At 40.9% G+C, this 72,089-nt stretch overlaps 1 protein-coding gene across 1 annotated transcript; it reads left to right on the top strand.

Moving 5' to 3' along the window:
- Positions 1 to 7,285: 7,285 nt before the first annotated feature.
- INKA2 (inka box actin regulator 2) lies at positions 7,286 to 49,703 on the top strand. The gene is made up of 2 exons (XM_073667192.1): positions 7,286 to 7,689; positions 43,611 to 49,703. The coding sequence occupies exons 1-2, from the start codon at positions 7,645 to 7,647 to the stop codon at positions 44,604 to 44,606; spliced, it is 1,041 nt and encodes a 346-aa protein (XP_073523293.1). The 5' UTR covers positions 7,286 to 7,644; the 3' UTR covers positions 44,607 to 49,703.
- Positions 49,704 to 72,089: the final 22,386 nt, after the last annotated feature.

Below are 72,089 nucleotides of genomic sequence, written 5' to 3' on the forward strand. Positions count from 1 at the left end.
GGAGATATTGCACAATAGAATTTGTTGTGAAATTTCTCCTGAATATGCAGATGCCCAATATGTGGAGGAAAACTACTGTTTGGGCACACAACAAGGCTCGGAAGGGAAGGAGCGCCATTTGACTTTTTGAATGGAAACTTTGCTGAAATCATTAGTGGATGCCATGTCGCGTTTGGAGAGCCTCTGATGTGCCTAAACAGTGGAAACCCTCAAAAATTACCTTAGTTTGGAAACTAGACCCCTCAAGGAACTTATCTAGGTGTGTGGTGAGCACCTTGAACCCCCAAAAAGTTTATAATTTTGAGCCGTGAAAATAATAAAAAAAAAACACATTTGTTTCACAAAAATGTTCTTTTAGCCCCAATTTTTTATTTTCACAAGGGTATCAGGAGAAAATGCACCATACAATTTGTTGTACAATTTCTCCTGAGTATGCCGATACCCAATATGTGGAAGAGAACTACTGTTTGGGTGCACGGTAGGGCTCTTAAGCAAAGGGGCGCAATTTGACTTTTTGAATGCAAAATTTGGAATCATTGGAATGGAATCATTAGCGGATGCCAACAAACTCCAACAAATAACCTCATTTTGGAAACTAGAACCCTGAAGAAACTTATCTAGATGTGTGGTGAGCACCTTGAACCCCCAGGTGCTTCGCAGAAGTTTATAACATTGAGCCACATAAAACAACTACCGGTGTTGATGTATTGCATAAAGTGTCTATGCTCACAAACGTATAATTCGTGATAAAGAAAATATATATTTTATGCAGTACATCAACAACGGTTGTTGCTTCATGTGGGCTGGAGCACTGTCAGCTGCACATAATATTTGTGAACTATATCATTGTCAGGTTCGCTATTTTACAAACTGAACTGTTGTCAGTTTTCCATTTGGTTGCTTGACCTCAAATGAGGATGATTGTGTGTATTATTGGCTTTTAGGTGAAAAAAAAATGTGACTGCAATCGCGTTGTGCAGATGGAGCAGAGAGAGAGATTCCCCTCTGCGATGCCCATCGATGTCGCTGTCACTATTGACAGCAGCATCAGAGGGGTTAAACATCCACGATCAGTGCTAGCACCGATCGTGGGCGTTACTCATATAGAGCTGACTCCCGCATTTGATTGCATCGCCGCTCAGCGTGAGCCCGTGAGATCATCGCACATCATGGATATGGGGAGGCTATAAAGCTCTCATGCTAGACATGGAAAGGCTATGGGGCTCTCATGTTGGACATGGGGAGGCTGTGGGGCTCACATTCTGGACATGGGGAGACTATGGGGCTCTCATGTTGGACATGGGGAAGCTATGGGGGTCTCATGCTGGACATGGGGAAGCTGTGGGGCTCACATGCTGGACATAGGGAGGCTATGGGGCTCTCATGTTGGACATGGGGAAGCTATGGGGGTCTCATGCTGGAAATGGGGAGGCTATGTGGGGCTCTCATACAGGACATGGGGAGGCTATGTGGGGCTCATGCTGGACATGGGGAGGCTATGTAGGGCTCATGCTGAACATAGGGAGGCTATGTGGGGCTCATGCTGGACATGGGGAAGCTATGGGAGGTTCATGCTGTATATGGTGAGGAAATATGGCGCTCTCATGCTGTATATGGTGAGGATATGGGGGAGAAAGGAGCAGAGCACCAGGGGAACAGAGGCGAGGTGAGTATATTTGGCTGGATATTTGAGTGGAATATTTGGCTGGACATGGGGAGGCTATGGGGCTCTCGTGCTGGACAAGAAGTGTTTCAATTAAAAAGTAATTGGAAGTGTTGGTTTCACAGCAGTTTTACTTATTGCATAAAGACACGCAAAGTCCATTTATTGCTAACTATTTTTTTTCTAAAGAAAGAGTGGTTAGTGTAAATTTGCCTTGAGGCAAACAATTCTCAGTGAACTTCATGTTATAGAGACATGGTTAGACAAGCCATCTACATATTGTGCAAATTCTGGCCTGTTCCTACTCAAGTTGACTTACGAGTGAGTGTCCTTTTAGGATCAGTCCATGAGTGAGCAAGGACCCAAAGTTAACTGTTAACCTGTCTCAAGTGGCCGGACTCTACTCCCTTCCCCTATGACCACCGCCCTTTGATGTGCTTCATATCAGGTTTAACAAATTGCCATTAGCATCACTCCATAAGTCTTTTAAGGCCCCTGTGTCAGAGTGTTCAGATAGCACTGTGTTCAGCTGCCATGATTTGGACTCTTATGCATTGTGTTATGGACTAGATAAATCAAAATTTGATATCACTGGACACCTGGCAGCATCTCTTCTGTGGGTAGATAGTTAAATTAACTAGGAGTCAGCCAATCTACAGAGAGGCCAAATGCTAATATATGTTGGGGTAGATAATTGCCCCAAGGTAGACTGGACATCTCCAGTCCATACCAGGGACATCACATGGAACAATAGATATGCAATATTTCCATGGTATAACAATCTGATGTCAACATAATTCACACATATATGGTATCTGTGATCAGGGGACATAATCACTTCTGTGGTTCTAAGTGCCAGGATTTTTGGCTTTAAGAAACCATAGATATTTATATCAACCCAAATTATGGATGTATAGTCATGTTTGGTGTATCTAGGATGATGATAGTTTACTTGGAAATATGCCAGTCATATTATTTCACTAGGAGGTTCCTGTGGAAAATATGACGTAAATGAGAATTACGTCCTGCACCCATTTTTCTTTACATACAATTAACCATCCTCCGCTCACCTGACCAGGAAAAGAAATGAGGAGTGGGGATGGGACCCACTAAAATCGCTCATCTGTCCAAAATTTTGCTGTCTCCTCTGCCAAAAAAATCTCACAAATCCAATCCATCAAACGTTTCTGAGTTTTACACTGTGTATTCGAGAGTGCAAGCAGTGTACCAGTTTGGTGTTTGGCAAAGCTGGGTGTGCATCTGTACCAGTTTGTTACCAAGGGCAGGGCTGGCCTAAAAAAAATGGCGAGTGGGAGTGGTGGCATCAAGAAGTGTGGAGCAGATGTGTAAACTGTCATTGGGCTGAGTCAATGTAAAATTATTACCATTTTTTCCACTAAAATGTTGCTTTGGCCCCAAGTTTTCAATTTTCAAAAGGGATAATAGGATAAAATGAACAGTACAATTTGTTACACAATTTCTACTGAGTGCATCATTACCCAAATGTAGTTGAAAACTACTTTTGAGGCAAAGTGCAAAGCTTTGAAAGGAAGGAGCACTATATTGTAGTGCAGTTTTTGCTGAAATGCTTTGAGGGTGCCATGTCACATTGGCAGACCCCCTGAGGTGCCAGAACAGCGTAACTCCCCATAAGTGACCCCATTTTACAAACTGCACCTCTCAATGAATTCATCTAAGGGTGCAGTGATCATATTGACACCACATGTGGGTCACAAAATTTGATACCATTGGATGGTAAAGAAAAATTTATTACATTTTTGCTTCAAAAATTGTGTTTTAGCCCCAGATTTTACATTTTCACAAGGGGAAATTGGTAAGAATGGCACTAAAATCTACCCCATATATGGCTGTATAGTACTGCTTAGCCACACGGCGAGACTTGGGAGGGAAGGAGCGCTATTTGGCTCTTTGACAACAAATTATTGTAAAATAGTTTGCGGACTCGATATACAGAGCCCTAAGTGCCAGAAGAGCAGAATCTCCCCTCAAGTGACCCCATTTTGGAAATTACACCCCTCTGGGAATTTATGTACACGTGAAGTGACAATTTTTACTCCATGGGTGTTTTCCAGAAACAAGCAGCAGTGGATGTTGCTGAGTGAAAATTGCAAATCTGCTACTGTAGTGCCCATACATTGTAGTGCCCGTACATTGAAGTGCCTGTACATTGTGCCCAGCTTGTGCTTCTAGAGACATGTACTCCATAAATAAAGCAGGCTTCTATCACTACAGAGATGCCAAATATGTGGATGGTAAATGTGGTTTAGGCACATTGCGGGGCTCAGAGGGGAGGGGGGCATTTGGATTTGGGAACGCGGAATACACTGCTTTTCTTTTGGGGGCAAAAAGCCATAGCGCTTTTCCAGAGATTTTGTGCTACCAGTAACATGGAAGCCCCCTTTATTTCCATTGACAGATGGGAAAAAGTGAGGATGTGCTTTTTTGTGGATTGAGTTTAAGCTTTTATTGGGAACATTTTACATAACATTTTGGATCACATTTATCCTGTGCTCTACGCTAAGCACTAACATTGTGGTTTCCATCTAAATCTCCGAATGAAGTAATTCAGATGAAACTTCCAAAGGATCCATTCACTGTAATGAGGCAGCAGCGTTCCTCTGGACTCGGCCTGGCCTCTGTTCAGCGGTGTCTGTCTTTTCAGATGTACACAGAACTGTGGCCGTTGGCACTTTTATGCTCGCCTACAAATATTGACACCGTCGGATCATAGACCAGACGACATGTACAGTGTCCCAAACTGCCTCATTAAAGGGAATCTTCCATTCGTAGTTCCATCTGAATCACGTATTTCAGAGAATTACACGGAAAACTCGGTGTAAGTACTCAGCGCAGAGAGCAGGATAAATGTGAGCCTAGTTGTGTTGAGCGAGTATGTTCTGTCCGAGTACACTCGGGCTGAGCTCCGAGTATTTATAGCTGCTCGGTGATATGCTTGAATCCCTCCCGTGTGCATGATTTGCAACTGTTTGGCAGCTTTATTACATGTGAGGAATGTGTAAGAAATAGACATTCCTCCCATGTAATAAAACTGTCAAACAGTTGCAAATCATGCACACTGGAGCGATTCAACCATATCACCGAGCAGCTGTAAATACTCGGAGCTTGGCCCGAGCATACTTGGCGAAAGGGTTAACAGACCATACTCGCTCAACACTAGAGCCGAGCCTTACATCGATCTTTGGAAGGCAGAATGAACAAATCAACAGCATGTGAAGAATTGGTTTTTACTTCCGTTTCTCATGCGATATAAGTGATTAGACAACTTTATTCTTTGGGCCGATGTGATTACAGTGATACCAGATTTATATTGGGTTTTTATTTTTTGCAGCTGTAATACACTAAAAGACTCTTTTCATTGCCAATTTGCCAAATTCTGACAGCTATAATTTTTCTATATTTCTGCCGACAGATGTTGTTATTGGTACCATTTTCAGGCACATAACATTTTTTGATTGCTTTCTTTTCCAATTTTTTGGGAGGCAGAATGAACAAAAACCAACAATTCAGGAATTGTTATTTGGGTTTTTTATGCTGTTCACCGTGTGGTAAAAGTGATAAGACAACTTTATTCTTCGGGTTAGTACGATTATAGCGATGCCACATTTATATAACTTTTCATGTTTTGCCGCTTTTTCACATTAAAACAATTTCAGAAAAAAAAAAAAAACGTTTTTGCATTGCTTTATTCTGAGAGCTATAGCTTTTTTATTTTTCCACTGATGGAGCTGCATGGCAGCTTGTTTTTTTATGGGACAAGATGAACTTTTCAGCTATATCATTTTTATTTACATTTGACTTTTTAATCAGTTTTATTCCACTTTTTGTTCTGCATTATGATAAAAATAGGATAGTTTTTTGCCACCTTTTTTTATTATTTTTTTTACGGTGTCCACTGAAGGGGTTAACTAGTGTGACAGTTTTATAAGTTGGGTCCTTCAGGACGCAACAATACCAAGCATGTGTACTTTTTTTGTTTATTTTTGTTTTTACATAAATATACGTATTTTTGGAGTAATACTTTTATTTGTTTGATCTTTATTTTGTGAAATTTTAAAAAAATAATTTTACAATTTTTTTAAAACTTTTTCTCAAACTTTTTAACTTGCACGAGCAAGGGCATCAACTTTTCCTGCCCTGATCGCTGATATAATACTCTGCAATGCTTTGGTATTGCAGGGCATTAGGTTAGGCAATCGCACACAGGAAGGAGGCGTGTCAGCTCCTGCTCTCCCCAGGAGCTTACAGGCCATCATTCCTGGGTGACCCCGAGGCCATCTTTTGGCCCAGGGTCACCATGGAGATCTCCGGCACAACACGATCGCCATCGCGTTGTGTCGATCGGAGCAGTGAGGGAGCTCCCTCCCTCAAAATCTGATTGATGTTGCTGTTGCCCACTTTTGATCGTGCCTGCGCTCGGAGTGAGCCCACGCAATCGTCACACCATACATTTACGGCAGTTTGCAGGAATGCAACTCCCGCAGCACGTACATGTATGGCGAATGTCGTGAAGGGGTTAATGGACAAATGAGGCAACACCAAAGAGTTTGGGGATGCTTTGTTGCCTAAGGGCCTAGACATCTTGCAACATCTTCACAAGAGATTATACGGGCAGCCGTCCATAATGTCAAGCTGAAGAGACATTGTGGGTTATAAATCATCTACTGATGGATAATATATAACTGGTCAAGGAAAGTTGAACTTGATGGACTTAAGTGTTTTTTTTCAACTTATGCGACTATACATCTATCAGATATTTACATATCCTGTGCCATAATATTACCTAGTGGCATCAGACAGGAATTGAAAAGACCACGGTCTTGCTAAAGTCAACATTGGAAGTAGAAGGGATAGCTGTGGCCTGATCTCCTCGCACGAAACACACTGGACAATGCCACTGAGAAGGGAAAATGTCACTTATCAGACAGAAAAATATTACAATTGAGAGTCTTCAGTGGTTGATACCTTTTAATGGCTAACTGAAAAGGTGGCAACAAATAGCAAGCTTTCGAGGCTACTCGGGCCTCTTCATCAGACATAGATCAGACAAGTAGTCACACAGGAGTCTCAGTCGTGTATTGATCCTACTGAGATTTCTTTTTGGTTAGACTCAAAGAATAAAACCTTCATATGGAATCAGAGGAAACCCAGAGATACAGTAAGGTCTTGTATACTTTTATGGGTTGTGTTTTGTGTCTGTAAATTTAGGAGGTTCTACAGAGGTTTGATACTTAGGATTTCGTTTTATACTGTATCTGTGCATCATTTTAGATCCTCAGTTGGCTTTGGCTGAGAATCCAACCCAAAGAAGTATTTCGTAGAAAAACCATGAAAACTGGTATGCAAACACCGTAAGTTGGAATTGCTGAAGATTTCAAACATACTTGTGTTGAAAATCTGTCACCTCACTACTGTCCATCCAAGTTACATCAGCTGTAATCTATGGAGCCTGTACTCTATATCCAATGTTTGCTAGTTCAAGAGGAAAGCAAATATAGGATGTGTAGTGCTGTGTTCACACAGAAGGGTGAAGTGTGCTTCAGCAACCCCCTCTTGTGGGCTTCATGTTACTCATCAGCAGGGCTTGTCTATTCATTAGGAAGGATGAGCTGCCATTGGCTGTAGAAAGAAGCTGCTATCCCTGCACATTGCTCTCAGCTCTGGGAAAGAAATCTGACTGTCAAGCACTCTACTCTGAGCTACCACATTCTCACAGGAGGAACTAAGTGCAGTAAAAGCAGCAGAGAAGCTCCAAAGTGATGGTCCTGTCCTGGGGGAGTCAATGGACATTGATTTAATAGAACATCATTATCAGTATCCTATGAAGACTGAGAGCTGAGCTGGAAGCAGCCTGCATGTGACAATGTGCTACCAGGGCTGGAGCACTGATTGCTGACATTCCTTAAAGACAAGCACATGGACTTCCTCAACTGATCACATCTATGAAGAACATGGACCAGTACCTTAGAAGGTTGAAGCAGGAGCTGGTAAGAAATCTGTTCACACAAGAGAATAGATAGCTTATGCCTTTGTCACACAATGAATGGACAATGCAGGAAAGTCTAAAGAGGGAGCATTATAAGAATATAATAAATATTTGAACTTTGCAAGTTAAAATACTCTGTATACATATGTTATGTTATTTGTTTTAATTGTTACACTATTATCTAACATTGCAATTATTTGCTTCACTAAAATTAAAACATAAAATATAATGTTGCAATAATTTGCTGTATTAAAAAAATATAGATAAAACAGACTGAATATTTTAAATAATATATACAAAGTATTGCAATAATTTGCTTTATGGAAGCAGCACTCCTGAGGTTTATAGCTCATCTATACATCCTGTATGCATTAGAGTAAAGAATGTATACACAAAGAGTGCAGATGTCCTGGCAAGGCTGGAAGCTTTTCTCAAATCTTTCTCTTAGCTGGAGGGGGGTAGTAATTTCAGTGTCTGGACCCTGAAGGCTACAGAGTGTTAGGAACAGAACCTTTTTCCTATAAATGCTGATTATGTACAGATGAATAATAATGTTTGAAGGAATGAATCTTAATATGACACAGAAGAACCAAACATATACAACGTGAACAACATTGTGTAGCAATGGTTTATGTAACTGTGTAGGGCTAAATCTAGGACAGTTGGAGTGGCATGAAAACTAGAACACTGGCGTAATACTCCTATAATACTTTATAAAGAATAGTACTTAACTGTACCCAATAATAAAACCAAACAGTGAACAAAATACTACCATAGTAATAATAAATTATCACCATCTATTAGCCAAATAGGATTAATTTATAATAGTACCACCACCAAATACAATGCCTAACAAATACAGTAGCTGGTGCCCAGGATGGGGTTGGTTACATGGCAATTTTCTTTTTTTTACCAGGTAAATTCTCCTCGATAATCTAATATACTTCTTTTTTTCAACACGTCTGACAGATCTTTTAGGATATGACAGTCATTGAGCTTGAGAATAACTTCAGCATCTTTATAGGCATCAGGTTCTTGCTTTCAAGACAATGGACTTACATCGTGGTGCTTCCGTAGCACCATAAAACTCAAGCTAAAACGGTGTCATTTAGAGTGAGAAGTTATTTTGGTTGTTAATGTGCCTTTTTAAGTTCTCAAATTATGAAAATGGTCTCAGGCAGTAGATATGGGAATGAATACTGTATTCCTAAATCATCTGGCTGCCCATTTTTAAAGGTTTCCCTTGACTGTGTGCTTCGCAAACATGCTCCAAATTTGTAGAGTGGTATCACATTTTCAGAAGTTTTTGCTAAAGGGCAACACTTGGCCCAAATTCACATTTGGACTTATGATAATTTTGTATAGTTGGAGCAAACTTCTTTTTCAATGAAGAGCTATAGTAAGAATTGTATAAATGTGTGCCATTGACTATAAATACAGTATATGGAAAAACCGCCGTAAAAATACATTCTAGAAGAGCACAATGAGGAGATGTGGTCTCAGTTACCTATTAAATCAGACAATAAAGTTAAGTGTGTGGGAAAGAGAGTTTGAGGTATCTAAGTTTGGAAGTTTTCTTTCTAGCATGCACCTGTCCTGTTCGGAGGTGAATGACACCACTCTGTCCTAATGACAAAGCTGAGCACACATTGACAGAACATTGCATGGCTTTTGTGATAGAACACAACAGCTGCCCCGCGGAGAGTTCTCACACTACTCTTACTGTGACATGGCTAGAATAGGTTGGGTACTGAAACGCTGTATGTTTTATGGTTCCTTTTATGTGAATATTTTAAAGGTATGCACTTTAAGAGTCTAATTTGAAGGGACAGTTAATTTTTTTTTTTAGTAAAACTACTTCCCTGGGGTTGTAACCATTGACCTAAATGAAATGGGTATTGATACTTTCTGTGGTGCCAGGACTCCCTGTAAGATTTGTGTACAAAGTAAAAACCTGTTGCTTTGCTTGCCATAAGAACCTCAAGATCTACCTTTCATGACCCTCAGGAGGATGCATTTATAAAATGTGTTATGTGTTGATAAGAGAGCAGTTTCTTTTTTCTCTCTATACACTAGCAAGGAGATACAGAATCTTTTTGGTGCTTTGTGTTCTTGTGTGTTGAGCTCCTCCTAGTTTTTTCCACCCTCTTCTGAATGACAGTCAATGATGTATTCAGTCACATACACCACAGACAAAACCCAGGAAAAAAACAAAACGAGCATATACCCTATAGTAAGTAAATAGTAACAGTACATGTAAATAACATGGGTACTTCGTTAACAATATTTTGATCAAAAAAAGCGTAAAAGCCATCCCATCACAACAAGGTGTACCCAATCGGCATGGTGCTATCCTGTCTCTGGTATTAAAACCTTATCTTGTGTCAGCCAACCTCAATGTGAATAAGGGCAGAGCAGGACAAAGGCCCGACTGTGCAGACCCCTGTCCATGGGAAGCTATATAGTTGAAATGCCTAGCTCAGAAAGGGGGGGTACGTCCATGTTTGTACAAAGTACAAGAAACTACAGCAAAACCTAAGAAATGAGCCAGAGCATATGTTGGTATGAGTGCAATGTGTAGGTGCACATTCACACTGTGGCCATTTCACAGACAAAACCCAATAAAAAAAAATGAGCATATACCCTATAGTGAGTAAATAGTAATAGTACATGTAAATAACATAGGGTACTTAGTTAATACTGTTTTGATCAAAAAAGCATAAAAGTCATCCCACCACGACAAGGTGTACCCATTCGGGACGATCCTATCATATCTCCAGTATTAAAACATACACCACAGAGTTGTAACTGGGTTTTGTTTTTGATTCTAGATTGCTGCCCTAACCTTGTGTCTGATTAACCTGTGCAAAACAATGGCAAACAGCTGCCGCAGTCCATAGATGCTGCACAGTGCCAGTTATACTGCGCCCAACCAAACTGTATGCCTTCCGCTATGTGTAAAATAATTTCTGTTCTGCCAACTCAAACTCAATCGAATGCTTACATGATACATGCCACCAGCCTTAGATTTATAGGAAGTCAGATTCCATTTACTATGATTTGAACATATGTCATCCTCTCTCATGTTACTGCTCTATATCTCCCCAGCTATTGACAGCACGTATTAGGTGGATGACTGTATAAGCCTTGTGCTGTATCAGACTGAGCTTAAAGACGACTTTTCTCTGGAATTTTTTTATTTAAACTGAGAATCTCCTCTAATCAATGCTGTTCCATTGATTTAGAAACAGTTTTTCTTTTTCTTCTGTGTCCCTCCATTCCAAAGTTATGCCCCTAAGTAATAATTATGCAGATTTTTCCTTGAACCTACTGGGTGTGTATCACACAACTTCTCTGTGCCCGTATTCTTTTTCTCCTCCTATGCTGGCCAATCAAAACAGGGCCATGCCCACACAGAGGTTCTATGGTATAGGCTGATGGGAAAATTTCCATCTTATTACTAAAGGGCAGAACTTTGGAAAGGAGGGGCACAGAAAAAAAAGAAAAACTGCTCCAGAATCAGTGACGCTGCACAAACTTGACGGGATACTCAATTTAACTTGATAAATAAGGAAAGAATCTCTTTAAGTGATTTAATTTTATTCACTTTCGTTTGGAAAGGAAAGGTAGCTGTCATGGTTCATGTTTAAAGAGAAAAATAATATTGGTATTGGGCTTTCTGGCTGGATCTACACAGAAAGGTGCATAAAAGTTCTTGTCACAATGCAAGTTCTTTTATTTTCTGTATGGAGAAAGGTCACATGAAACCACATCAGAATATCAGTCATAGTAAGGGTTGATTGTACACAATGTGTGGCCCTGGACAAAGTTAAAAATGAGGCATCAAATGCTGAAATACTGTACTAACAAAGAGTGACACATTATGTACTGTGGTCACAGTCACTATACGAAGACCAGTATTGTAAATAATACCACTGTACAAAGCACAAATACTACCACCAAAATGTAAGCATTACCTTGCGACAGAGACTCAGTAATATTAGCATGCTGTTTACTGAATAAAAAACTCATGTTGTTCACTCTTCTTTTTCTTCTCCACCTGGCCCAGACCACCATGGAGAGTTTGCTGCTCAGACATCTTTGGCTTCTCAATTTTCCAGTACACTTACCTAATTCCCAACTGCTGCTATTCACAATTCTGAGTATGTTGCTGTCCCATTTGCCCCTATTACTGAACCTGATGTGACACATAATGCCATAGTTCCTCCAGCTTTTGCCCTATATTGTGTGCAAGGTTTTAGTTTTGCCCCAGACAATAGTTAGCCCCTTTTTTCCCCACAAACTAATGTTGCCCCTCTGAACCTCTCAAAGGTGACAAACAATAGTAGTGCCCCTTATATGCCTCACAGAGTAATAGTACTCATACTAGTACCACTACACTGTAATAATGCCTCCGTTCTCCTTGTACAAAGTAATATTACCCCCTTGGTATTCCTTGATAGTAATAATGCAGCTTAGATAATAATAATACCATCTTTCTGCACCAAAACAGCAATAATGTCCCTTTTTTTGGCAAGAACACAGTATTAATGCTTTATTGAAAATAATAGTGGTGGGCATTTTCATTATATGGGGACAGAAGAAGGGTTGTTATTACTTTTTTGTGGGCACTATTATTAAAACACCCTTAGTGCCTAGAAACAGTAATCACAGCCCATATAATGCCTCATAGTGTCCTCTTTTTCCCCAGTAAGTAGTATAACTTTAATTTTCTTTACCCCGGATGTAGCACAGATGTAGCAGCTGAGCCCAGTTCTGGTCTGTGGGGTCAGCGGCCTGTCACTGGCACCACAACTCAGAGTCATCATTGGGTAGCTTATGTTGGCACATTGATGTATTGTGTGTGAGTCTTCTGGCTCATAGGCTGAAGGCCTGCAGCAGGTAATGGCCTAAATAATGGCGGGATAGAGAGCTTATACCCCTGGTCTGATCAGTGTTCCCATGATTTCAGATGCCATATGGGATGAAAGTGGCTATAGCGGATTTTGAAAGAGAGAATGGTACGCAACAAACATAGTAGTGATTGGTGTTCCGGCTTTTTTTGGTAATCTGGATCATTTGGCTCCATTCACCAAAAAGGGCCAGGTCTTTTGGATCCCTATTATGTATGTGTTCACCATAAGTGAACACATATTTAAGATGAAATTAATGTAGCTGAAATGCTGCCCACTTGGGCGGGGTTTTGGCTGCCAAACACTGCATTTTATACCCAGTGAGAGCCATTCAGAGCATTTAGTGGTTCTTACGTTGGTACCGGCTCCCATCATTCCCACCAGGGAACCTGCTCTTTGTTTCGGATCGGTCAAGAACAACTCATCACTAAAACATAGTAGCAATGCCTATTAGAGAGTATTGTGAATATGCTTCTAAGGCCACGGCCCCACTATCAGTGTTTGGTCTGTATTCATTCAGTATTTTTTCTCAGCAGTGGCAGCCAAAACCAGGAGAGGGTGATAAATGCAGAATTGGTGACTTGTTTCTTCTCTACCTTTTCTCTGATTGTTCCTCACCTACTTTAATAATGTGAGTGAGCCAAAGATTCTTTCATGTACAATATATAGTATATAAAATTGGTGTATTTATTCATTTATGCAGAATTTAATAGTAGTAATTTATGTGAGAACAGGATAAAGCTGAGGATAAGCAGCATAGCTAGCTAGATACCAGGGTAAAACCCTCCGGAATACATACAACTTCTACATCCTCTATCGTAGCACAGGTCGAGGATGATGAACACGTTCTGACATGCCCTGCAGAGTCTCGGCAGGAAAGCTGTGTACTGGATTTGCATGAAGGCTGAAGGGCTTAATTAACCACCTCTGACTCTGACAATTTGCATAAATATATTTTTGAATGGGGAGGGGGGGGGTCACATGTAGCTTCAGCACTAGCGCCAAAAAACAGTAATTACATCTTTTTCGATCCCTCTTTGAAGATGGATTAAATGCAACCAAAAGAATACAATGCCATCGTCAGCTTTGTGTAGAATTGCCTTCAAGTTTTAGTTACAAAATCTAAACTTTTTCATTGAAACACTGTATTATTTATTCATCACTGAGTATGTTTTGTATGCTGGTTAACTGGTATTATATGCCATTGCATACCATTGAACGGATCCAAAAAGTTTAGGTGAAGCAAGAACTGTATGGAAATATTATTATACTTTACATTTTAAAGTAATATTTTCCATTACTTGGACTTGAAATTGTAATTCCTGAAGAGACCATGTTACAGTGTACCTGTCAGTTTCGGTTGACTTTTCAGAAAAAGCTTGTAGATAGAACAATATATGGCACTCCCAATGGACTGGTGGAGGAGAAGGGTTCCACTCTGTTTTTGACACAATATAAAGGCATTCCAAGTAATTATGATAGCATAGATTCTTTTATTAAAAAGCAACCTCAGTTAAAGGGATTATCCAGGAATTTGCTCTGTTAGGCAACGAGGAGCTGGCTGTCAATCAACATGACATCGGCAGTGGACTGTCGACATGACCTCAATGAAAGCAGAAGAATCGCAGCCCGGAGTGGTCCATTAGTTCTCCAATGCCGGCAGATACCGGGATCTTGCAGAACCATTAGCAACTACCTGCCTGTAAGTTCTTAGCCTCATAAAGAAAAATAAGCAAAACCCCAGATAACCCCTTTAAAAACACAGTGACCATTTGGTCTGTAATCACAAATTTCCTTCAGACAATCAATTTGCAAACTGTACATATGTGTAAAACAAGCCGAACTAGCGCTGCAGAATTGTGGCATCAGTCGCTGGTGAGAAACATGGATTAAGCGTTGCAGTGCGTTTGTCCACAGAAGGCCTGTGATAACAGACTGAAATGTCCCTGTCGGTTTAACTAGGATTGCTTTCTATAATAAAAGAATCTACATCATTATTGCTACTTGGATTGCTGATTATCTATAAAAGGGACCTGTCAGTAACTTTAACCCCTCCAAGCCGTGTAGCCCTTTAAAAGGAACCTGCCACCTCCTCCCAAATCATTAATATGATTGTGTAGCCCTTTACATGATAAATCAGTTGATCCCTTTACCACCCAAAGCACTATGTAGCGCCCCCAGGGTTCGGCCGCTACAGGGGTATTGCACCTCTGCCAGAGGTGTGGTATTCCACTCCCAGGTAAGGATGGAGTATGGACCAGGGCTCAGTTAGCTGCATACAGCACTCTCACCCCATTTCCGAGGGACAGTTCAACGGTGCTCCCATTAGACAGAAATGCAGGCACGACAGACCATGTCCCTGGCTGGAGTGGGGAGGGGGGAGGAATACCCAGTGATGTAGGAGCAGATAGGGGTTGGTTCCTGAACGTAGGAAGGAGCCCATTGGTTGCTGGTCACCTGGGCTCATGGCTAGAGGGAGGTATAAAAGGTGGGCACCATCTTGGGTCAGCAGTTGAGTTCAGTCCAGTCTGTCTGTTCAGTGAGAGGAGAAGACGGAGTAGAGGCTCTGTAGGAGCTCTGCTCAGGAGTGGGCCTAGTGAGAAGCCGAGGAGGAGAGTGGAGTGGAGAGAGAGGAGAGGTGAAGGGGAGCTGTGGTTCCTTCTCAGCCCAGCTCCACGAGAAAGGCGAAGAAGAAGGAACAGAAAAGGAGAAGAAGAGACAGAGGAACAGAGGGGCTCAGGAACAAGAAGGTGGAAGGGACCCTAAGAACCCACGAGAATACCGGGTGAAGGGTCAGGCAGATTAAGGGTACCGGATCCCAAGTTGGTGGAGGAGAAACAACCCTCAGCCAAAGACCGGAGGTCGCGATCATTTATTGGTGCGACACCTCATCAAACCTGCTAGGAAGGCACCACATAGAACAGCGGGGAACGGGATCCACGTTTACCCGCACAAGTTCGCGGCAGCTGGACAAAAGTGGGTCACTGGTGAGGCAGGCCAGAGAAAGGATAAAAGGGGGTCCTGGGCCATGCTCCTGAACTGCCTGGGGGTTGACCGAGCCCCTCACCTGGTGGACACCGCACGGCTTGGGTGGTCACTACCTGTACAGAAGTGACCCTGAGAATCTGAACTGTGAGTAAAAGGCATTGGACTGTAGTACGTTGTCTGTGTACTCTTTCGCTCCTCCAGCACTAACGGTACTGGGACTCCTCGCACCATCACCCCCACCATCCACTGCACTGCCCTGGGGTTACACTCTTCCCGTGGGGAGTTATACAATCTCAGCTGCGTATACCATCAACCTCAGGGGACTGCCTTGCAGCTGCGGTTCCTAGTAACCTCAATCCACGGGTGGCGTAGTCGGACAATATCAACAGCACATAGCAGACTACGATTGGTCTGACCACCCTGAGCCACGGAACCGGGTCGCCACCACTACCCCCATCGTTTCCCTATTGTCCGGATCCGAGTGCCCCACGGGGGCGAGTCAACTACTACCTCAGCAAGAAATTGTCTTTTGAAGATGTGTTTGGAAGGAGATTGGGGTGTGATGATGGACCTCTTGCTTCTCAACCTCATACTGTATTTCCTACCTAGCAGCACCCTCCCCTGGCTGTTTGCTCTGGTACCTGGCCCCTCATCCTTTCCTTCCTATAAGAAACTAACTGTTAGGCATTGTATAGTTCGTGCCTAGTCTAGAGTCTGTCTCATATATTCTGCATATTTTGCAGGAGTTTTCCTTTTCTACGACAAAAGTGACTAGTCTAGCTGCTGTTGTGTTCTGAAGAAACCCTGAACTGGTTTCAAGGGACACCAGTGTTTCACGGAGCCCAGATTGAGAAACTCTGCCCTAACCACTGGTAGGAAGACTATGGAACCATTATCACATGTTGGCCAGAAACCTCGGATACCAGTAATCAAAAAAAAGAACAGTGCATATTTGTGGCCAAATCTAATGTTTAGTCCAAGCTGTTGCGCGTTCTAGATACTTGAGCAAAGTACATGAGTTGGTGTCCCTAGGCCATGTTCTATAACAGTACCTACACCCGGGAATGGAGAAGGACATTTGCGTCATTGTTGTAATTCCTATGTGTGCAGACAAATCATTTAATTTTAGGTGACCTGTCAGCTCACGTCTGTGTTACTATTTGTGTTACCCATGATACAACAACTCTGGCACATCTTTAAATCTATGCAATGTGCCGTTCCTCTATTCTGTCTCCTAGAAAATGTATGGACAAAAAATGACAACTGGGTGTTACCATTTCCCATGTCAAAGGGGTGTATGCCTTCTTCCTATGACTGTCAGATCTGATTGGACAGTTTGAGAGTGTGTAGGGATACCCCTAAATGGTAACATCCAGTTGTCAGTTTACTCAGGCACAGGAATAACAGGAACATCACAACAGAAAATTTTAAGAAATGGTGATCTAGAGTTGTTATCTCAACGTGAATGCAATTATTTACAAAAACAGGCATGTCATGAATATACAAGGTCCTCTTGAAATCTCATATCTAGGTGTAATAATACTGAAGAGTCCCTCTAATCCAACATAGTGCTGTATTGGAAGGCTGTTGCCTAAATTGTTTGAGCTTCATCCTAATCAAAAAACAAATATTGCAGAGACACATGGTGAGTCAATATTAGCTTTTCTACTAAATCTAGCTATGGGTAGGGAGCCAGGGGAAATGAATCTTGTGCCAGAATGATGTGCAGGATGTTACGTTTTTTATTCTCTGCTTATGTTGCGATTGACCTACTTTAACTTATGGCTATTACATATCAGTCTACATGGTAGGAAATGCTTCTGACTCGGGAATCCTGGGTTGTGTCCTGTTCAGTGCAACAAAATATCAATACAACAGAAGGGCAAATATTGAAAGTGATACTTGGTGACAGACGATAGGGATCAGTTTCTCAAACATAGCCATTAGGCATTTACCCTCCCATAGAATACTGTTATTATGTTACTTTTTCTTATAAAGTTTTTCCATAAACTGCTTAAAGATGTGTATAGTAGTAACCTTGATTGCATTGTAGTCTTCAATAGTGTATTCACTAAAGTCAACCAACCTGTCTTTTACTCTCTAACCTAGTACAGTATAGAGTACCTCCCTATTTCTTGAAGTTGAACAGGTCTGCCTTCATGTTCCCATGTTACAGTATATATTCACACATATACAGTACAGACCAAAAGTTTGGACACACCTTCTCATTTAAAGGTTTTTCTGTATTTTCATGACTATGAACATTGTACATTCACACTGAAGGCATCAAAACTATGAATTAACACATGTGGAATTATATACTTAACAAAAAAGTGTGAAACAACTGAAAATATGTCTTATATTTTAGGTTCTTCAAAGTAGCCACCTTTTGCTTTGATGACTGCTTTGCACACACTTGGCATTCTCTTGATGAGCTTCAAGAGGTAGTCACCGGAAATGGCCCTCCAACAATCTTGAAGGAGTTCCCAGAGATGCTTAGCACTTGTTGGCCCTTTTGCCTTCACTCTGCGGTCCAGCTCACCCCAAACCATCTCGATTGGGTTCAGGTCTGGTGACTGTGGAGGCCAGGTCATCTGGCACAGCACCCCATCACTCTCCTTCTTGGTCAAATAGCCCTTACACAGCCTGGAGGTGTGTTTGGGGTCATTGTCCTGTTGAAAAATAAATGATGGTCCAACTAAACGCAAACCGGATGGAATAGCATGCTGCTGCAAGATGTTGTGGTAGCCATGCTGGTTCAGTATGCCTTCAATTTTGAATAAATCCCCAACAGTGTCACCAGCAAAGCACCCCCACACCATCACACCTCCTCCTCCATGCTTCACGGTGGGAACCAGGCATGTAGAGTCCATCCGTTCACCTTTTCTGCGTCGCACAAAGACACGGTGGTTGGAACCAAAGATCTCAAATTTGGACTCATCAGACCAAAGCACAGATTTCCACTGGTCTAATGTCAATTCCTTGTGTTCTTTAGCCCAAACAAGTCTCTTCTGCTTGTTGCTTGTCCTTAGCAGTGGTTTCCTAGCAGCTATTTTACCATGAAGGCCTGCTGTACAAAGTCTCCTCTTAACAGTTGTTGAAGAGATGTGTCTGCTGCTAGAACTCTGTGTGGCATTGACCTGGTCTCTAATCTGAGCTGCTGTTAACCTACGATTTCTGAGGCTGGTGACTCCGATAAACTTATCCTCAGAAGCAGAGGTAACTCTTGGTCTTCCTTTCCTGGGGCGGTCCTCATGTGAGCCAGTTTCTTTGTAGCGCTTGATGGTTTTTGCAACTGCACTTGGGGACACTTTCAAAGTTTTCCCAATTTTTCGGACTGACTGACCTTCATTTCTTAAAGTAATGATGGCCACTCGTTTTTCTTTACTTAGCTGCTTTTTTCTTGCCATAATACAAATTCTAACAGTCTATTCAGTAGGACTGCCTGCTGTGTATCCACCAGACTTCAGCTCAACACAACTGATGGTCCCAACCCCATTTATAAGGCAAGAAATCCCACTTATTAAACTTGACAGGGCACACCTATGAAGTGAAAACCATTTCCGGTGACTACCTCTTGAAGCTCATCAAGAGAATGCCAAGAGTGTGCAAAGCAGTCATCAAAGCAAAAGGTGGCTACTTTGAACAACCTAGAATATAAGACATATTTTCAATTGTTTCACACTTTTTTGTTAAGTATATAATTCCACAAGTGTTTATTCATAATTTTGATGCCTTCAGTGTGAATGTACAATTTTCATAGTCATGAAAGTACAGAAAAATCTTTAACCCCTTCCCGACTCGTGTCACAGCGTCTGTGACATGGAGGGATAGCGCCCCTGCAGCTTGTGCGAGCGGGGTCGCTCAGGTGTCACAATTGCTACTGCAACTGAACAACCTGTAGTTGACCCCACGGGGGGGTGGATGAACCCCCCCACCCCGTGCCTAGGACCCCTCCGATTGGCACTTTCACTTTAGTGAAACTGCCAATCGGAATGAATTAAATATTTCACCAATGGAAATATTTATGATCTGGGCATGGCCTGATGCATATAGCATCAGCCATTGGCTGGCGGGAGTGTCAGCTCTGTCATCCCCCCCCCCAGATCTGATTGCGGCTAGTGTCCATGTGACGCTAACCCTCCAATCAGATGTGGAGGGTGTCATTTTTACAATGGCTGACCAAGCTCCGCAGCTTCCTCCTGTCCGTGGAAGCTGTGGAGCTTGGTCACCCACCGATCTGCCGCCGCCACCGATCTGCCGCCGCCACTGATCCGCCGCCGCCGATCCACCGCCGGTAATATTACCTCCCCTTGTCCGATTCCAGCCCCCACTCCCCCCCTGACCCCCCCTCCAACCCCCTCCACCCCCCCCCTCCACCCCAGTCCAATTTCATACCTGCACCCCGACCTCCGCTCCTTCTTCCACATCTGCATCCACCGGCTGGTGCTCTCCTTCTGCCAGCCGGTGTACGGTGACCACAGGCAGCACCAGGCTTACTGTGAATCCCCTGTGCCTGTGATCACCCACCATCCCTCCCAGTGATCATCCCCCCTCCCAGTGATCACCCCCCCATCCCAGTGATCACCCCCCGTCCCAGTGATCATCCCCCCCTGCAAACCCAGTGATCACCCCTCTGCTGCTGCCGGCTCCTGCTCCCCTTTCTGCCCCAGTAATCACCCCCCCCTGATGCTGCCGGCCTCCTACCCCCCTTGCTGCTGCCGGCTCCTGCCCCCCTTTCTGCCCCAGGGTTCACCCCCTTGCTGCTGCTACTGCCCCTCTTTCTGCCCCAGTGATCACCCCCCTTGCTGCTGCTGCTGGCTCCTCCATCTCCTCAGCCCCCTCCTACGCCTGACCGCCCCCTCATGCGCCCGTGTGCCTGAGCGTGCCCCGTGTGCCTGAGCGCGCCCCCTACGCCTGACTGTCCCCTATGCCTGACCCCCCCCACACACGTGACTGCAGAAGGTTACACCAAGCACTCACACACGTACACTCACACTATAATAAAGTTTTGATTTTTTTTACACATGCACACAGCACACAAAATGTCCCGCCCGTCCCGCTCATTCCAGTCTAGGGCGTACTCAGCTGAGGAGGCTATGTCAGGTTGGTGTGTGTGTTGTAGTGTATGTGAGGGTGTGCGTGTGTGTGTGTGTGTGGTGTATACGGTGTATACACTACACTATACCACACCGCACACCAAACTGACATACACTACACAATTTGTGAAGCACCTGGGGGTGCTCACTATGCATCTAGATAAGTTCCCTGGGGGGTCTAGTTTCCAAAATGGAGTCACTTGTGGGGGAGCTCCAATGTTTAGGCACACAGGTGCTCTCCAAACGCAACATGGTGTCCGCTAACAATTTGAGCTGATTTTCCATTCAGTTTGTTAGCGGACACCATGTCGCGTTTGGAGAGCCCCTGTGTGCCTAAACATTGGTGCTCCCCCACAAGTGACCCCATTTTGGAAACTAGACCCCCCAGGGAACTTATCTAGATGGGTGGTGAGCACTTTAAACCCCCAGGTGCTTCACAAATTGATCTGTGAAAACAAAAAAGTACTTTTTTTTCACAAAACTTTTCTTTTAGCTTAAATTTTTTAATTTTCACATGGGTAACAGGATAAAATACATCCTAAAATTTGTTGGGCAATTTCTCCTGAGTACACCGATACTTCATATGTGGTCATAAACCACTGTTTGGGCGCATGGCAGGGCTCAGAAGGGAAGGAGCGCAATTTGACTTTTGGAGCTAATTTTCCATTCAAAAAGTGAAATAGCGCTCCTTCCCTTCTGAGCCCTGCCATGCGCCTAAACAGTGGTTTATGACCACATATGAGGTATCAGTGTACTCAGGAGAAATTGCCCAACAACTTTTAGGATGCATTTTATCCTGTTACCCATGTGAAAATTAAAAAATTTAGGCTAAAAGAAAATTTTTGTTAGAAAAATTAAAATGTTCATTTTTTTCTTCCATGTTGCTTTAGTTCCTGTGAGTAGCTTGAGGGGTGCAGTTTTTGGAACGGTGTCACTTTTCGGTGTTTTCTGTCATGTACACCCCTCAAAGGGACTTCAAATGTGATGTGGTCACTAAAAAAAATAGTTTTGTAAATTTTGCTGGAAAAAAGATAAATTGCTGATGAACTTTGAACTTTTCAAACTTCCTACCCCCCAAATTTTTTTTTTACAAAATTGTTCTGATGTAAAGTAGACAAGTGGGAAATGTTATTTATTAACTATTTTGTGTCACATCACTCTCTGGTTTAGCAGAATAAAAATTCAAAATTTGAAAATTGCCAAATTTTTGCCAAATTTTTGATTTTTTCACAAATAAGTGCAAATATTAATCGACCTAAATTTAATACTAACATGAAGCCCAATATGTCACGAAAAAACTATCTCAGAATCGCTAGGATCCGTTGAAGTGTTCCAGAGTTTTTACTCCGTAAAGGGACACTGGTCAAAATTGACAAAAATGCCAGGGTCTTTAGGGTCAAAATAGGCTGGGACCTGAAGGGGTTAAATGAGAAGGTGTGTCCAAACCTTTGGTCTGTACTGTATATGTGTGTAAATACATATATACCCATATATATATATATATATATATATATATATATATATATATATATATATATATATATATATATATATATATATATATATATATACACTGCAGATTGCACATTTTCTGTTAGTACAATAAACCTCATTTCAAGGCAGAAACATTACTGTGTCCAACAGTTATTACATATATCAAACTGAAATAGCTGTTGCAAAAACACCAATTTTTATAAAACATTAAGCTTAATATTAATAGGGGTGCCCAAACTTTTTCATATAATTGAATTGTTTAGTTAGTGTCTGGACAAGGCTAGAAATTTTGGGATTTGGATGTTTCGCCCCCAGCAATTCGCCCCCGCACATTTCGTCCCCAGCATTTGGTCCCCAGTATGTTTTGCCCCCACACATATCGCCCCCAGTTCGAAACGTCCGGGGGCGAAACGTGCGGGGGCGAATCTTCCTAGGGGCGAAATGTGCGGGGGCGAAATGTACCTGGGGGCGAACTGCTGGGGGCGAAACTTCCTACAACCAGAAATTTTATGTTTATGATTTTGTCTTCATGATTTCACTACTGTACAACCAGTGGAAATAAACATTATACTGTTTATGATATAAAAACTCTTTAGTTTTGTGTTCCAAATTGCTACCCGAGAGCGTGAACCCCTATAAAACATATATATATATATATATATATATATATATATAATTTTTTTTTTTCATCTTCTGAATAGCACTCTTGGAGTGTACATAACGAACACCATATTTCTTCTATAATTCACTCTTACATTGCTTAAAGGGACCTGTCACCTGGAAAAACGCTAATAACCTGCAGATATGGGGTTAATCTGCAGGTTAATACGTTATTAACCTGTCTGGCGCCCACACGTAGCTGAACGCTGCAGGCGGAAGATGAACTTTATTCCGCCCTAGCAGCGGCACTGGCGCGGGTTCAGTCACCACTCTGAGTAGACAGAGCAACGTCTATAACCGCGACTCCAGTCCTGACTGACAGCTGGCCCCAATGCAGAGGCAGTGTCAGTCTGGACGCGGGGTGCGGTTACAGCCGCCGCTCTGTATTCTCAGAGATGTGACTGAAACTCGAATGCTGCCGGGGGGAATATAGTTCATTTTCTACGTGCGGGTGCCGGGCAGGTTAGTAACCCTATTAACCCGCAGATTAACCCCATATAGTATATGCAGGTTAACAGCTTTTTTTTTTCTGGTAACAGTTTCCTTTTATATGAATTGCCAACCCAATAGCTGCTCACTATGAAGATGCGCTTCTCAATACTGTGTACCTCCATCCTGATGAGAAAGCGAGTCACTGGGTGAGGAGAAGTCACAAATAGGAGTTAAATGCCACGACTGCTTTCCGGTGCTTACCTCATCACTCTGTCACGGGGACATATTGTCTTGTTCGAAGCTCTATATACCGAGGAGCACATTGCACATTGTTTCAGTCAGATTGCTTTGTCCTAGCGAGAGTTGTTACAGAATATTTGGAACCTCTTTCAAGTGAGTCTCCTTGCATATGTATACACTCCTCAACACTGAGATTGCAACACCTAGAAGGAAAGTCTATTCTGAAAATCACAGGATTGATAGACATGATAATAATGTGCAAATGATGAAAAATGAAAGAAAATTTTTAAAACATCTTAATTTATTTAGGATCGGGTATGAATGCTACTCACAAAAATACACACACTTACACTTCTTGCTGTCATTAAGGTTATTAAAAGGAACCGGTCATGTCTCCCAACACTATTAACCTGCAGATATAGGGTTAATCTGCAGGTTAATAGCGTTCTAAAGCTGCCCGGCTGCCACACTGAAAGCGCACTTAGCGGGAGGAAATTAACTTTATTCCTCTGGCTTTCAGTCATAAAAGTGCTGGCTTGACTTCAGTCACCACTCAGTACACAGTGAGCAGTGGATGTAAGCACACCCCGGCACATTGACTGACAGCCGTCTCTGCAGTGTATCAGTGCAATAACATCTGTCAGTCATAGTGCCAGGGTGTGCTTATAGCAGCCAGTCACTATATACTAAGCGGCAAAACTGGAGCCGCTCTGGGCACACCTCTATGACTGATTGCCGCAGGCTGCCATGAGGAATAAAGTTTATTTCCTCGCAGTAGCGAGGCTTTCAGTCCGTTGACCAGGCCGCTTTAGAATGCTGCTAACCTGTAAATTAATGCCATTTATACAGGCTCATAGTGTTGGGAGACATGACCAATTCCCTTTAATGGGTGTACCAGGCCCAATTCATGGACCGGTGCGCCGCTGTTTTTAAAGGAAGGCAGCCGTATTTTTCTAATCTTAAAAACACGTTTTTAAAGTATGTTCAAGCATTTCCTTATATGCCCGATTGAAATGTAAATTTCACAGGCCTACAGCTACAACCATGGAAATAAAAACACATGCAAGCATAGTATAAAGCTATGTACGTAATGTAAAATCAGATATTTGGTCTTTGAAGTAGTGGAAAACGTCATATTCTCAGACCTATTGTGAAAGTTTACTATCCGTTATATTTACAGCATTATTGCAGCTGTAATAATAGAAACAGGATAATACTCCATACTGTAGCCCATACTACAGTACACAGTACAGTCTTATCTTTTTGTTCTTTCTTTCCTTTTCTTCCTTTCTTTTGTTTTTCTCTCTGTATTATCTTTCTGAACAGCTCACTGTAGTAGCACCGCCAGTGCATTTGACAGCTATGGTTGGGAATTACAGGTCCTGTTAATACTACTTTACTGTGTTCCAGATCACTGCGCACAGTGCCCATTTACATTTAAAGGGGTTGTCCTTTTTTTTAAATCCAAAGCTTGATTTCCTTAAAAAGAGCAAAAGCATTGTTACTTGACACTTGATCTCCACTTCCCCTCTGCTCACCGCCAGTCTCTGCTGACATAGCTGTAGCAGTGATTGACATGTCTACAGCACATGACGACAGCTGCCGATCACAGGGCTCAGTGTTGATGCTGAGGTAGGCGGCACAACACCGCTCATCCCATTGATTGTCTGCAGAGGTCATGTGATGTGATGTCACCCTGCAGCCATATCAACAAAGACCGGAGATGAGCAGAAGAGAGGCGTTTCAGGAGCTGCAGGGGGAAGTATTTATTTTTATTCACTTATATAGTGCCAATCATTCCACAGCGCTTTACAAACATTATCGGCACTGTCCCCATTGGGGCTCACAATCTACATTCCCTATCAGTATGTCTTTGTAGTGTGGGAGGAAACCGGAGAACCCGGGGGAAACTCACGCAAACACGGGGAGAACATACAAACTGCTTGCAGATGTTGTCCTTGGTGGGATTTGAACCCAGGACCCCAGAGCTAACCACTGAGCCACCGTGCTTGCCCAAGTAATGATGCATTTGTTATTTCCATAGAGAAAAATACTTTGGGGTATTTGATTTTTAACATGGACAATCCTAGTGAATAGATATAAAATGCAAAACCAGACGAAGAAAAACAGATCTTTATCCAATTCTGAGCATCCATTGAAAACATTCCACAATGGTGTCTGACGCTGCAGTCTGCAAGTGACAATGTGTGTCCTGGGCTTGGTAGCTTTCTGTGTTTCCACTTTTGACTCATGCTCAATATACACAATTTTGCAGGTGTGTTTGACTATGAACAATGGTTGGTGTCCGTCATCTGCAGCTGGCCTTTCCCATGTCCTTCCTCTGCCAGACAGTCTTACAGCTTCCGGTGTACACATCTGGTTTATTCTTAGTATTTCCCACACACACAAAGAAAAAAATGAGGAAGAAGACATCTGGATCTGAGTGCTCAATAACATTTTAGTGGATCAGAAACATCATGTCTAGTCAATCCCACAATCAGCACTGTCACAGTTCAATTGACTGCTAGATGGTCCACCAAAAGTTACTGTTGGAAAGGGAGGATTTGACAGGCTGAGTCTAACCCTTTTTAGGCCAAGGATTAGTAGCCCAGAAGTTTCTTGCAGCTACTAATGACTCCCTTCTATTGAAGTAATATTTTTAGCCAAAATTACACATCTATGGGGACCTAAAGGAGTTGTGCCATAATCGCAAATTCCTTAATTTGTCTCTAAACCAACTTTTCCAACATGTATTGTGCAAGATCTAAGCAAATATGTCACCCAGATGCTCCCATGTTAAAGAAAAAATGTATACATTTACAAATTATTTATAATGATTGAATTGGTATTAAAACAAATGGTATGATCTAAAGCAATTCACATGAACCCATCTGTATGGGACAGCTTTCTGCCTATGCACAGTATACAGAGAAAGCTGCCAATCAGTTTTGTGGGCGGGATTATACACAGCTCTGAATTCAGAAAACTGGTAGATCTGCAGCAGATAAAACAGTGATTTTATCAAAACTGAAGCAAGTAACCCAGTAAGTGACACATTGCTGTAATCAGGGTCTATGCCCCTACATTATGCTGCTTTCAGAGTACATAAACCTTGGTGACAGATTCCCTTTAATGTTGGATTTAGCAAAAATTGCATCAAAGCATGAAAAAGCATATCCATCCAACAGATGCTATCCATCAGCCATCTGTCACCCATAGGCTCTTTTGTTAAAAAAAAAAAAGCCTATACATTTAACAATTATTCTTTATTACTAGGTGGATGACTCTGATAGGTGACTTTTGTTGTCCACAAGCTTATATATTATTAATAGTATACATTTAAAATATATGTTTTTTACTAGATAGCTCAAGATTATGGTGAATTGCTGGTGTGACAAATTGTAGGACACAATTCAAAAAAGGTTAAGGATGAACATATACAGTGCTGGCCAAAAGTATTGGCACCCCTGCAATTCTGTCAGGTAATACTCAGTTTCTTCCTGAAAATGATTGCAATCACAAATTCTTTGGTATTATTCTCTTCATTTAATTTGTCTTCAATGAAAAAAACACAAAAAGAATTGCCCTAAAGCCAAATTGGATATAATTCCACACCAAACCTAAAAAAGTGGGTGGACAAAAGTATTGGCACCCTTTGAAAAATCATGTGATGCTTCTCTAATTCGTGTAATTAACAGCACCTGTAACTTACCTGTGGCACCTAACAGGTGTTGGCAATAACTAAATCACACTTGCAGCCAGTTAACATGGATTAAAGTTGACTCAACCTCTGTCCTGTGTCCTTGTGTGTACCACATTGAGCATGGAGAAAAGAAAGAAGACCAAAGAACTGTCTGAGGACTTGAGAAACCAAATTGTGAGGAAGCATGAGCAATCTCAAGGCTACAAGTCCATCTCCAAAGACCTGAATGTTCCTGTGTCTTCCGTGCGCAGTGTCATCAAGAAGTTTAAAGCCCATGGCACTGTGGCTAACCTCCCTAGATGTGGACGGAAAAGAAAAATTGACGAGAGATTTCAACGCAAGATTGTGCGGATGGTGGATAAAGAACCTCGACTAACATCCAAACAAGTTCAAGCTGCCCTGCAGTCCGAGGGTACAACAGTGTCAACCCGTACTATCCGTCGACGTCTGAATGAAAAGGGACTGTATGATAGGATACCCAGGAAGACCCCACTTCTTACCCCGAGACATAAAAAAGCCAGGCTGGAGTTTGCCAAAACTTACCTGAGAAAGCCTAAAACGTTTTGGAAGAATGTTCTCTGGTCAGATGAGACAAAAGTAGAGCTTTTTGGGAAAAAGCATCAACATAGAGTGTACAGGAAAAAAAAAGAGGCATTCAAAGAAAAGAACACGGTCCCTATAGTCAAACATGGCGGAGGTTCCCTGATGTTTTGGGGTTGCTTTGCTGCCTCTGGCACTGGACTGCTTGACCGTGTGCATGGCATTATGAAGTCTGAAGACTACCAACAAACTTTGCAGCATAATGTAAGGCCCAGTGTGAGAAAGCTGGGTCTCCCTCAGAGGTCATGGGTCTTCCAGCAGGACAATGACCCAAAACACACTTCCAAAAGCACTATAAAATGGTTTGAGAGAAAGCACTGGAGACTTCTAAGGTGGCCAGCAATGAGTCCAGACCTGAATCCCATAGAACACCTGTGGAGAGATCTCAAATGGCAGTTTGGAGAAGGCACCCTTCAAATATCAGGGACCTGGAGCAGTTTGCCAAAGAAGAATGGTCTACAATTCCAGCAGAGCATTGTAAGAAACTCATTGATGGTTACCAGAAGCGGTTGTTCGCAGTTATTTTGGCGAAAGGTTGTGCAACCAAGAATTAGGCTGAGGGTGCCAATACTTTTGTCCGGCCCTTTTTTGGAGTTTTGTGTGAAATGATCAATGATTTGATTTTTGCTTCATTCTCTTTGTGTTTTTTCCTTGCAAGCAAATTAAATGAAAAGAATAATACCAAAGAATTTGTGATTGCAATCATTTTCAGGAAGAAACTGAGTATTACCTGACAGAATTGCAGGGGTGCCAATACTTTTGGCCAGCACTGTACATATGGGACTGATGAAGCCAAGTGCTAATCTATCGCTGTCAGACCCATCGGCAATGAATGGAGCAGCATATAGGACTACTGCTCCATTCAAGCTGGGCACAGGACGCACATTATCATAACTGGTAGCAGGACCAATGATGGACACCCAGTGACCAAACAATTATCACTTGTCCTTTTGGGTCAACAACTATAATTTTTAGTTCAGAATAAAGTGTCAGGCTTGCTTCCAATATTAATATTCTGTTTTTGGCAGTTATTAGGCCTTCTTCACCAAGCAACAAGCATGAATTAGCCTTGTCGGATATTTTGAGTACATCTGGTATGCAGCTGGTCTGATAGAATGGCATGCCAGCCATACTTTCCATTTGTTCCAGATCTAATGACCATGAAGATCATGCTTCACATATCAATGTTCTTTCTGTTCATAGACCGTTTCATGGCCTGGGGTGTATAACTATGTACAAAATATCTGTTTTGAAATACTTGCAATCCAATCATGTGCTCAAAAGCAATAGTTTTTCTCCTAAACAGTACTGAATAGGGTAAAGCTAGGATGATATTTTGGATGACAAATCAAGAATTAAATAATACTGTAACTTACTGCTAATTGCTCGCCTTCTCCAATTGCAGGGTCAAAATGTTGATAGAGTCTAGAATATGTCGGCATCGATTTCAAAACTATTTTATAAATTAGATTTAAAAATGTAATTTGCAACATTCCTGCAGTATTGTTGTTTAGATTTTAAAGCATTCATTCAAGATTTAAAGGGGATTAGAAAAAGAATTCTACTAGGGCTTTATGCATGGCTGTGTCTTGTATTGCAGCTCAGAAACAACCCATAGACTCATACATATACAAATATTTTGAAGGGTTATACTCAAAATCACAATGTGGTCTTATAATAATACACACATAATTGTGCTTTTTTAGGCATCATTGCTCTGTTAGTTGATATCAAGCTGAACAAAACTGTGCAGCACTTTGCTCAGCCTGCACAACTTGTAATCTAAGCAGTGCAGACCTGATACGCATGCAGGGCTGAGCTGTGCTTCATGCCTGCAGCTGAGTGATCAGTGATGTGAAACTGCAAGTGCTGCTCTGTTGATGCTTATGGCAAAGGTAATCGTGTGTCATATGCATCAATAGAATGGCATTTGCAGTTTTACTTTTGTGTCTAAAGTCTGCACTGCCTAGTTGTTACAAGCTTAATTATGAAGGTACAGAAGAACGGAGTGCAGGACAATTGATCTATGCTTGAATCCAGTTAACGGAGCAATAATGCAATAACACACACTTTACTGATGTATATAGCAGAAGATAAAATCCGTCTGTCAGAATTAAGTACAGTGTCATACAGTGCCCAGAACAATAGAGTGAATTCTAAACTTAAATTTATTGGGGTTGTCTGGACATCGGAAATTGATGACCTATCTACAGGATAGGTCATCAGCAGCAAATCAGTGGGAGCCTGTCAACCAGCCCTGGAGATTCACAGAGGGGCAGAGAGAGATGAAAGAAGACAAAATGAACAAGAAGGAAACATTATGTTGCTCTCAGGCAATGGTTTCTTCCTTGGCCTTTGCCCATAAAGCTCTGCTTGGTTTGGTGTGCGGTGTATGGTACTTGTTCAAACCATGACCTCAGGCTGTTCCAGGTTGGCCTTTAGATCTTTGGATGTTTGATGTGATGTTTTTTCCACCTACCTTCGAAAACATCTCTTGTCAATTTTCCTCTTTCCCTCAAGTCCAGGGAGGTTCTTGACGGTTTCATGCTTGGCAAACTTCTTAATAACATTGCGTAATGTTGAAACTGGAATACCAAGGTCTTTGGAGATGGCCTTATACCCTTTGGAAGTCTTGTGTTTGCTAATAATAGCAGTTCTGATGTCCTCAGACAGCTCCTTTGTCTTTACCATTGTGACAAAGCAACAGGGCCTACCATGTGGCTTTTTAAAACTCTGAAGTTATCATTCATTGGCTAATTCATGTCACATGGGCACTGACAATTAATCACAGGTCAATCTCTTTTCTCTTTGTGATTTACCACAGGCAAGTCAAAATGTGTTTCCATACAAAATTAATGTAAAGAAAAGGGATACAATACCAGTGACACAGCAAGCTTTAGCTTTTTCTATTTTTCCCTCCCATTGGTTTTGGTTTTAAATTATTATTTATCATTTGCTCTTTTGTATTTAACACGAGTGCTCTATAAAAAAAAACTGTTTCACTTGATTCATTTTTTTAAGGAGATATTCCACATTATGTACTTAAACTTCATGGGTGCCAATAACGATGAGCAGGACTGTACTTATGGTAGCAAAAACCCTGGGGCAGATTCCCTTTAATAGTAATGGACATCACTTTAAGAATATAAGAATACTAGCTATTGAACCCGTTCTATGCCCTGGTGGCGAGCATTTTTATTGGTATATGGTCTCCCATGCTGGTATGTGCTGCCCCCCTCCTAGTATTTGTGCTGCCCTCATCTTGTCCCCACCATCCTATCCTGGTATGCATGGCACCCCTCATCCCCATCCTGGTATGCATGGCACCCCTCACCCCCAATCCTGGTAAGCATGGCCGCCCTCACCCCCAATCCTGGTATGCATGGCACCCCTCAACCCCAATCCTGGAAGGCATGTCACCCCTCATCCCCAATTCTAGTATGCATGGCACCCCTCACCACCAATCCTGGTATGCGTGGCACCCCTCATCCCCAATCCTGGTATGTGTGGTACTCCTCATCCCTATCCTGGTATGCATGGTACCGCATCCCTCATCCCTATCCTGGTATGTATGGTATCCCTCATCCTGGTATGCATGGCCCTCCTCATCCACCAATCCTGGTATGCATGGCTCCCTCATCAACAATCCTGTTATGCATGGCTCCCTCATCCCCAATCCTGGTATGCATGGATCCCTCGTCCCCAATCCTGATATTCATGGCTCCCTCATCCCCAATCCTGGTATGCATGGTACCCCTCATCCCCAATCCTGGTATGCATGGCACCCCTCATCCCAAATCCTGGTATGCATGGCACCCCTTATCCCCAATCCTGGCATGCATGGCACCCCTCATCCCCAATCTTGGTATGCGTGGCACCCCTCATCCCCAATCCTGGTATGCATGGCACCCCTCATCCCTATTCTGGTATGCATGACACCCCTTACCCCCCAATCCTGGTATGCATGGTCCCCTCACTCCCCAATCCTGGTATGCATGGTCCCCTCATCCCCCAATAATGGTATGTGTGGTACCCCTCATCCTGGTATACATGATCCCCCTCACCCCCCCAATCCTGGTATGCATAGTCCCCTCACCCCACAATCCTGGTATGCATGATCCCCTTACCCCACAATTCTGGTATGCATGGTCCCCTCATCCCCCAATCCTGGTATGCATGGTCCCCTCACCCCACAATCCTGGTATGCATGGCACCCCTCAACCCCAATCCTGGAAGGCATGTCACCCCTCATCCCCAATTCTAGTATGCATGGCACCCCTCACCACCAATCCTGGTATGCGTGGCACCCCTCATCCCCAATCCTGGTATGTGTGGTACTCCTCATCCCTATCCTGGTATGCATGGTACCGCATCCCTCATCCCTATCCTGGTATGTATGGTATCCCTCATCCTGGTATGCATGGCCCTCCTCATCCACCAATCCTGGTATGCATGGCTCCCTCATCAACAATCCTGTTATGCATGGCTCCCTCATCCCCAATCCTGGTATGCATGGATCCCTCGTCCCCAATCCTGATATTCATGGCTCCCTCATCCCCAATCCTGGTATGCATGGTACCCCTCATCCCCAATCCTGGTATGCATGGCACCCCTCATCCCAAATCCTGGTATGCATGGCACCCCTTATCCCCAATCCTGGCATGCATGGCACCCCTCATCCCCAATCTTGGTATGCGTGGCACCCCTCATCCCCAATCCTGGTATGCATGGCACCCCTCATCCCTATTCTGGTATGCATGACACCCCTTACCCCCCAATCCTGGTATGCATGGTCCCCTCACTCCCCAATCCTGGTATGCATGGTCCCCTCATCCCCCAATAATGGTATGTGTGGTACCCCTCATCCTGGTATACATGATCCCCCTCACCCCCCCAATCCTGGTATGCATAGTCCCCTCACCCCACAATCCTGGTATGCATGATCCCCTTACCCCACAATTCTGGTATGCATGGTCCCCTCATCCCCCAATCCTGGTATGCATGGTCCCCTCACCCCACAATCCTGGTATGCATGGTCCCCTCACCCCACAATCCTGGTATGTGTGGCCCCCTCATCCCCACAATTCTGGTATGTGTGGCCCCCTCATCCCCCCAATCCTGGTATGTGTGGTACCCCTCATCCCCCCAATCCTGGTATGTGTGGCCCCCTCAACCCCCAATCCTGGTATGTGTGGCCCCCTCGCCCCCCAAACCTGGCATGTGTGACCCGCTCATTCCTTTCAAACTGTACACACATACAAAAAAATAAACACTTATACTCTCCTTTCTTCCCTGTGCTCCAGCGCTGCTGTGTCCTGTTCTGCCAGAGGCCAGAGGAGGAGTGTGGCACTGGAGTACACGCGAGCCCATACCGCAATGCTTCTCCCGGTCAGATAAGTATCTAAGTATAGCGCCGGAGATCGCCCTATGCGTTCAGTGTCTACGCATACCGCGATCTCTGGCGCCATACACTCCTCTTACCTGTAACGGCTGGATGTGGTCTTCTGTCTGGAGCCAGACTGCGTGTCGCACATGCGCAGTCTATAAAGGCTTCAGACAGAGACACGCATCTCCCGTTATATTATACATAACCCTCAGACAAATACAACTTGTGCATGCAATAGATATATGAATGAAAATCCATGCATGATGATTGCTAATCTACAATTTACCATAAGAAAATATTGAAAGCGTTAAGTCATGCTACTTAGAGGGCTGATTTATTTGGATTCCTTATAAATAGCCTCTGCCATTTTTAGCAGTACCTAATGCAGAGAACCCGCTGGGTAGTGGGGCATAGGTCTAGTATTTACTTCAGCAAAGACTTCCTCCTGAGCTCGCCAGCAAAAAGTTAATGCATCATTACTAGCAGCGGTTCCCGGGTCGCGACCAGTTGACATATGGCTACAGGTTCCTAACTGAGCCAATCAGAACTCAGCTCCCTACTTAGCCCCTTGACAGGAGGGAGGCGGTGGGCTAATGAAGTGGCAGCACACGCTGAGCTTTTGATGAGTGGGTATTAGAGCTGGCTTGCTGCCATTGAAGTCCAGCTCATCACAGCCTGTCAAACCTAGTTAACCTGTTCAGTGCTTTGATTTTCTTCTTTTTTTATTAGAAAGCTATGAATAGCTTCTTCTATAGCACAGGCCTAAAAATAATGAGTACTTTCCTCAATGTTGTAGTCTCTACCGTGGTCCAAGTCGCCATTTGATGCACCCTTTGAGGCTATAATGCATTTATGCAATTTGGTTTCATAAAATTTTTGCACCATTTGGGACTTTGTTTCTCTGCACATTCAACCTTGATGTGGTCTGTGGTCATAAAGAGAAGAGCTCAGAAAAATGTGGATAAATGAAATGTTTGGTTAACCCATTGTGCAGTCTGCAATAGATAGTGCAACACAAGAGGCTTTAGAAGGGAAACACTGCAAATGTTTTAATAAAACCTAATTCCAAAAATAATATTTAGCCAAAAGTACACACATTGAAGTAAGAAAAAAAGGTCTTCAAAGGTGGATAAACCCTTTAAGAAATTGGGCAATTAAAAATCGATATCTAGTATTTCCAGATCTGATTTTGAATGTGGAACATTGGATTTGACTAAATTATATCTTGTGGTTTCCTGCAGCGGCTCCTTACTATAGTCCATATTTTATGACGTTCACATACCCTGATAGAGCGTATTGTAAAGCGTTGTCACATTGTGACAACTACAGTATGAATTTTATTAAAACTCCATGTTGTCTGTGACTGGCAGAACAAAAAGGGAATTGAAGGTCCATGTATCATGGTGAATTGGATGTCATGTACACAGGATGAGGAACGGGTGTATCCAATGTGCAGTATATACAACGTATAGCAGTTTTTCCATATTTGAGATCTCTCTAGGTAGTGAAGATTTATGACAATAAAATGACAATGTATGTCCTAAGACTGTGTATAGTAGTGGATGATGATATCATATTGAATGGGCTGCGGTGCGTTAAATAAGAAGCCTTTTGTGTTCCAAAATTGTTCTTTATTGTTCGAACGCGTTTCAGGACCGAACAGAAACCTTTCTGAAGGTTAAAAAAGCAAATATGCACAATGCTGTAACAGCTAGGTTTAAAAAGTTTGTGTTTTTTTATTTTTATTTTAACTTGAGAAAGGTGCCAGTCTGGCACCAAAACGCGTTGGAACACAAAAGGCTTCTCTTTTACCGCAACGCAGCCCATTCAACGTAAAATCATCCTCCTCTACTATTATTCATCTGGAAGAAGTTTTCCTCCTCCACCATGGGGTTGCAGCAGCAGTTACATGTGTATATAGGCTATACCGCTCTGTGTGTGCGCTTTTGTCCCCCAAACAGTTCTAGGACTGTGTATAAACAGATTACACGTCAGTGCTAAACCTTTTATTCTACCAAATTATCATATAATATCACCTATCATAGGAAATCAATGTTTCATGTTTCTGTACATTCACATTACTATGTCATACTTTTTTATACCCTTATCTCACCAATACATTCATATTGGAATAGTTTAGCCAGCAATGGGTTAAGCTGTCTGATTGTGTCTTAATCGGTAACGCAGGATAATGACTGTCAGTATTACTGTCACTTGGACAGAGGAAGTATCAGGGATCCTGAGAAGAAGTAGATGAAACCATACGTGGATTTAATATATTATTTCCTCCATGGACAAATGTCCATCATCGCAATGAGTGAGTGTTACCAGTAGTCATGTAGTTTAGTGTTAACCACATGAAGTAGCAATTCAGTGAAGCCAGAGTTTGCCATGTAAGTCTAAAGTTCCCCCCCCCACCGTGCACATTGGACTAATGGCTGAACATGCCTATATAGATGAGTTCGGCCGATGCTCTAATTTGTGTTGGAGCCCTGGACAATTTATTGTCAGGAGAGATATTGATCCAGCATGCCGATTACAGACTGAGGATCCTTTTGTTCTCCTGGAAATGAGTCGCCGCCAAGCGTCTGATCATCGAAATGTTGGCCGATGCATTGTTTGGCCAACAGCGATCTCATGTGTATGGCAGGCTTAATATGCGGACAGTAAACAGTCCATAGGTAGATGCAGCCATGGTGTCCTTGTTTACATGCTGGAGAGCCCTTGAATAAGAACATTGTATTGATAAAGGAGAATATTGATCTGTTTGACCTTCAAGTCATCTTAAGGCTATGTGCCCACGATGCAGAAATGCTCCAGATTTTTCCTGAGCGTTTCTGCATCTCCCTGGCAGGAAAAATGCATGCGGATTGTACAAGCGGATTGTACATGCGTTTTTCCCGCCAGGTAGAAGCGTTTGTCAAGCGTTTTTGCATGCGAGTTATCAAGCGCTTTTCCAAGCGATTTTAGCATCACTTGGAAAGTGCTTGACAACTTGGTCACACTATATAAATCCATGCAAACGGCGTGGATTTATAGTAGTGTGCCCGAAAGAATGTTAAAATATAAATCTATACTTACCTTCCGATGGCCCCCGGAGTCTTGCTTCACTCCGTCCTCGCTTGCCGGCAGCTCGCGGTACACTGCACTGAAGGACCTGCCGTCACATGACTATGATGTCAGCGCAGGTCCTTCAGTCCACCGTGAGCTGCTGGTAAGCAAAGACAAGCGCACCGCGGGCCATCAGAAGGTAAATATAATATTTATTTTTTATTTTATTCTTTTTTTTTACAGGTTCTATGGTACCCGGATCCGGAGGAGAGTCTCCTTTCCTCCACACCCGGGTACCATCCGCACATTGAAACGCATGGAATCCGCATGTACAGATGCAGTGATACAGATTCCATGCATTCTAATGCAAGTCAATGGCGGCGAAAACGCAGCACTTCCACAAAATAATTGGTAGTGCTGCTTTTTTTTCCGCAATGATAATCCGCAGCAGAAATTTCCGCAGCATGTGCACAGCACATGCAGATTATCATTGGGGAACATAGCAGGCCTTCTACCATGCGTTTTTTAAGCTTTTCTGCAGCGTTTTTGCCACTGCGGAACGCATCGTGGGCACACAGCCTAAGACTTCAAAAGTCAATATAGCACCTCACTGAGGAATGTGACTGGAATGTCCCTGTCTCTTTAATTACATTACTACCAGCAGAGGTAAGATGGGCTGTGCTACTTTAATCACCCAGCAAGAATCAAATGGAGACTAGCAATTAATTCAGTGAGGCACAAGCCCCTTAGGTCTCTTTGTACTTCCAATCGAGGGCTGGGTTTGGTATCAAAATAGAATGTTAAAATGATCTCAAACACATTCCTCAACATTGAAATTGCATTACCAAGAAGGAAAAGTCATGGATTTGGTGTGGCCTAGTCAAAGAAGATTGCTGTTCACCAGAGGAAACCATGTAACGTGAAGGAGCTGGAGCAGTTTTGCCTTGAGGAATGGGCAAAAATCCCAGTGGCAAGATGTGGAACGCTCATAGACACTTATCCAAAGGGACTTGCAGCTGTAATTGCAACAAAAGGAGGCTCTACAAAGTACTGACTTTAGGGGGGTGAATAGTTATGCAAACAGAGGTTTTCAGTAATTTTGTCCTATTTGTTGTTTGCTTCACAATAAATAGAAAACCAAATGTTCACTGTTGTAGGCATGTTTGTTTCCATGAACTGATGCAAACCCAGTAAAATTTCAGGTTGTGAGGTAGCAAAATATGAAAAATGCCGGGGGGGGGGAATACTTTTGCTAGCCACTGAATATAGAAAAACATCACAGAAAAAGATACAGCCTTACCAACACCAAATCAGATTACTAGCAGGATGCAGCAGACCCCCATGATAAAGACAGGGGCAGCACAGGTGCAGTATGCTGATGAAAACAGTCACTCACAAAATTTCTGGAGGGGGTGGCTGCGTAGTATTTAAAATGCACACAGATGAGGCTTGCATAGGGCGCCAGTCACACAGATAGGTGTAATGCAAAGTGTCTGGCTTACAGCCTATTGATGACGCACATATTATTAATGCATACTATATAGGTGCACCCCAAAAGGACAGACACCCCAGTACACCCAACCAATGCTAAAGGGCCTGGCTGCATCCTGCATAGAGATAGAAAATAATGTATAAGATAAAATACATTACATGAGATATTGGTCAATAGTTTGGCCAAAATACGTAAGCTTGCAACCCACGTCGAGAGTCCTCATACTTGCGAGTCCTAACAATAAACTTAAAAATGGCAAACAAGATCCCCCCAAGACCTATATAGCCTGCAAATATTGAGGCTTGATAAGATGCAGATAGTCCATGCACTAGTCAGGAATTGGTGCTTTTGTAACCTCATTTACAGTAAATTAGTAACATTAGAACCTCATTTCCTTAGAGGTGGAATTTTCATTTGCATCCTGGAAGGTTTATATGAACTTGTCGATACTATCCTATCAAGCAAACTGAACATCTGTCTCCCAACAACTCCCTCATACACCTAAACTTTGAGCTCAGCAGAGCATTTATGTGTTTTCAGTGGGCATTTGGGAGAAAAACAGCACGTTTGGATGAAATTGGCAGGTTCAACCACTTCCATCTGATGTGTATTTGGGACTTTACACTACTCACAGGTTCCATGTAAAGGGGTTGTCTGGGATTTTTTACATTAATGGCCTATCCCTAGGTGGGCGAAAGTGCTCAGTTGCAGAGTTATACAGCACAGCTCTATCAACTGCATAGTACCACGGCCATGTACTGCACATTCATCCCTCATTGATTCGAATAGGGGGACAAATCCGAAACTGAGCACTTGAACAACTGATCAGTGGGGTTGCCAGGTGTTGCACAACCCCACCAATCAGAAATTGAGGATCTGTCATAAGGATAGGTCATCAATGTAAAAGTTCTGGACAACGCATTTAACATAGGTCTTGGATGTTTAATTGTGGACGTCTAACCTTTGGAGGCCCAAAGAACACAGAATAAAGCGGTTGTGATGCTCATGCTCTTTATTCTTTAGTCATACACAACAGCTTGTCATTATGGACAGGCATGCCAGGTACTGAGACTTAATGCGCTTTGTAAAAAATTAGTGGATGGGACATTCCCTAGATCTTGATGACACCTTCATTCTTCTGATCGGCAGGGTCCAGATCTCCATCAATGAAACATTGGTGGTCTCTCTTGATGATAGCCCATCAATATCTAAGTCCTAGAAAACCTTACCACTTTTCCTACCTTATTAAAACCTTGTATTAGTTCCTTCTACTTTGATGATATACTGTGTGTGTAAAATCCAAGGTTTTCAGAGAAATGTCATGAATTGCTAATGACAAGAATCTACTTACTAGAAGGACAAGTTTAAGTGTATAGGTAATTGATTAAAGTAAGCGCCATGCAACTTGTAGCATATTACGTACTGTACATAGTGTTAGAAAGCCATTTGTACATACAGCCAGTAAATCCATGATAAATTTGGAATATTCCTTATAAAATGTTTAGTCACACCAAAACAAGATTTGAAATGGTGCTCGTTGAATTCCCCTTTTTGTTACACATTAGTCCACTTTCTGGTGCATTTCATATGATGAATGTCTCCTCAATATAGCCATATGAATTTTTGTGTTTGTATATTATACAAAGCTGGATATATAAAACAGTCTAACAGTACACTTTCTCCTATTCCTCCTTCTCTCACTCTCATTAAAATGCACTTCAAAAGTCTACCAAATTGTTCCCTAGGGAGATAAGCTGGTCTGTACATATCTCTCAATGTCAACGGAGATTGACAGATCAACACTTGCAGATCAGCTTATCTTCCCAGGGAATAGTGTCTTATTTCATATGTAAGAATCTTTTATTTTCTGTCTAGAAGATTGAAGGAACCGATTAATATATGCAAATATCTGACTGTGCAAAGAAAATAGTCAAGAAATAGAAAAAATACAATAATAATATTTTATTTGATATATTATGCTATATATAACATTCCATTTTGTTGTACATAATATCATATGTAAGCTAATATAATATTACAAAATCCAAATGGTCTTAAAAAAAAGACTCCAATAAAGCAACTAAGCCACTATTTCAAGAATAAATATACACCTTTTATCTAATAGAATATTTATCTGTGTCTAAATGTGTAATTTCAAGAATTACTGCTATGTTACGTTTTTATGCAAATCTTGGTGCCTCAGTATACAATAGGCATGTTTGGTGTAAAAGAGAATATAAGATAAAAATAACTAAAAATCTGCAATCTGGGGCTTGATCCCACTTAACCACAAGGGCCTATTCATAACTTTATATCATTGCTCCATAAGAACCTCAATATTTTATGCCAATAAATGGGATTAGATTCTGGTGTGTGAAAGCAAGAAAATGTTTCCCAAACAAAACTTTTTCCATACTTCAATATAGAGATCTAATAGACATTTTTCTCAGTAAATATGCCTACTAAATAAAATCAATTTACTGAATTATGGAGAAGCCTTAAGAGCATACTTGTCAACACTCGGGGAATATCCAGCAAAAAGGAGACCAGTTATGGATGATGTCTATCATATGATGTATATCATCCATGACTGGTCTCCCTTTTAGCAGGAGATTCCGCGAATGTTGACAGGTATTGCAAACATTCAATGGCCGACAACTATCTTCCATGATCCCCTCATAAACATGTGCACTCAGCTCTAACAATGCATTTATATTTCAATGGACAGTGGGAGAAAAGCAGCTGCCAAACATCTATGGCAGCAGTTTATATTCCACCAGAACAGAGGATCAGTAATGTCAAAATTCAATAAAAATGGCAAGAGTACTGCAAAAACATTGCGAATTTTGCTGTTTTCACACCAGGGACAGAGGTATCGCAGGGGCGTGATGCCTCAGCTGTCTAATTCATGACGAGCTCTGACGTTTCTTACGCCACAAAGTTTACTCCAGTCAGGGACTAGGGTAAGATTTGATGTTCACACCACTCTTCAAATGCTCCTGACTCAAGAAGAACCATGCACCTGTTCAAAAGTCAGGAGCTCATCAAGACCAGCGAGAAAATGTCCAGTCTTATATGATATATAATTATGACCTAAACCTAAAGTTCTAGAGATACTGCAATTATGTATTTTATGAGGTAGGCATATTTATCAAAATGTCGTAAGGCTTGAAAACAGAAATAATGCAGCACAAACAAGCGTAAATGTAACTTATGGGCCCCAATTCAAAATCTTTAAAATGATAACTATTTACCATGTGGAATCTGTAATATTGGTTTGTATTGATATATGTATTAGTGCTCTATGAAGAATGTTACCAGTCCCCCTACAGCTGTGCTCAGCCGTTAAAGAGGTTTTCCCACGAACAAAAGTTAATTTAAAAAATTGTCTGTGTCTGACCGTGTACAGAACATACCGTAAGCAAAAGACAATACAGACATTACAGCAGGGGATCACAGAGGATTAATTTTGTGAGGTAAAATATTGTTTAAAAACAGGCAGTGAAATGTTTTACCTCACAAAATGAAATGTTTTACCTCACAAAATGAATCCTCTGCGATTCCATGCTGTAATGTCTGTATTGTCTTTTGCTTACGGTATGTTTCGTACACGGTCAGAAACAGACAACTTTTCTTCTTGGGAAAACCCCTTTAATGTAATCTATGCTCTACTTTTACTTCATCAGTTACAACATTACTACTATCTATGTGTTTTGTGAATTGCGACACTTCAAGTTGGAACTAGACACAAGAAGAGAGAAAAAGGGTGCAGCACCAAAATATATAGCAGGGTGCTACATTAGGTATCAAAAGAAACCTTCTCCACAAAGAAAGAAAGCAATACTGTAGTGATGAGCACAACTGTTAAGGTCAAAATTTATTGAACACAGAAACAATACAAAACCTAAAACCTTAAAAACATATGGACACGTAATAATCCACCGAAAGTAATAGTAGAGGGCACAATGCAAGCAGGCCACAATCATAAGGCATACCACAGGTGAAGACCCAAAGCGGGACCCAAAAAATGACCGCTAAGCATTGGCACTATATGTGGAAGACTATATGGAAAGTATATGACTTTTAGTTTGTGCAAGAAAAAAAAAGAAGTAAAAAATCATAGTGTAGCAGGGAGGCGTAATGTAGTAGCGTAGATGGTATATACAGCCGATACCTTCCCTTTGTCTCGTTTTTTCACAGCTGACTATTGCTACTTTAGTGAAAGGGTTAATCCATTCAGTAGTGAGTGATCCTTTGTGAATGAAGAATATTAGGGGGTAGGGCATCTGAAACGTATCAAACCTTCACATAGAGCTGCAGTCAAGGCTTCAATAGTAAACCCCAGGCAGCTGTCATGGTGTATTGATCATCATGCATCCGTCCATCCGACGTGGGAAACCTGATATCCAATCACAAATGGGCATAGAAGAGAGACTGGAAGAAAAGCATGAGCGTGTGAGCGTTAGACTGCAGTAATGCCGTACATTAGACAGCTAACAAAGCAGCTATAGGGAATCATTGCTCTATTGCAAAACACATGCAGCGCCTCGTACTCTGCTGCAAAGCATCTACAAGGTAGAAATGGCTGCCATGGGGAAGTTCGATGATATGTACTATTATTACAGATAACTGTCCTCACATGTTATATAGGTGTAGCTGCCAGCATGATATGCTATACGGAGGCCAGGTTGTACTTTTCAATACAGTTTTGTACTTTTTTGTTTTCTTAATATTAAAGGGGTTGTTCAAGACGGAATAATCGGATAGGTCATCACTATGAGATCAGTGGGAGCCTGAAACCGGCCACCAAACTGATCAGATGAAAACTGCTCCGGAGCAGCTGCAGCTAAGTGATGTGCGCAGCGGTACACAGCAGCTCCATACACTGCTTAGTGGTCACTGTCAAGTACTGCACTTTATCTTTGCTATCAGTTGTTTAGTTCTGGGCAACCCCTTTAACTCACCTTAATTCAAGACATGCAATCTCCATATATACTGTACTAGTGTTATGCAGTCAGATAATAACTTAAAGCCCAATGCACGTTGTATATTTTATTTTTACAATGTTGCTTTAATGGAATGTATAAAGCAGATAATGTGCTTTGCAAATTCTTTACACAGAAATGACAAGGGATGCTTTCAAAATTGCAGATTCTGTATTATCAATCATTTTATTATAAAGTCAGGAGACATGGAATTACCCTAAAAAGTGAAAACATGAATCTCGTTGAATTATAATAGTAATGTGTTTTTATTATGATATTTTTATATACTTACAATTCATATTAAAGTGAATTTGTCATCAGGTTTTTTTCTACCTAATCTGAGAACAGAATAATGTTGGGCAGAGACCCCGATTCCTGCGATGTGTCACTTACTGGGCTGCTTGCTGTAGTTTTTATAAAATCACTGTTTAATCAGCATTGTAGATAATCCAACCAAACTCCCACCATTAATTGGCAGCTTTCTACCTATGCACAGTATACACAGAAAGCAGCAAATCAGTGGTGTGGGTGGGGTAATACAGAGCTCAGCATTCAGAGAACTGATAGATCTGCAGCAGATAAAACAGTTTTTGATCAAAACTGCCGAGCTCAGTAAAGTAAGTGCTGCATCACTGGAATCAGGGTCTCTGTCCCTACATCATGCTGCTTTCCGATGGGGTAGCAAAAACGTGATAACAGATTCCCTTTATGCACATGCCACAGCTTCTCCCATTGAGATACTTTATATGTTGCATATAGGATATCTTTGCATTGGACTAAGTAGACAGTGAGACTAAATAGCTTAATCCAAAACACAGTTTTATATTTGTAACTGTTTGATCTGTTCTTAACTAGAGCTTCTCTCTCTTCTGCTTGCAGCTGTCAATGAGAGAAGTTGGAGAAGATTTACAGGAGCAGATGAACTCTATGATGGGCGCACTCCAGGAACTGAAGCTACTCCAGGTTCAGACAGCTCTTGAACAGCTGGAAATTTCTGGGGAACAGAACCGGCTTCAAACTATGAGAGTGAATCCATATTGCCAAAGTGTACACGAGGCTACTGAGGTCAGGCATGAGTCCAGAAAACAGGCTGAGAATATATGGGCAGGTGGAAAGAGTCTAGACAACAGCTCGTTGGCTAGTAGCCGAGGGTCATGGGCTGTTAGCACAGTTAGCTCTGTCTCCATTCCAAGCATCAAACAAGGTCATCAGGTAATGTCGGAAAGAAGAGCGGAAACTGAGACCTCTTTGCCCATATTGCCTTCAGTGGACAGGTGGCCAAAATGTGACTCACAGTCTACGTCTTCCAGCTTTCGTAACAATTTCCTTCATGATAATACTCACTCTGACATTGAACGCAGTTCTGAGGATTTTATATGTGATGAAGCCAATGACTGGACATCTTCTCTTATGTCACAGAGCCGGAACAGACAACCCCTTATTTTGGGTGACAACATATTTGCAGATCTTGTTGGAAACTGGTTAGATCTACCAGAGATGGAGAAAAAAGGAGAAAACTGTGAAAGCGTTTTAAGCGTCAGCAGATCGCATGAAATTTACAAAAAGTTTTCCCTAACGGCCAATTTTTTCAAAAAGTTTTTACGAAGCGTTCGTCCAGACCGAGATAAACTACTTAAAGAAAAACCTGGTTGGCCAAATTTTGAAGAGCAAAAACCTCAAATCTACAAGAGGAGCAAGAAAGCGAGTAAAACAAAAAACGTTTTTTACTTCCCATCAGCCAATGACTTTAAAAGTAAAGTTGAAAAACAAGGCAGAAGTGATGGCAAAAGCTTTGCAGTAAGTGCCAAGAAAGACCAGAAACAAGGAAATTCTATGTACACAGGGTTTGACATGAACACAGCCGTATGGGTTTAAGATGAAATGCTTAGTGGAAACCTTTCATGGCAGATCCATAAGAGTCATTCGCATTGTGTCTACTTGAGTATATTCAGCTAAGCCGAATACTACATTTATCTCCATATACCTTTTTATTATTAAAAGGTTTTGATTTTTTTCTTGTAGGCTTCACATATTACAGCTACCATAGATATTTAGAAGACCAAGCTGGTTCTTGGTACTCAAGATATCTCTTTTTTTCCTGTCTACTTCTCTTTGAACTACTACAAAATTATTTTTGACAATCTGCCCAAAATAGACTTTAATGGATTGCAGAAAAATCAGGTTTCGGGGCAATTATGAGCCTGAGCAATTCATTTAGTGCAATTATAGAACAATGTAAATTGCCAGTTATTTACACTAATCCCAAACTTGTCAATGCGAGCCATAACAAATGATGTCTCCTAAAGCCTTGAACCTTTACTGCCGGGATCTTCTTGCATCATATGGCTTAAGAAAGTCTATTTTTTATATCGTATGGTTAAAAGGAAAAAGAAAGGTCATTGTTGTTTTGTCAATGCTGAAAGCAAGTGAAATTCCTACTAATACTATGACTGGACTGATCTGTCCAGTAATTACCTCAAGGCCTATCATATCTTGGTATCGTCTTTGCATCTCCAGAAATAAAGTAACTTGAAATGACTAAATATACAATTGCTTAATCAATGGAAGCATGGACATGTGTTAGATCAGGAGCAAGGCATGAGCACTGGATACAATGTGCATTTTGTTTTCTATAGTTGCACTCTAAAAGCACTCCTGATGCAATGTGACAAAGTTGTTTCATCAATGTACGTTGGATAGAAGCCTAAGTCTTATGTATGTTTGTGACTTACTCCTAATCATCTGATCATGGACTAAAACAAAGTTCTGAATTTTATACTCGTAATTTCGTGATTGATCATCCACATCATATCTACTGCAGATTCCCTTGGGTTTCTATGCTCAAATACATATCAGACAAAATAAGACCCTCATCTCACTTATCTCACTTCATTATGGTGTCAACACACCATTTTTCACAAGGTGTCACCTTTTTCTAACATATTTGCTTTCATTAGGGTTAGGCCTTGTCATTTCTTTTGACCTGGACAGTTTTGTATTGTTTGTGATGTTAAAGAAAATCCTGTCAAAATTAAATATTTTAATAGTGAAATAAATATGACCAATATGGCATTTATTGGTATCGGGTAGCTTGTGTTTATTTATAGGATCTTCATTAACGTGGGTATCGGAAAAAAAGGCGACCATGCTCATTAAGGCATATGAACCAGCCAATATTGACCATCTAATTTGTATACTGGTGTCCCAACTTTCCTCTGATGGCTGATCTTGGGGAAAAAAGAAGTTGGGCATGTTGAATTTCAGCATGCCCAATCCTTTTGTTCTTGGGAGGGGGTTGTCAGTAGCTAACTCCCATTTGTCTTTTCAGACTATATGGACACTCTGTCAACCTATAAGGGGAGATGAAAGAGATATGCCAATAGTTACATAAAGTTTATGGCCACTTACAGTTGCCAATGAAAACCCTTTAATCGTCTGATTGGCTATATACAAGCCGATCGACTGGGGTGTAAAGGCTTATTAACACAGTGCGGCCAGAATTGTATGCACATAGAATGATCGTCAGTGCGATCATTAAGTGCCCATAGAATATTATTATCATCAGCATATCTCCTGTCTATACAGAATTATGTGCTGCCACTAAGGGCTCATTTAGATGTCAATGATTTTTCTTGTACACAAAACAAAAACAGTCCGAGTTTCATCAATATTTTGGATCAGGTCTTCATCAGTCCTTTCCATCAGAGTTTCATCAGCTTTTCTTGTATTAAACAAAGATAGATTTCCCAAGTTTCTCCTATCAAACAGTCCAGGAAAAACAGACAGATGACATTAAAGTACATTCCAATTTTTGCAATGACCCATAGACTTGCATTAGTGACTCGGATCAAAATCAGACAAGTTTCCACGTTTATGTGTGGACGTCTTGGTTCAAAAAAATACACAGACATTTGAACAACACGGATCAAACTCATACTTAAAAAAAACTAACGTCTAAATGAAGCCTAACAATGATTTTTATGCCAGCTTGAATGATCCAATGAATATTTTGCTCGTTGGTTGGGTGTTTATCAGCTCATCTTAATGAGTCTTTTCTTTCCTAATTGCTTCAGAGATGAAACGTCATTGAAAATACAATATCCCCAGTGCTGATAGTGGCTCTGGTTATCACAATAAGCATTCAGTTCCACTTCAACTGATGTTATATTAAATGAAAATATGGAAATGTGAAAATGTTAGGACTTGGGGGGGAACCCAGCACTGACAACATACCCCTCTCAACCTTGCCATATGCAGAACAAAGTATGGTCACTTCCCCTTCCCTAAACCAGTGCGTGCAATCATGACATGGTCTTATGAAATATGGACCGGAAGTTCAACATTGCAGATATTTTAGGTCTGTAGTTTTCATGTCTTGTATACATAAAAAAAACATTGGTTTCCTGCAATGGTTCTGTAGTAGGGTTAGCATACATTACCCAAACGTTTGGAGCAAGGTTGAAAAACACTGTGCCTACCAGGTGAATAGGTGTGGTCAGCACATATTATTATATTATAGCACATTATATTATTTTTGCCACGAGATGAGAAACAGTTGCCATAACTATGCAATATGCACTAACCCTCAATGCTCAAAATCGTCTATTTTTTTCAATACATCTTAAAAAATATAAGCTAACATTTGATTGGTTTTTGTGGGTAACATCAAGTTTTTTCACAAGACTCTATAAATACAAGCTATAGGAATAGTAAATTTGGGTTTACCTAAATCTACATTTGTATTTTAGGAAATGACTCTACAGAATATAACTATCACTGTTAGTGGCCATTTTTTAGCCTTTTTGATATTTTTTTATGATTTGATTGTTACAATGTAGAATGTTGTATTTATTTGAGAGTTTGATATGTAGGTTGCTAGGCTGTAAACTGTCGTGTGTTTCCATACTGTATTACAGAAGCTGTGTGAAATGTGTTTCGCTTGTATGTTAGTCTTCTAGATTAGAACTTGATGTGGAAATTGAATTTTGCTTTTCGGATATAAGTAGGTATTAATATACCTGTATTTAGAAAGGTACTCCGATCTGAAGATATGAGCTCGCCATATCTGGCAGCACCACTTACAGAAAGTGTTCGACATAGTTGGGTGCATCCTGTGCTGGCATTGACTCATCACAAATGCTAAGCCAGCTCCCTTCTCTGTTTTTGTATGGGCCTTAAAGCGAATCTGTCAGCAGGATTCCCCCCCCCAAACTATCTGCACATATAGCTCTTTCAAAGACAAGTCCAGCAATACCTTTACATGGCCAGTCTGTTCCTTCAATACTGAGAAATCAGAGTTTGAATTGATATGCAAATGAGGCTGTAGATATGAAGCCTTTGTCACTCCAGCTCTATTTCCCACCCAGTGCAACCTCCTACCTGTCTAGTAGCTCTTTTGCCTGAAGTCACACAGCAGAGGGGCTGTCAATCAAGCAGGAGGTGGTGAGGAATAGAGCTGGAGTGGGCGGGGAATAGAGCTGGAGTGACAGAAGCTTCAGATCTACTCCCTCATTTGCATATCAATTGAAACTTTGATTTCTCAGTAATGGAGGAACGGACTGGCCATGTAAAGGTATTGCTTGTCTTTAAAAGAGCATAAAATAGTTTGGGTGTGAAATTATGATGACAGATTCCCTTTAATAGAGAAAATTGATTGTGCCAGTTGGTCAGCTTACTTTACTTGCCAATATAGGAAGCTCTCTCCTGTGTAAAACACAAGCCAAAAGTAGACCTGCCTTGACCCAATCCCGGCACTTATATCTTGAGATTAAGAAACCTCTTTTAATACAAATATATTAGTAACTTGCATATATCTATTTTATAAACTGCTCTAATGATTATATTTTCAAGCACACAGCCCTTATATTTTGAGATTGTGGAGTAAACTGAAATGATTTTTCTGAATTCTTAAGGTCAATGCACACAATGTGCTTTTGATGCTTTTTCTGCACTAATTATCATGTAGAAAAAATAGGGCAGAAAATAGTTTTAGAAAAGTAAATGTGTTTTGTTTTTTTAAATCTCATGTAGTCGTTGCTATTTTGTAGCTTTCTACAAGGAGAGGATCGAGTATGACCACCAAAATAAAATGCATGAAAAAACACTTGAAAAAAAATGCAACAAAACACAAATCCATGATTAAAAAAAGCATCAAAATTGACTATAATTGATGTGCATTTTACTTGTGGATTCTTGTGTATTTTTACGTGAAAAAAAAATGATTAAAAAATACATGTGCATTGACCCTTAGAATCCCTCTGATATGTAAGCACAGGAAATAAGCACCATAATAATATAAGATATCACAATCGTCTATAACATTGGCATGTGACTTGTCTATGTCAGATTGCATGTGATCCAGTTATTAATTGGTTTCTAACTGGAATAAAGGTGTAAATAAGAGCTAAAAATACAGACGTTACAGAGGTTTGGTTTAAAGTAGACACAAATGTAATAACTAAACTTATCCTTGTGAAACTGTGAAGTGAAAAACTATTTTTAAATCCCTTTACTGAATTCTAAGGACTTGTGCCTGCCGACGTATATGTCTAAATTACTGTTATTCCTGAAATTCCTCATTTCCTTGCAGGTACGCTCGGCCCTTGCCCCAAGTTAAATGTTTATCCAGGGCTTATAGTTGTGACATCAGCTGGATTCCTACAAGGGACATTCCAGTTCTTAAGATATTGTACTCTAAGCCTTAAGGTACAGAATGTATGTCATACCTCCCAAAGGTCCCTCTTTTGGAAGGACATTTCCTAGTTTGGACCCAAGTCCTTCTGACCCTCTTTTCCCATTATATGTCCCTCTTCTTGATCTGTGAAATAGATGTGCATCTTTAAACTTATTGCTCCATAAACTACATGTTTTTTATTTATTAGACCTCATCCTATACTGGTGCAATTTAGACCTTAAAAATGTAAACATTCAGATGATTTTTGTGTTGATATTGAATGAAAAATTACAAATGTAGAGATATGCATGAAAACAGATCTTTCACACAATGAGCCATGTGTGATCAGCCGCAATGTTTGGTATTGCCTACATGATGAAGAGCGATAAATGAATAGCAATTTTACAAATATACAGTAAGCTTAGAAATCACCATACTTTAAACTACAATCTTATATTGGAATGGACATCAACATGAAATGGTTAATTATAAAATGTTACGTTATAAATTATCCAATATCTGTAGGATAGGGGACAGCTTACAGATCGCTGGAGGTTTGATTGCTTGGACCTTGCATGATCCCAAGGTCCCGGCTCTGGAACCTTGGATCTGGGCTCTGATAAACCCTGTCTTGAATGGAGTGGAGGTGCGTATCCTTGACCTCCACTCTTTTTATTGTCTATGAGTTTGACAGAGAAAGACAGAGCTGCAGAGCCTGGTTTCCAGGTTCCAATCTTCAGATCGCTTGGACACCTAGTGAGAGGTAAGTTATCACTTGGCTTATAGATATGGGATATTTTAATGTTTTGGGAATAACCATTTGAAGAGGTTGTCCTCTACTTTAGCACTGATGACCTATCCTTAGGATAGTGTATATCAAACAAAGAGAAAGAGGTACACTATATTTGCAGTGATCACCCGAAATACTATAAAGACAATAGAAATAAATACATTTTATTTCATATCCACAATTGCACTATAAACCCCAAAAAAACTAAAACACAAGTATAAAGCTCAGTGGCATGCGTCCCACTGAGTATAAACCTGTAGGATAGGTCATCAGTGTCTGATCGGTCTGAGTCTGACACTCGGCACCCCTACCGATTAGCATTAGCTGTTATCGGTGTTGCTGGAGGTGGCCTCCAGCCAGAAATACTCACTTGTGGAGCTGCTTCATCTTCTGGTAGTGGCTGCGGCAGGGTACTGCACAGGAGGATACTGCACATCTGCCTCTATTCAAATCAATAGGAGGCGGATGTGTAGTACCCTGCTGTGGCCACTATCAGAAGACTGCCAGCTCCGTAAGTGAGTATTCCCAGCCGACACAGCTGATCAGTGGTGGTGCCGGGGGTCTCAAACCTCGACTGATCACATATTGATGACCTATCCTAGGGATAGGTCATCAATGCTAAAGTACTGGACAACCTCTTTAAGGATAGGTCTACACTAGAGACTAGCAAACTGTAATGTTGGGGGTTCGTACAGGACACCTAGTGTCTGGTGCTGAACTCTGAACACGGACTTCTGCTGGAGGTGTGTTTTAGTGTTCAGATGAGAGAGAGAGATTCGGGTAGAGTTCTGGAATCGGAACCGAATTTTGGACTAAAGATCGCTCAATCCCGACGAACCCCAACATTTACGTGTCCGCTCATCCCTAATCATATTCTATGACTAAGGGCAGTCATGCCAGAAGTGCATTAGATTCACTTTGTATTTTTAACCATGGATATCATTGTTTTTAATGGCTAAAATAAATGGAAGTTTTATTCTCTAAAGTATCGATCCTTTTCCTGTTTATGTTCATCCCTAGACTACACTGCAAATGCAAGCCATGGTAAAATGGTGAAATTTCTGCATCTACAACTGTACTTCAAAAGCATGTTGCATCTACATGTTGGTCAGCCCTAGTATCTGCAATAATTACACGCACCGTGCATCTTTTACCTTGTACTTACTAATGTTTCAGTTTTAATCTTTTCTCATTTCAACATTTCAATGGATTTTCAGAAATTGTTGCAATTTTGCACATTCTGCTGGTAAGAAAAATATTCTAGGCTGTCTTCTGTTATACATATATATATTATGTGCAATAAAATACATGGGTCTTTTACAGATGTTGTCTTTTATTATTCCTATTTCTTTATTGGTCTTTATGGTTAATATACTGTAAATCCTCTTGTTTCCTGGTTCACATTCTGCTCAACCATCAATTTCATCTAATGCCAGAGTGAAAAGTGAATTAAAGGCTATGTACACCTCAAGGCAGAATTAAAAAAAAAATAGTAATATCAGATCACTCTTGTTGGAAACTCCCTATGAGTTTCAGTGTTGGAAGCACAGGATCACGTCTCTGCCAGACGTCAAATATACTTGCAAGAAAGGTGAGGATCCAGCTTCAATCCATAAAATCCATAAAGATTTATTGTTTCTTTTAAAACATAGCAAGCCCTACTGCATGCACCTTAGTATAGGTGTCAGTATGAGGAAAACGCTGGACGCATTTCGAGCACTTACTGCATTCTTAGACTCGGCTAGATAAAATCTGGATTTGCATCCTAAATGGAAAGTTAGACATATTTCCAATTAGTCTTCATTAAAAAAAAGTTTTTTTTTGCTGCTGCAGAATCTATGTCCTTTACCTAGTGGACCTTGGTGTCTTGCAGAAATGTTATAAATCCGTCAGGGCTTTTGCTTTACCCTTGACATTTCTCTCTCTTGGGCCGGTATCACACTTCAGGATTTGGGGTGTTTTTTGCATATGAAAAAATTGACCATTTATCATCAGTGTGCAGGACCAGATTTTCAGCACTTTTTTGTCAGTTTTTACCATCAGTGTGTCATCATCTTCGCTGGTATGCATAAAAACGAATTTTTCATACATCTCCAATCCATTAAATATCAAAAGACAGATAGCATATAATTGGCACATCGATGGCATTCATGTGATGTCAGTTTTTTCATAAAATTTATTGACTTGAATCGATCATTTTGACTTGCAAATGGGACCAAAATTGAGCATCTCCTCAAAAGAAAAGAAATGCACCATGGACTATAATAGGTTCACGTTCCATTGAAGAAAAGCACTAGAGATGAGCGAATCTTTTCAAATTCAGATTCGCCATCTTCAACAAATTTTTGTCAATAATTAAATTCTTGGCAAATTGCAAGTTCTTCAATTTGATCTGAAAAGACAAGTATCATACTCTGAGGTCTCCTAGGACTGTATTCATCTCATTTCAAGCTCTTAAAGGGAACCTGTCACATGAAAAATGCTATTAACCTGCAGATATGGGGGGCAGGTTAATAGCGTTCTGACCCTGCCCGGCCCCCGCACTTTGAGCCCCGCTGCTGAGAGGAAATGAACCCCTGGCAGTATTCGACATTCAGTCATGAGGGTGGCGCCAGCGCGGGTTCAGTCACCGCTCTGTATATATAAAGCAGCAACTGTAGCTGCACCCCCTTCACTGACTGACAACAGGCTTATCATTAGACCCGACTGTGAGTCAGTGCCGGCGGCAGGGTTATAGCTGTCACTCTCTATACACAGAGCAATGACTGAACTAGCGCCATCCTCATGACTGAACGCCACTGAGAGGAATAAAGTTAATTTCCTCCCAGCAGTGGGGCTCAAAGTGCGGGCACCGGGCAGGTTAAGAACGCTATTAACCTACAGGTTAAATCCATATGTGCAGGTTAATAGTGTTTTTAACTTAACATATGGTAACTGTTCTTCACTGATGTACTGTCACACATTATCTGTATTGTTTATTCAGTGTTTTAGTTATTTCTTTCCCTATATCTATTCCTATGCTCTGAGCTGTGACACCTCTCACTTTCCAGATTTACCCCAAAATGGTTGCTGCATTCTTTGCCTCTGCTTTTATATAGGTTTTGCTATACCATGTGATGTGATAGCTTTTGACAATTTTTGTGAATCAAATTGCAAACTGTTCAGATTCGGTGTGTCCAGTCAATTTCCAAAAGTTCAACTCAAATTTGATTAGCATTGAATCAATTCGCTCATCTGTAAAAACACGGATGGAACACATGCAAGAAAATTAGACAACAAGTAAGGGGACAGAGTTGTACACAGACCTAGAATCTCAAGGAGGGCAAGAAAACTGTCTATAGAAAATGAGGAACGCACATAAATAGAAAATTGTGAGATAGAAGCTGTGCTGATATGAGCTAATGAAAACAGCAGCACCCTGGATATACACAGAGCTGATATTCAGCCTATATTACTGGGAGAGACACTCCCATAAAAGAGAAATCTGAAACTTTGACCTAGTTATAAAATGCATATTGGGTCAGAAAATTAATGAAGGAATGAAGATTACAGGCTGAAACTTAGCAAGATTTTATTAACTAACTGTAACAACTAACGTACAGTATGTACTGATTTTATAGGTATTAATAGCCATTAGCTTGAATTGACATTTCTGCTATCCGCTCATGATCTTATCTACCTTAATTGTCTATTATTATATGAAGGCATAGTCCCTGACAATACAGTTGTCAAAACCAGATAGCCAACTTTCTACCAGATAATTCAATTAATACAAATAGAAATTAAACTATTTTATAGATCAGCTACAATTAAATTCTACAATATATCAGTTCACCATCAAGGACTGCTGTGTTATCAAATATATGTGGTTCGAAAAAAAAAATGGGTTAGGACTATGGGGCTAGGAGCAAGGTATGGTGCAAGGATTTAAAGAACCACAAAGAAAGAGTTCTCATGCCATTCATTGTCTCTCAAGTCCAAAACGTAGGAATGGCACAATGGGGCAGATTTATCAAAGCTGTCTACAAGAAAAATTGTGATAGCAGCCGATCACAGATCAGTTTTAATTTTACCAGAGCTGTTTAAAAAATGAAAGCTGAGCTCTGATTGGTTGTTACAGGCAGTTTTTATACAAGTCAGTTTTGATAAATGAAACCCGTATCAATTTCCATAAAAAAAGTATATATTTAGTTGATTTTGCCAAGATCAGTGTGGCTAAATTACATCATTTCAAGATACTGGCAGATTAATTAGATGGGCATTCATTCATTTGAATGGCAGGAATTTAAAAAGTAACCGTCGTTTTATTTTTTATCATAACTCAATAGTACATGTGGAAATAAGAAAGTTTGTAATATATCTTATTAGAGAAATCTGCTTCTTTTTCTTCCTGAACTGATGATTTGTTCTCAAAATTCATGAGTAAAATGTTTAGGCTATGTGCCCACGATGCAGAAATGCTCCGGATGTGAAGCGTTCTTTTCCGCATGCGTGTTGACAAGCGCTTTCCAGGCGATTTTAGCATCACTTGGAAAAGTGCTTGTCAACTTGGTCACACTATATAAATCCATGCAAACATCATCGATTTATAAAGTGTGACCAAAAGAATGGTAAAAAATAAAAAATAAATCTATACTTACCTTCTGATGGCCCCCAGTGTCTTTATTCGATGCGTCTTGGCTTGCCGGCAGCTCGCGGTAAACTAAAGGACCTGCCGACGTCAGCGGTCGCGTGACCCCGTCACATGACTAAATGACGTCAGCGCAGGTCCTTGAGTCCACCGCTATCTGCCGGCAAGCCAAGACAAGCACACCAGGGGCCATCAGAAGGTAAGTATAATATTTATTTTTTATTTTATTCTTTTTTTTTACAGTTTTCTATGGTACCCGGGTCCGGAGGAGAGTCTCCTGTCCTGTAGACCTGGGTACCATCCGCACATTGAACGCATATATTCCGCATGTACAGATGCAGTGATGTGGATTACATGCGGTCCAATGCAAGTCAATGGCGGCGAAAACGCCGCGCTTCCGCAAAATAATTGGTAGTGCTGCGGATTTTTCCGCAATGATAATCCGCAGTGGAAATTTCCGCAGCATGTGCACAGCACATGCAGATTATCATTGGGGAACATGGCAGACTTTCTACCAAGCTTTTTTTAAGCGTTTCTGCAGCAGAATTGCCACTGCGGAAACGCTTAAAAAGCGCATCGTGGGCACACAGCCTTAGTGTATACAGATTTTACCATTACTGAGGTAGGAGGTGACAATTGGTGCTCATAAAGTTCTATGGAGAACTGTAACTGTCATTTCAGGACAACCTGCAGTAGAATGTCTGTGTCTGCCTCTAGCTCCTCCTCCCTTATAGAATTTAAAGAGCACCAAAACTGTCATCTCTTATCTCAGTAATGGAAAAATCAGTCTTCACTGAATACAGATTTTACCCTTGAATTGAGAGTGAAAGATCAATACAAGAGGAGAAAGAAGCACATTTCTCCTATAACATATATTACAAAGTTGATTATAATCATTTGTAATATTGATTTATGAAAAAATATAAAATAACAGTTACACTTTAACAATATATTGTCCCTGTAGCAGCAATGCATGTTTGGTTGGCTGCATGTTTCCAGGCGATAACAGCTAAACCCTGTAGTGTTGATCAGAATTTCAATGGTTTTTATATTTGGGGGATTTTTAGGCCTAGAACTATATTTGGGTGATTTTTAGGCTTAGAAGTATGTTTGGGAGATTTTTAGGCCTAGAACTATATTCGGGGGATTTTTAGGCCTAAAACTATATTTGCGTGATTTTTATGCCTAGAACTATATTTGGAGGATTTTTAAGCCTAGAGCTATATTTGAGTGATTTTAGGCTTAAAACTATACACTGTGTTCCAAATTATTATGCAAATAATATTTTCTCAGATTTTCCCAAATTACCTATATGAATTGCAGTCATTGTAATTTTCCAGTCAAATAACTATTAGAGTACAATTGAAAGGTTTTTGTACAAACTGCCTATGATAACAGTATATTTTTAAAAAAATAAAACACTCAAACTGCACTCAAAATGCATGTTCCAAATTATTATGCACAGCAGAGTTTTCAACCTTTTCATTTTAATAATGAACAAAAAAATGGTCATTTTTGAAATTATAAGCATTAGCAGGTTATTACAAACTGAAATCAGCAGTTTTCAACTTAAAACTTTATTCTAGGTGATGTTACATTTGCACATAGGACCCCTTGTTCGAAAGGAGCTTCTGAACTCTCTCGTCCATTGAATTTGTCAGGTTTTCTATGGTTTCTGCTTTAATTGTTTTGCATGAGGACAGAATACCCTCCCAGAGCTGTTGCTTAGATGTGAGCTGCCTCCCGCCATCATAGACACTCCTTTTGATGATGCTCCAGAGGTTCTCAATGGGGTTGAGATCAGGGGAGCATGGGTGCCACGCCATAAGTTTGTCCCCTTTTATGCCCATAGCAGCCAGAGATGCAGATGTGTTATGTGCAGCATTAGACGGGGCAGTATCATGCATGAAATGATCTCGATGGTCCAGATGGATGGAGTGGAGGATGGCTGGTTGATGGACACCCCATACAAACACGGCTACGGCGCTAACAAGGAGGAGGTGGAGTAATGTTTTGGGCTGGAATCATGGGGAGAGAGATTGTCGGCCCTTTTAGGATCCCTGAAGGGGTAAAGATGAACTCCATAATGTATGTTGAGCTTCTCAAACAGCACTTCCTGCCATGGTTCAAGAAGAAGAACCGTGCATTCCGCAGCAAGATCATTTTCATGCATGATAATGCACCGTCTCATGCTGCACATAACACATCTGCATCTCTGGCTGCTGTGGGCATAAAAGGGGACAAACTTATGGTGTGGCACCCATGCTCCCCTGACCTCAACCCCACTGAGAACCTCTGGAGCATCATCAAAAGGACTGTCTATGATGGCGGGAGGCAGTTCACATCTAAGCAACAGCTCTGGGAGGGTATTCTGTCCTCATGCAAAACAATTGAAGCAGAAACCATCCAAAACCTGACAAATTCAATGGACGAGAGAGTTCACAAGCTCCTTTCGAACAAGCGGTCCTATGTGCAAATGTAACATCACCTAGAATAAAGTTTTGAGTTGAAAACTGTTTGATTTCAGTTTGTAATAACCTGCTAATGCTTATAATTTCAAAAATGACCATTTTTTTGTTCTTTATTAAAATGAAAAGGTTGAAAACTCTGCTGTGCATAATAATTTGGAACATGCATTTTGAGTGCAGTTTGAGTTTTTTATTTTTTAAAAAATATACTGTTATCATAAGCAGTCTGCACAAAAACCTTTCAATTGTCCTCTAATAGTTATTTGACTGGAAAATTACAATGACTGCAATTCATATAGGTAATTTGGGAAAATCTGAGAAAATATTATTTGCATAATAATTGGGAACACAGTGTATTTGGGGTATTTTTACGCCTAGAACTATATTCGGGGGATTTTTAGGCCTAAAACTATATTTGCGTGATTTTTAGGCCTAGAACTATATTTGCAGGATTTTTAAGCCTAGAACTATATTTGGGCGATTTTTAGGCCTCGAACTATATTCGGGGGATTTTTAGGCCTAAAACTATATTTGCGTGATTTTTAGGCCTAGAACTATATTTGGAGGATTTTTATTTGGGTGATTTTTAGTCTTAGAGCTATATTTGGGGAATTTTTAGGCCTAGAGCTATATTTTGGGGATTTTTAGGCCTAGATCTATATTTGGGGAATTTTTAGGCCTATAGCTATATTTGGGTGATTTTTAGGCCTAGAACTACAGTATATTTGGCGGAAGCAGATTCTACTAGTTGTAGTGTGACATATTACATATGATAAAGAGTAGCTACATTCTTACAGTCTATATACAGAAGGCGCTGAGTAGGAGTTTATTTCATGTTCTCTCTATCCCTGGAAAAGTATTGTCTGCAGAGAATGTCTTGGTATTGTAGTAAGCACAGACTTAGGGAATCAGAATCATATGTTGACACATCAGCAGCACATATCCATCCGAAAAACACCCCAGTGAGATGGAGGAGAAGAGATCGTTCTCTGTGACAGCCCTTTGACTGTGAAAAAAGGACATCATGCACTTTAAAGGAAAGTCTTCCATCTGACACTAAATAGGATTATCTCTCAGGGGATTACTTATTCAGACCCATGCAGCAGCTTTTCTCCAGAAATGGAGTTGCAATTAACTCTGCCTATGCTTGTCATATATATATCTGCTTGAGATTTGGAAATTTTTCTATGTAAATTTTTGTTGAATTGGGAATTATTTCTGATGCCCACAAATATAACATAAATGGTAATTAGTCTCAACGGAGAATGACACAGTCCTAGAGGCAAACATTCGGAAGGTATCAGAAGCTATAAACCCTATGTTAATACTTTTTTGTAATGCAAGTAAAGTCGTCTTGTTATAGAGGATCTACCACCATATCAAAAGTGGGCAGTTTCTGTTATTATTTTATTCTGGCTACTCCACTTTTTTTATTTTTAAAATTCCTTGATATGGTTCCAAAGACATCTGTCTTTTTATTTAGAGCACCCAGTTAGCTAATTTTTATAGTTTTTACAAAGGGGGAGTGTCTTTAGGGTGCTCGGCAGCACTACACTGTGGGCAATGCCCCCTGACTGTGAAGTACACGAAAGGTAGGGTGTGTGAAGAAGTTAATGACTGCTTAATAGTGTTGAGCGAGTATGTTCTGTCCGAGTAAGCTCAGGCCGAGCTCCGAGTATTTACAGCTGCTCGGTGATATGTTTGAATCGCTCCCGTGTGCATGATTTGCAACTGTTTGACAGCTTTATTACATGTGAGGAATGTGTAAGAAATAGACATTCCTCCCATGTAATAAAGCTGTCAAACAGTTACAAATCATGCACACGGGAGTGATTCAAACATATCACCGAGCAGCTGTAAATACTCGGAGTTTGGCCCAAGTATACTCGGCGAAAGGGTTAATAGAACATACTCGCTCAACACTATTGCTTAATGGTTGGGAATCCAACCTCTGCAACATCCTTGCGACTACGACTCATAAACAGTTTTTTTCTGCCTAGCAGAGTAAAAGACTATGTCCCGATTCATCGAGACTGGCATGTTTCTTGTCGGTATTGATGAGAGGGCGTATTTGAGTGCAAGGTGCTTTTTTCATTAACAGGCTTAAAATGGTGTGCGCCTCCATGTGCACTTGCCACTTATCTTACTCCAGTCATAGACTGCAGTAAAATGCCGCCCATCATTATGAATTTGATGAAGGAGCATTGCTACGGTCCATCAAGTCCTCATCATGCCCCAGCTCTTCTCACTTTCTTGGAGCTGGGATGAAATGGTGTGAAAACACCAATAATCTCCAATTTTTTGTGCAGCCAAACAATTTGTAACTTTTCAAAGCTTTTTATGTCGCTTTTCGGGCATAAAAGCTTTGATGAACTGGGGCCTGAATGTTTTAAAATGGATTTACAAGCAAATATGGGAATTTAAAATATAACTTTTAATATTAGTCTTAAAATCGCAGTAACACACCACGTGCCAAACAGTGATATAAAAAGAGAAGATACGCTTTAAATAGCAGCAAACAAGGAATGATTCACCAGGTAACGAGACAGCAGTGCTATAGCGGGCTTACTGATCACCACAGAGTGTGTCAGATTAACCCCTACCTGCAGATAAGTCTTTTAATGGATACCCCTATATATAATCTCATGCACTCATATAGGGTGTATCAATCACGTCAGTCAGATGAGAGAACGGCAGTCACTAGAACCATATTGTACACAGTAAATAAGCATATAACATGAGTGAGGTTTTCCTAGTGGTCTCACCAATCTACACCCTTGTTGACAAACCTACCACTCAAAAAATTCCACTCAATAGTGCTGAGTACAACACCTGGTTAAATCATAGATAATATGGACATAAATATACTAGTGCCCTTCACTGTCACAAATGACAGAGACCATGTGAATATAGAGAATCTGTCATTACATAAAAAGGGTTAGTCATTCTATCCACTCTCCCAGTACATTGGATGGGCTACTTGAGGTTTCCTAATGTTCTGTCTCCCAACGCATTTTGTCTCACAAAAGATTCGTCAGGGGAGTCATCACATGGAGGATGGGGTCCCTCAAACCACTTTCAGTGCAGACTGCAAGTTCTATGCAGTAACTGCCCGGCTGCTGCTATGGGAAATAAAAATGTGTCTAGATGCTGTTGATCTGGCTGATTCCCTGCCATGTAACGTCACATCCGGTTAGCATGCATCACTTCCAGGGGATGGAACGCATATCCGAGCGCCCATACATCCGCGGTGACATGCATGTGTCACTTCCGGTGGCCATTCCGGATCGCATTCCAAACACACAGAGAACGTCACCATAACATCAGAGGGCATGAGCGAATCTCCCATAGCCACCAATGGGATAGGGATATGAGCACTATTAGCCCTATCCATTAAAAGTCTTTCTATTACACTGTGTCCCCAATGAAAATTACTCAGATTTCTACAATCCCAAAAAGGGAGAGGGAGAAAGAGTATAACAGAAGGGGACTAGACACATCTCAAATTTTCTGATTTTTAGAGAATGAAGTCAAATTCAAGAGCAATGTACAGGGATAAACCTCAAATGTTATTGTTATGTAATGGAAAATACAGAGAGTCTTATGATCAAGTTTTATCCAGAGTATGGGGGCAAATAAAGGGGGGAATCGCAAGAGGAGGAGAAATTAGTGTATCCGTGCACGCAACACAACGGAGATGTTGTAGGGAGGGTTAGAGGGGGGTATTAAGGTGCCACTAATGAATCCCTCCATATATCCTAACTAGATATGATAATCTACCTAGCAGTGGAGCTTGGCACCCTAAAACACCTGCGCAAACGGTGCCCCCACTCCTCGACGGCTGTCCCTAAATCTAGTAATCCCTCAAGATAGCCCTAATCTAAAGGAAGGAGCTATAGGACAAGTGTTTATTCAATCCCATGGGATATAGGGTATTGAGATGGAAAATCCATTTTGTTTCCATCTGTAAGGTCGTTTTGTCCCAATTGCCTCCCCTACATGGAATCTCAATCTTATCAGTTCCCATGAATCTTAATACTTTGGTGTCCCCTTAATGTAATCCATTCACATGTTTTGCTACTGGTGTGTCCCTCTTGTTGACAATATCTCTCAAATGCTCACCCATCCTCTTTCGTAGTTCTCTCTTCGTCTTCCCTACTTATGCCAGTCCGCATATACACGTAGTCTTGTAGATAGTGCCTTTGGAGCAACAATTTATGTAGTGTCTAATATGGTAGGTCATACCTGTTATATTGGCTGTAAGTTCTTTTCCTGGACAGATTGACTCACATACTCTACAACCCCCACATTTATAGCATTCTTTCATATTCAACCATGCACGGGCTGTAGTTGTCGAATTATGGCTGTGGACCAGCCTGTCTTTCAGAGATCTGACTTTTCTGTAGGTAATTTGAGGAAAATTGTTGATCTTGTCCCCGATATCCTCATCTATAAGAAGAAAATTTCCCTCATTTTCTTTGATTTATTAGAGAATGTTGTAATGAATCTTGGTATAGACTCCTCCTCCTTCTTTGGATAAGGTGTAAGAAGAAGACTACGATCTCTATTGATGGTCTCGTGTTAGGAGTTCCTCAACACTCTTTGAGGGTAACCTCTCTCTGTGAACCATGTCCTAATTTCGCCTTGTCATTCAAAGGACCCGAGATTGGAGCAGTTTCTCTGAATTCTCAAGTATTGGCCTTTTGGTATTCCCTTCTTGAGGGGATCAGCATGGTTACTGTCCCACCTCAAGAGGGAATTTGTTACCATTGGTTTACTAAAAGTAGAGGTTAGAATTTCCCTTTCTCAATCTTCTCTATGAGAATGTCAAGAAATGGTAGTTTGTCAGAATTCACTTCAAAGGTAAACCGAATGCCCAGATTGTTAACATTAAGGCCATTAACAAAGTTCTCAAAATCGTCAGTGCTCCCCTTCCATATGACAAAAATGTTGTCGACGTAGCGGAGCCACAGTACAACGTTGTTACCTCCTACTGATGGTGTATCTCCAAAGACAATGCTTTGCTCCCACCAGCCCAGGAGCATGTTGGCATAGGATGGGTTACATTGGCTCCCCATTGCCATGCCCCTGAGCTGGTGGAAGTACTTCCTATTGAAGAGGAACACATTTCTGGTGAAGCAGAATTCCAGGAACCTTAGACAAAGTCCTTGTGCCTACTGAACTGGCGTCCTCTTGTCTTCAGGTAATAGTCCACAGCCATTATGCCTCTATCATGCAGGATGGAAGAATAGAGGGCTTCAACATTGATGCTGCACAAAATCATGTCATGATCTAAAACAATTCCATCTATTTTACTCAACAAATCCGTTGTGTCAAGCATGTGGGAATTAAGGGAACCCACAAAGGGTTTCATCACTTTGTCTATATACACGCCCAAATTCTGGGTGAGGCTGTCGACACCCGAAATTATTAGTCTCCCCTTTAGAGGGTTTGTGCCATTATGCATTTTAGGTAAACTATAGAAGGTAGCCATCACTGGAAAATCGGGGATTAGAAAATCTCGTTCATTTTTATCAATAAACCCCCTTTTCAAAACCATGGTTGACCAAGTTTTTTAACTTCTGTAGGAATTGTTTAGTAGGATTGTGAGGCAGTTTATGATACCCCACATTACCTTCCAAAAGTGTCTGACACATCGACCAATAGTCTCGGGTGTCCATGATCACTATATTCCCACCTTTGTCAGACAGTTTAATATGATACTCTGGTCTTTTTATAGACTACATAGACAATTCATTTCTTCTTTTGTTAATTTTTTGTCTGGTTTTATGTCCAGTCTTACCCAAAGTTTTTAAATCTTTTGACACTACATTAAGAAAAACATGTATGGAACACAGATCATTTTGTTGAGGAGGCATTCTTAGACTTTTGTTTTTGAGGGTAGTGAAAGGGCCATCACCTCTATCATTAGGATTTACTGTACTTAGGTCATATAACAGTCTAACATCCTGCAGTAGATCATCGGGGATGCCCAAATCTGAGCAATTCCTCTTCTCTGATAAATTGTTTTTTTCCATTTTAATTTGCCTATAAAGAGCTGGAGGTCTTTAATTGACTCAAAGGAATCAAAATCGGTAGTGGGTACAAATGACAAACCCTTACTAAGCACCCCCATCTCTTCACTGGTCAGGATTCTAGTAGATAGATTAACTACCTGTGAGTCTCTGGAGGATTTTTTAGGTGGAACTGACTTCTCAGGGGGTAGTTTAGATCTATAAAATGTCCCCCTTGAGGAGATCATCTGTTTGCGCCCCTTCCTCGGTTTCCATCACCTCCCCTCTTCCTCCCTATCTGCACCCTTGTTCCGGTATCTAGATCAGTCTCCGCCACTCAGGGAACTCTATCCGCAGGAATTAAATAAGCTTTGTTCTCCCTGAACTCCTGGAAGTCCCTAATAAAGAATTTGTGCTTTTTTTCTTTCACGTGATACTGAAATTTCTCTATTCTATTCTGGAGACTAGTCTCCTTTTGTGAAAACTCCGGCTCATATCAAAATTTTTTTGTAATTTCAATCTGTTCTTTTAGTTGTTCACTCAACACCGGTAGCGATTGTTTTTCTTCCTCTAACAGTATTTTCATAAATCTTATTGAGCTTTCTGTACCTTCCTTTTCCTATTTAACTAATAGACTAGGAGTTTTATACTGGAATCCAGGTGTTAGGGAGTTGCGAAAGTGGCAGGGTACAATGCCAGATTTAATGTAGTTCTCTATACTCTGAACCTCCCACCAGGAGGCTATTTGGTCTTTGTAGACTTTTGTGAGTTCTTTAAATGCCGCGTTCAACGATGTGGTGTACTTCTTTTGAGTAAATGATCTATCAGAAAAACCTCTTTTGCCTCTGTAATCCATTGATTTGTGTCTATCCCTACAGAGAGGAAGCCTGACATTACTCAAATAAAAAAATATAAAACAATAAAAAAGGAACTGTCTCACCCCTTTCTTGTGGTTATTCATTCTATCCACTCTCCCAGCGGATTGGGTGGTAGGATGTATGCGCGAATGTATGGGCGCCGGAATAAGCGTTCCATCCCCTGGAAGTGTTTTGCAAGCTAATCGGATGTGACGTCTCATGGCAGGGAATCTGCCAGATCAACAGCATCTAGACACATTTTTTATTTCCCATGGCAGCAGTCGGGCTGGTACTGCATAGAACTTGCAGTCTGCACTGAAAGTGGTTTGAGGAACCCCATCCTCCATGTGATGACTGCCCTGATGAATCTTTTGTGAGACGAAAGGCTTTGGGAGACAGTACATAAGAGAACCTCAAGTAGCCCATCCAATGTACTGGGAGAGTGAATAGAATGACTAACCACAAGAAATGGGTGCGACTGTTCCCTTTTTATGTAATGACAGATTCTCTATATTCACGTGGTCTCTGTCATTTGTGTATGCCTAGTAGCCAGTGAAGGGCACTAGTATATTTATGTCCATATTATCTATGATTTAACCAGGTGTTGTACTCAGCACTATTGAGTGGAATTTTTTGAGTGGTAGGTTTGTCAACAAGGGTGTAGATTGGTAAGACCACTAAGAAAACCTCACTCATGTTATATGCTTATTTACTGTGTACAATATGGTTCTAGTGACTGCCGTTCTCTCATCTGACTGACGTGATTGATACACCCTATATGAGTGCATGAGATTATATATAGGTGTATCCATTAAAAGACTTATCTGCAGGTAGGGGTTAATCTGATAACCTCTGGTGATCAGTAAGCCCGCTATAGCACTGCTGTCTCGTTACCTGGTGAATAATTCTTTGCTTGCTGCTATTTAAAGCGTACCTTCTCTTTTTATATCACTCTGACATGTGGTGTGTTACTGTGATTTTAAGAATAAGATTAAAAGTTAGATTTTAAATTCCCATATTTGCTTGTAAATGTTGACATAGGGGTTATATTTTTCATTCAGGTAATCTGATGTTTTAAAATGGATATGACTATTGCTTAAGCCTCACTCAGACAATGTTGTTTTTCTTGTACATGAAAAAAGGGATCAAATTTTCATCAGTGTTTATTAATGTGTTCATTTTTACCATGAGTGATTTTCTCCCCAAAAAATTAAAAGCAAAAGAAATAGGCAATACACAGCTTGCACAAGGGTGTATATATATATTTGTGCTGTCTGAGATTTTCAAAGAACTATAGACGTGAAAGAGGAATTTTGATGATCAAAAACAAACATATTTCCATTATACACAGAACACGAGAAAAATGAATGAATAAAATAAATAAATAACCTTATATTGCTGCGTTGATACTAAACTAGAATAAAAGGCAAATGGTAATTTTTATACATCTGTTGACTTGGCAGCCATTCCCACAAATTTGAAATTTCATCCCCAAATGATTTTTTCCTCCTCCTATTATAATTTTTTACATTGGATTTCTTGGGGCTCACTGCATCATACTATTAATGTAGGAGAGGCTGACTTTTTGCACTTCCTTTCTGTCCAGATATATCTGACTGCATTGTAAAGTAATGATACAGTATAGAATAGATGGAACAGTTTGGAAGTTAGTTATATGTTGGCCTTCATATTGCTACATTTTCGGTGCCAAATTAATAATTGACTCTGATATTTTTAAAGTTCATGAATTAGGTTGAAAACCTGCCTTTTCCCAACACTTGTAACACCAAGCATTCACATTTTGCTAACACAAATACTGCACTACCAATGCTCAAACACAAAGCAAATACCCACGTGCACCGTAAAATCTACAAAGAACATTTATATGGTGAAGACTACGCTCACATTAATGTGTTAAACTTCACAATCACCACTCTTTCCGCAAACATCCTTCATGGCTTCCTGCCACATTGGTCGCACATTATCCTCCATTTTCAATCACCTAGCAGTTCCACCTTGATATCGTATACACATGTTGCATTTTTTAAAACATACCACAATGCAGTAACATATCCCAATGCAGAAACATATAACTCAACACCTTCTGAGATCAACCAAATTCTGGATTGTAAGAAGGTTTGCGGTAATCTCCTCTACTTGATTGACTGGAAGGGATACGGTCCTGTGGAAAGATGTTGGGTGCCAAAGAAGGACTTAAATGCTCCAAAGTTGCTCAGAAACTTTCATGCTAAGCATCCGCTTTCTTCCATTTCTCACTCATCTGGAAGGGGCCTTATGAGGGGGGATACTGTTAAGCAACTGTTCCGGATCGGACTTTGCGTCCGTCACCCGGTCCGCTAAACTCTTTTTTGACCAACATTGGGCTTTGCAGATGGCCCAGCGTGATTCCATGTGATCATCTGTATGGGCCTATACAAACTCACCTAGACACACAGCCTGCGGCTTCCAGAACATCTGTTACCTGTCTGCAGTACCTCTGTTACCTATCTGGGGTCTCCAGGACGTCTCCTGTCTGCTTGCGGCTCCTAGTACCTTTGCTACCTGTCTGCAGTTTCTCTGCTACCTGTCTGTGGTATCCAGGACGTCTCCTGTCTGCTTGTGGCTTCCAGTACCTCAGCTACTTGTTACCAGTCTCCAGAACTTTACCATAGAGAGATGAACAGATTGATCTGCTGAGAACTGACTTTAGGTCAAATTTCCTGAAATGTACAGGTCTCTATGCATTAAAACAATTTGCGATTTGACTTACAAGGATTAAAAAAAAACTGGCACCATTTCTACACTGGTGAAGATTGGAGCAGGCTAATGAGGTCAGGCTCAGCCGCTTGGGCTTCCTCATAATGCCTTGCAGCTATCACATCACATAACCTAGCGCTGATCAGGTGGAGCTATTATAGTCACTATAAAAGTTGAGAACTGGCCAAGCAGAACCATTTTAGGATTTTATAGCCTAGAGATAGGAGGTCAGAGCGCACAACTCATTACACATAGGGATAGAAAAGGGCCAAAATCTGAACGTGGTGTACTTCTGCAGTGCTAAAGCACATTGAAAATGAAAGTCTCAGTCTGTAAATAATAATCCAAAGATTTGAGTGATAGCGAGGTGCTCTACCTTTAAAGTCAGTGTGGTTGTGAATTTATTGATCTATGATATACTGTGGTAATAGCACCTTAATAACATGTTTTCATTCTGTCCTAATTTTGCTGCTAAAGAAAAATGTTGAAACCAAGGTTTATGTGTCACAGAAAGTGTGTTTCCTGGATTGTAAGACTGACAAGCCTTATTTTTTTTTAGAGACAATAGAAAAATCTACACCTTCCAGAAATATGTCTATCTCACAAAGTATGTGCATTGTAAAGAAAAATGATCTTTTTTGCACAATTCCTTGTTGCAGTAGTCCAATATTAGAACAGTACATTCCACTCAAATACCACAGTTGGTTACCACAAGTTACCATCTGTTTTCCCATAGCCAGATAGGTTGAGGTCACTTGGATTGTGCTTGTGTAAAATAACTCAAAAGTGGTGCAATGCACTCCCAGAAGACCTCAGAATGTTATACACATCTTTTCCGGTTAATTAGAGACTTTGCAGCATTGAGATTCTTGAGAAAATTTGGCAAAGATGGCAAATTGGAATATCAAAAGATCGTCTTATTTCTACTGGTAGATGCACTCTACAGTCTTAAGTCTTAAGTTTCTCTTCTCCCTCTTGTAATCCTCATCCTGTTTCAGCAATGGTGGTGCTTTCATTAAGGACTGGTCTTCTTCATCCAGGACAAACTACACTGACTTCAGTACAGGCCGGAACTGTCAGGCCGGAACTGTCAGCCATTATTATTCTGCCTGGGATTAAACTAATCACAAGGATGGTCATTCATTCTCATCATTCTCATCACACATGGGGTGTACCTCGGATTTGTTGAATGGTTTTTGCACATCTGTCACTGCACCCATGTGTCACATAGCATAAACCTTACAGTACTTACCTACCTGGGTGTAATACAACCTAGAAATAACAAATTGCTGGCAGTACGCAGAAGATAGAGCAAAATATGATATATAGCATTGCATTACATTAATAAAGCATTGGCATTTGCCTAGTAATAAGACAACTAAGTGGGATCTCCACTGAACGGGGTAAACAGTAGCTGATAGCAACCAATAAAGGATATCTGGGTCCTGGAGACTATAAAAACATAACAGTGGGGCTCAGCTGGCAAAATTCGTAACATTTTCTAAGATGATATCAGACCCATTTTAAACCCTCTTACATACACAGTAGCCTGTCAGTCACTGCAGAGATCCCCAGGGAAGGCTCCTAGTAGCCAAATGGCACAACATTTTTTTGCGTTGATGGGGTTATTAGGAGTACAGACTGATCTACTTACCTTCCTCTAAACTGATACCAGTTAGAGCATACATGTCAAACTCTGGCCCATGGGCCAAATCTGGCCTGCAGCGTGGTTTTATTTGGCCCGCGACACCAGAACCACCACCCCTATGTGGGGCTCATTATACTGTATGGGGGACTATGTGGGGCGATTATACTGTATAGGGACTATGTGGGGCCATTTTTCTGTATGGAGTACTATGTAGTGCCCATAATACTGAATGGAGGACTATGTGGTGCCCATAATACTGTATGGAGGACTATGTGGGGCCCATTATTCTGTATGGAGCACTTTGTGGGGCCCATTATACTGTATGGAGGACTATGTGGGGCCCATTATTCTTTATGGAGGACTTTGTGGGGCCCATTATACTGTATGGAGCACTATGTGGGGCCATTATTCTGTATGGAGGACTATGTGGGGCCCATTACACTGTATGGAGGACTATCTGGTGTCCATAATACTGAATGGAGGATTATGTGGGGCCCAATATACTGTATGGAGGACTATGTGGTGCCCATAATACTGTATGGAAGACTATGTGGTGGCCATAATACTGTATGGAGAAGTATGTGGGGCCCATTATACTGTATGTAGATCTATGTGGGGCCCATTATTCTGTATGGAGGACTATGTGGGTCTCATTATTCTGTATGGAGAACTTTGTGGGGCTTATTATACTGTATACTGGTTGGCCTGCGACTTTGTCTAGGTTTTTAATTTTGGCCCTCTGTGTGTTTGAGTTTGACATCCCTGAATTAGAGAGTTAAAATGAAGAAACCTACTAACTACTGAGTAGCTATAATCCAACATGGATCAGTTTTACTGCTCTGACACGTACATTGGTAGATGGGCTACAAAGTGTGCAAATAGATTGCTCATCCGCCTTAAATACATGAGGAACAAATAAAGGACTAGGTAAGCTGATGGTAAATGGAAGCGTTCTTTGCGATATAGTATCACCGCATTTTTCTGCTGATTTACGGTAATGGTCACTTCTAAAGAAGTGATACATTTTAGAAATGCAGCTTATATTTCACCAGACCTCCTGAAACAAGTAGGTAATTTAGGGGAGTTATTCTAAAGAAGATAAAGCAGATTGCTTCTACATAAACGCCTTCTTCTACTAGACGTTTCCAAATTGTTCCTCAGTCCGTATGCTGTTTTTGGCTCTTGACTGTCATTTCTAATTTCAAGATTTCAAACATTCTATATGTAATTATGCCAAAGTAAGACAGATTTAATCCAAGCTACTAATTTGCTAGAAAGAATGTCAAAACTTATCATTGTCATGCAGATCTTTGTACCTTCAGGAGCACCCACACACATTTGTATCATTTTTGCATGGTATACTCATTTTCTCTACATTTCCAGACAGTTTCATCTAGGGAGTAAAACTTAAACTTCTCATGCAAGAACACATTCTAGTAGCTTTTCGTTTATCTCTTTTGTTGGAACAGTGGTTGATGGAGACCTAGATGACATACGTACTCTACATGCCTGGAGGAATGCAAGGAAATAATGGAAGGAACAGAGCTGAACATGGCTTTATAGATATAGATTTTTAAATGCAATTCTTTGAGCGGTGGGCAATCAGTTGGGAAACTGATAGCATTGAGTTGCCCCAAACTGTTGAACTGAGTCTTATAACATGCTGCTAAAAGTGAAAGAGGAGGAAATATGTGGAAGACTAAGAAACATTTAATGGTGTTATTAAATAGGAGGACATCCAAAATCAACTGAGTCGTATTATGTGTCTACCAAGATTAGCATTATAAAGGGATATACAGTATAGATGTGGGGGGAGGGGTTATAAGTGTAAGGTGGGGGTAGTTTTGTACTGGCAGTAAAAGGCAACCGATCAGTAAAAAGGATAAAGAATGAAATGTAGACAGATTTAAAGTCTTAATAATCTAGGTTTCTGCAAATGTGTGTGTCTGAAAAATGGTTATGGACCCTGGAAAAGTAGTTATGGTCAAACAGTGGACAAGCTGAGAAAATAAAGACAGATAAAATGAGGTCAATAGTATGACCACTCTTGTAAGGGAGATAAATTAGTTTTGTGGTGGAAAGATTGTTTGTTCCAATGGAGATATTAAATGAGTTTTCCCAGACTTAAAACACATCACCTATTGGATATAGGACAGACATCATATTGGGTTAGTATTTGATAAGTTTCCTGATAAGTATCTCATTGTTTCAGCATCCCACCACAGGGGCTTCCACCTATTATGAAAATGGGGGGTCCTGCTATCCTAATCGGAACAAAGAGTCAGTGTAGCATGCACTCTGCCATGGCATTTAAAGTTAAGAAGACAAGAACAGTTCTCACCTTCCTCCATTAGTTTATTAGAACTCTATTGTTATCAACTCTATGCAAGAGTTCTCTAAGCCTGCTATATGATCTGTACATAGTTCAGTGTGCTGGAAGAGTGAGTAAGGGAACTGACCTCATCACTTACTGTGGATTGTGGATCCAGTGTTATCTATACATAGGTGTTACTTTTCATTGTAATCCTGCCTTTGATTTTAATGAGATGACTAGTAGTAAGTGATCTCTATAAGCCTAGAAAATGTCAGCCTGTTGTAAGACTTAAAGGGGTTGTCCCATGAATAAAGTTCATTTTAATCAATAGATCTTGGAATAATAATAAGTTCCGCAATTGAATGTGTTTAAATAAAATGTTCCAGTGCTGAGATAATCTTATAAATGTGCCCCTGCTGTGTACTGTGTAATGGCTGTGTTTGACTGTGCAGGTACATGATCTGATCATACCACATCTCCTGGGCTGGGGAGGAGGCAAAAGAGTGTTCAGACAGGACAGCACGGAATCGCAAATAATACTCTCTTTGAGGTAAAACATTTTTTAAAAACAGGCAGGAAAATGCTTTAAAGAATCATTTGTGATCCCAGGCTGTCCTGTCTGTATACTCTCTTTTGCTTACTCCCCTGCCCAGGAGATGTGGTATGATCAGACCATGTTCCTGCACAGTCAGACACAGCCATTACACATGGGCACATTTTTAAGACTATCTCAGCACAGGAACATTTTTTTAAACACATTCAAATGTGGAAATTTTTTATTATTCCAAAATGTTTTGATTAAAATCAATTGTAAAATAAACTTTGTTCATGGGAAAACCCTCTTTAAGTTGCATTTACACTGAAAAGATTATCAAGAATGAACGTTTTTAAGAACACTCTTTTCACGATAATGTTTACTTATCAGCAGTCGTTTCCTGCTGCCGATTGATCCATGTAAAAGACCTCCTACTAGTCAGTGTAAAAAATGCAAAATGTCAAGATTTTGTATATAAATTATTGAAAATCAAAAATAGCATTTCTTAACATTTTTAACTTTAAAATTTGATTTTGAGTTGGTTAGACTTGAGAAAGTTTCATAAGATCACTGGATAAAGTTCAGGGACGTAATGGCTTTGCTGGTAACCATCATTTTGATTTTGGATCACAAGGTTGTAAGACATGCATACATTTCCTTAGTAATAAAAAA

The sequence above is a fragment of the Phyllobates terribilis genome, unplaced genomic scaffold, assembly GCF_046119375.1.
Source record: "Phyllobates terribilis strain yellow unplaced genomic scaffold, ASM4611937v1 Scaffold_2__4_contigs__length_985480577, whole genome shotgun sequence".
In the NCBI taxonomy this organism is placed as follows: Eukaryota; Metazoa; Chordata; class Amphibia; order Anura; family Dendrobatidae; genus Phyllobates; species Phyllobates terribilis.

Coding starts and splice junctions, on each gene's coding strand:
- INKA2 (XM_073667192.1), top strand. CDS start 7,645: ATGAAGAACATGGACCAGTACCTTAGAAGGTTGAAGCAGGAGCTG. Junction 7,690..43,610: donor GAAGGTTGAAGCAGGAGCTG/GTAAGAAATCTG, acceptor TTCTGCTTGCAG/CTGTCAATGAGAGAAGTTGG.